This window comes from Dermacentor silvarum, chromosome 1, assembly GCF_013339745.2.
Source record: "Dermacentor silvarum isolate Dsil-2018 chromosome 1, BIME_Dsil_1.4, whole genome shotgun sequence".
Classification (NCBI taxonomy): domain Eukaryota; kingdom Metazoa; phylum Arthropoda; class Arachnida; order Ixodida; family Ixodidae; genus Dermacentor; species Dermacentor silvarum.
Genome location: NC_051154.1, coordinates 239911989 through 239966988, shown reverse-complemented (window position 1 = coordinate 239966988; position 55000 = coordinate 239911989). Strand labels below are relative to the sequence as shown.

Here is a 55000-nt window from a genome sequence, read left to right as displayed (position 1 = left end):
TTTCTCTCGTAACTGCGGAGCTCTAACTAAATGCCGACTGAGAGCGTAAAACTTCCCGCTTGATGCGATGCCATATAATCTTTGTGTCACGCAGAGTCGCGGCGATGAGAGCCCAGAATCTCACATTACGCTCCCTCAGATTCCACAAGGGCTTAGTGATAAGCGTTGACACAAGAAGGCCAGTGCGGAATGAAACAAAGAGTAAACTTGAAGATGCCCTCGGGCAACGTTTTCTGTATAAGCCGTACTGAAAGTTTACTAACTGACGCCGACCTGCAGAACGTAGAAGAAAAACGCTGGCAATACGGGCAATCTGGGACACGACCACGATGATTTTGGCTTTAGTGTGTGTATTCTGAAATGACTATGGAAAAAAATCGCAGCAATAAATATTTACATTTGATCGCATCATCATTTTTTAATCTAATATGCGTAGCGGACTGCATGAAGATTTACCATTTTCTAGCATTCGTGCTGCCTTTGCGATGGATATACAGTAGACTTCCTTTAAGATGAACTTGAAGGGATCATGAAATTTTGTTCGTCTTAACAGAAGTGCCCTCCAAAAAATAATTGGCAACAGGACCAGGTGCATCCAAATATCTGACTTCAAAACGGTAAATGAAGTAGGCTTACAACAGGGGAAAATGACGTAAAAGACATTTATGCAGCTGAAGTTAACAGAAAACTGTCTTCAAGTGGTATTCTTGCTTGGTTTCATCCACTCGGTGATGGACGTTTGTCACTTTTGTGCAAATCGGCGAGCAGCCCCAAACGACGCCATCTCACCTAATGACCTTAAATATCATTCTGTGCCTTCATGCTGCTGGAAAAAGTTCACTATAGGGAGTTCAAGCAGGCATCTGCCGCCTCACAGGTCATCAGTGCAGGCTCCAAGCTAGTGTCCTTGTCGTCGCAGGAATTATCCTCTTACCCTAGGTCACATGCTCCCGCTGAGAAACGGAATTGGCCGGTAGAGTTTCCCCGCTTCTTCTTCTTTTTTTTGTTTCCTCCTCTTCTTTTCGCCTCTGTCCACGGGCGATGTGCGCCGCAGGCCTCCAGTAGGGTGCCTCGATGCGCATGTCCCCGGGCGCGGTGCATCGAGCCACCATAGCCTACAGGATTTGTAGTGGTGCTGGTGACTTCGAATGTTCGTCTTAACCGAAAAGTACCCCTGAGGCGGTTCGTCTTAAGCGGATTTTTTTTTTTTTTTTGCATTGAGTCTATGGAAAACCAAACAAACGTTCCCATGTTGTTCGTTAAATGCAAGAATTCGGCTTAACCGAGTTTGTCTGAACGAGAGTTCACTGTATACAATAAAATGACAAGACGGGGCTATTTATTACATTATTTCAATGAGTGTTCATCATGAAGGATTTCGAAGTGCGACTGTTGTACTCGAAAACAGGCGAAAAAACTTGTTCTCTGTGGACATATATCATCATTAACTGTTTTGGGGACTTCCCATCTTGCATTACATTGCACATTTTGCTGTTGTTGCCTAGTATTCCGTGAAACAGAGATTATTTTCAAACACTGTAATCAACTCGCTCGCGAGCTTGTCGAATAATATAACGCACACGAAAGCCGGATAAGCCGTGGGCCTTTCAAGACGCAGTCACCCACCTAAGGAGTTCCTTTTCTATAATAATTAACAGTTCCTAGGATTCTCGCGTAGATTTTCCGCCCTTACATTTCCTATTGTTTTCTGCGTAACGATATCACATTTGCGTGTGGCTTGCTGGTCTAGGTGTTGTCAAATGATGCCCTATAGTTTTCTGCCCATGTGTAATTGTACTCTGTCGGGCATGCGCCTATTTCTTTGTCTTGTCTTTTCCTTGTGTCTCGACTTTCTCTCTCTCTTTTGTTTTCCTTTTTTTTTCTTTTGCTTGTGTGTGAAGCCGTGGCGCTTCGATCCTTCTTGTTGAGAATATATGTAAGTCACGCGGCATCAATTGCTATTCGGAATACCAGTGAGACAGAGAGATATCCTGTGCTATTGAAAGATGAAACCGACAAATAACTCATGTTTTTTTTTTTAGAAGCTTGGTTCTTTACACACACAGCTTAATCTACAGCGGCATTAAACAAAAATGACGTAGTAGGAATGCTTCTTTCTCTGTTCTTGATTTGACGTTTAATTTAACCGTAATTGTGTTTGTGGTGCCCCCTTTTTATTGCGATATATTTGAATTCTCCTCGGTAGTATTTTCCAGCTCTAATACGGTCGTTTCACTGGCTACTAGTTTTCGGTCTACAGCGCGAGAAGTCAGAAAGGTTATTTCCCCCCGCTCTCTTTCTTTGTGCCGTTGGTTTGATTGCCTTGAGAGAGAGGTTCGAAAGAGGAGGAGCAGGGAGTTTAGCTTCACTTTGTCCCTTTGGCTATCCAATACACGTGCGGAGTGGATGTCTTGTAGAGCAAATAAGGCAAGCGGGAACAACGCTGATCGTCGGCACAAAAAAGGAGCTTTGCAGTGAAGCTGGCATCGGAGACGTATTTTCAACTTTTTTTTTTCACTTTATTTTTCTTCGTTTTATGGTTTTCTCTCGCGGGCGAGCAACGACAGTGGCACAGCAGGCTCCCACTGAACAGGCGCCATTCTTTTACTAGCCTAAATGGCTTCAAGTCGAGCGAGCAGATGAAACCTGCGCGACGCCGTTTTCAAGCATCATTTCCGAGTCAGGCTTCTCAGCCAGGTGATTTCTTTCCTCGGTTAGTGCTTCTTCTCTTCCATCGCAGTACAGCGTGTACGCGGTTGAAGAGAGCACGGCGAAAATTTATGTTCGCGGCTGCGGCTCCTTAAGAACATGGCAAGGATGACAAAGGAAAGGCAAGCCGCAGAAATTGAGTGCACTGAGGTAAAACGACGAAACAGCGTTCACGGCCCTCAAAAATGCCTGCCCGTTACCGCCTCGCCGTGTTTTTTTTTTTTTTCCTTTCTCGCTTTGAGGGGTCACTCGGATGAAATTTTTCGACCTGCGATAGTGGATGCGAGGTCTTTGGCGGCTTTGCGGAAGATTTTTCTGCTAAATTTTACCCACGTGATAATACCCGGACGTAGAATGGACCTGGAATAACCTGGTAAGCCTCATGTCGCCGTAAACGCACTCTGGTGGCCATCGCCAGCAGCGTTACTACTGTGGTGCCTCACAGCACGTGCCGTATATATAATGCAAGCGGTCAGCCACCATGGATGTCGCTACCCTCCAAAAGAAAACTTCCGCTTAGGGACGCGCAAATATACCTTTAATGTTGTTTTTTCTTTTCACTTTAAACATGCGTTCCGCTGCACACGGACACGGTCTACACTTGTGCGTGAGCGCAAGACACTGTACACACATGAATGCACCTTTTTCATTAATGATAAAATGCCTTTCCATCGATATCTAAGTGCCTAACGCATGGCGGCGAATTACATCATTGAAACTGCAATTACGCGTGCAGCCAGTTGGCTTTCCTTTTGCAATAAATAATTCGCAACCCGTTAGTCTCCCTCTAATACTCGTTGTAAAGATGCTTGTGGCCGTCGTGCTTTGGTAAGTCCAGTTGTACTAGAAATCCAAGGTAATACTTTAGTCTTTTCGAAAGACATCAGGACCTGTAGACAAACAGCAGTCTCATTGCTATAGAGTGGCGTGTAAGCGAAGACACGGGTCATTCAGATAGGTGGTAACAAAAAAAAAAATTATAAAAAAATTATTTCCTCACCCATTTCCTCGACAAAAAGGCAATTTACGGCGTAGGCAACCTAAAGAAAGGGGGCTGAACAATAGGGAGGCCTCGCGGGTCGCCTACAAGGGCTGCTTGGGCCGCGTGTTTGGGACCCGTGACCTGTATAGTCGCAATATCGTGCACTATATACCATATGCGGCTAGCGTCATTCTAGATGGCACTGATACGCGTGTTTCCATTCACAATATTGCGCTCTGGGATATGTATGAGTAGGTAGGCAAGAGGTAAGGCTCCAGTGGCGAAATCATGGTCCTTTATATAAAGCAATGGAAGCAAGAATTTATTCGTGAACCCAGTACTTTGTGTCTTTACCCCAATGTTACGTTTGGGAACAAGTAACGAGTGGAACTTTTTGCGAGGGTGACATAGACAAAGAATAGAAAAGGTATGGAGGTTAACCCCGTTGTGCCTGGTTTAAGAAAAGTAAATTATGGGGATTTACGTGCCAGAACCATGAAATATGAGGCACGCCATAGTGGGGGGCTCCTGATTAATTATGCCCGCCTAAAGTTTTTTAACGTGCACTTCAATCTAAGTGCGCGAGTAATTTTGCATTCCGCCATCATCGTAATGCGGCCGTCGAAGCCGGAATCGAGCCCGCGACCTTGAACTCAGCAGCGCAACGCCATCGCCACTGGGCTACCGCAGCGAATGTACCTGGTTTGCTAGCCTACACTGGTGTATGGGAAGTGAGAAGAGAAAAGGGACATTCTGCAGAAACCATTGACGATGATGGCCGATGCAAGCAAATAGCCCGAACGAACAAACGAACGAGTGTTATCCTTTTAATTAAATTCTGAGGGTTTTATGTGCCATAACCACGATCTGATTGTGAGGCAAGCGGCAGTGGGGAGTTGCGGATTAAAGTTGACCTCCTGAGGTTCTTTAACGCGTACCCAATGCACGGTACACAGATATTTTTGCATTCCGCCCCTACCGAAATGCGGCCGCCTGGGCCGGGATTTGATCCCTCGGGCTTAGCAACGCCACGCCGGCGCCGCTATACGCCACCGCACAGGCAAATCATGAGCGGGAGCTAGCTCGCATGGAGGCGGAACGAGCCCTCCTTGAGGAGCGACGTCGAGCTACAGAGGAGCAGCATCCGAATATGAGTTCTGCATGTAGGCGACGGCACACGTGGTGGTCAGAGTTTTCGCAGCCCGCACAAGATATTCCGCCCTATAATGAGGGTAGAGATGAATTGGATGCGCACATACAGAGATTTCAGAGGGTGGCCACAAGCCAAGGTTGGCCAACAGACAAGTGGGCCTTGTCGCTAAGTGTGTGTCTCACGGGAGAAGCATTAACGGTGGTAGGACGCATGTCTGCTGAAGACTCTACGGACTACGCAAAGCTGAAGCAGACGCTGCTACAGCGGTTGCATTACACAGAAGTGGTAAAGCGCGTGAAGTTTCGGGATGCCCGGCCCGAAAATGCTGAGACAGGACGACAGTTCGCAGGGCGCCTCTTGGGATGCTTCGACTATTGGCAAGAGCTAGCGAAGACGTCGAAGACATATTGTTACGTGTGGAAAGACACACACGAAAGAAGCTATTTACAATATATTTACACTGGAACCAAAACCGCCAGGCCGACACCTTGCTCGAGCCAAAAAGCCCAGACACACTTCATCGTCTTTCTCGCGGCGGCTCGTCTCTTTAGCATCTCTAGATGGTATCGTAATACTACCCCCCGGCGGCGAAAGCACCGTCACGGTGCAGTTAAATATCTAAGGCGCTTGGAGAGGTGTAGGGTTTGAGTCGGGCGACGTAGACAATATCACTGGTTGTCCCAGCGGAGGACGTAGTGGGCGTGGCTAGAACGATTTCATATGTGACATCGGTCACTTGGCGGAGCACGCGATATGGGCCTGTGTAACAGGAGAGCAGTTTTTCACAAAGGCCCACTTTACGCGATGGTGACCAAAGCAACACAAGGGTGCCGGGCGCAAAACGCACATCACGGTGACGGAGGTCGTAGCGTTGCTTCTGTTTGTCTTGGGACACTTCCAGACGAGCACGCGCAAGTTGACGAGCATGGTCAGCACGGGCGATAGCATCACGGGCATAATCGCTAGTTGAAGCCGTGGTGGACGGAAGCACAGTGTCTAGTGGTAGCGTCTGTTCTCGGCCATACAAGAGATAAAACGGGGAAAATCCAGCAGTTTCAAGACGGGAAGAGTTGTACGCAAAGGTAACGTAAGGTAGAGCCAGGTCCCAGTCACGGTGGTCGGTTGAAACGTATTTGGATAGCATGTCTGTAAGGGTGCGGTTCAAACGTTCAGTGAGGCCGTTCGTTTGTGGGTGGTAGGAGGTGGTAATTTTGTGCTGTATTGAGCAGGCACGCATGATGTCGTCAATGACTTTGGACAAAAACATACGGCCGCGGTCGGTGAGCATTTGACGCGGAGCACCATGCATCAAAATGATATCGTGTAGGAGGAAGTCCGCAACATCAGTAGCGCAACAGGTCGGAAGAGCGCGTGTTATGGCGTAGCGGGTCGCGTAGTCCGCAGCGACGGCAACCCATTTGTTTCCTGATGTAGATTCCGGAAATGGGCCGAGAAGGTCTAAGCCGACACGATGGAAGGGTTCGGCAGGGATGTCGAGCGGCTGCAGGTAACCAGCGGGGAGCTGGGAAGGCTTCTTGCGTCGTTGGCAAAGCTCACAAGCGGCGACGTAACGCCGTACGGAACGGGCAAGGCCCGGCCAGAAAAAACGGCGACGTACTCGGTCATAGGTTCGAGATACGCCAAGGTGTCCTGCCATTGGAGCGTCGTGAAGCTCTTCTAGAACGGTTGAGCGGAGGTGTTTTGGTACTACAAGTAGTAACTCAGAGCCGTCCGGATGAAGGTTACGACGGTATAGAGTACCGTCGCGGAGGACGAAGAGGTGTAGAGTAGCATCGGCCGGAGCGTCTTCAAAACGGTCGATGAGTGCTCTGATGTAGGCATCACGACGTTGCTCGTCGGCGAAATTAAGGAGCTTGGATACTGAGAAAACGCAAGCAGCAGCACTGTCAATATTAGAGCAGTCAGAGTCGTCAACAGGGTAACGCGACAAGCTGTCAGCGTCTTGGTGCATGCGGCCAGACTTGTACACCACGGAATATGAGAACTCTTGTAGCCTCAAAGCCCATCGACCAAGCCGGCCTGTAGGATCTTTTAGCGATGAGAGCCAGCAGAGGGCATGATGGTCAGTGACTAAGCAGAAAGGACGACCGTAAAGGTAAGGCCGGAACTTCGCAACTGCCCAGACTACAGCAAGGCATTCTCTTTCCGTAATGGAATAGTTGCGCTCCGATGGTGATAGGAGGCGGCTTGCGTAAGCAATAACGCGATCCTGGCCACGCTGACGCTGGGCTAAGACGGCACCGACGCCATGACCGCTGGCATCTGTACGCAATTCTGTAGGTGCATCAGGGTCGAAGTGGGCGAGAATGGGTGGTGAGGTGAGAAGAGTGACGAGACGAGAGAAGGCGGTGGCTTCTGAAGTACCCCACGAAAATTGTACGCCTTTCTTCAACAGATTAGTGAGGGGTCTAGCAATTGCCGCAAAATCTTGAACAAAACGACGAAAGTACGAGCATAGCCCAACAAAACTGCGAACGTCTGCGGCTGTCTTCGGAACCGGGAAGTCTCGGACAGCACGAGTTTTGTCGGGATCAGGCTGTACTCCGGAAGCGTCGACGAGATGGCCCAGAACCGTAACTTGGCGGCGGCCAAAACGACATTTGGACGAGTTCAGTTGCAGCTTCGCCTTTCGAAATACATCAAGTATAGTTGTTAGACGCTCAAGGTGAGTGTCGAACGTTGGCGAGAATACGATGACGTCGTCGAGGTAACAAAGACACGTGGACCATTTAAAACCCTGGAGCAAGGAGTCCATCATACGCTCAAATGTGGCAGGGGCATTGCATAATCCAAACGGCATTACTTGAAATTGGTATAGGCCATCAGGTGTTATGAACGCGTTTTTTTTCTCTGTCCATATCGTCAACAGCAATCTGCCAGTATCCAGAGCGAAGATCAATAGAAGAGAAATAGCTGGAACCATGAAGGCAGTCAAGGGCGTCGTCGATACGTGGGAGCGGGTAGACGTCCTTCTTAGTAATTTTGTTCAAATGGCGGTAGTCTACACAGAAGCGCCACGTGCCGTCCTTCTTCTTAACCAACACCACAGGTGACGCCCAGGGACTCGAAGAAGGCTCAATGATGTCTTTGTCTAGCATTTTGTTTACTTCATTTTGAATTATTTGGCGTTCCGACGCAGAAACTCGATACGGTCGTCGGTGAATAGGCGTAGCATCGCCAGTAGGAATCCGATGCTTGACCGCGAGTGTCTGGCCTAAAGGGCGATCGTCAAAGTCGAAAATATCTCGGTACGACGATAACACTTGGCAAAGGTCTGCAGCCTGCGTAGAGGACAGGTCTGCCGCAACCATTTTCTTTATGTTGGGATCGTCGCTCGAGGCTGGTGCGAGGGGCCCGCCATGTTCGGAAGAACCATCGGCGGATAAAGCTGCCACTTGATGGTCGGCGAGACAATCAACGTTGGCAAGGCAAATACCTTGCGGGAGAATTTGCTTTGCCAATCCAAAGTTAAAGATAGGCATGCGAGTGCAGTTATCAGTAATAGTAAGAATACTGTGCGGCACGGTGACGTCATACTGCAGTGGAATGTCGGGCAGAGGAGTGACGAGGTACTCGCCATGAGGAACAGGTGGGGAAGACATCAGTTCAATATAGGCTAATGACTTTGGTGGCAGGCGAATAAAGCCGGTGGGGCGTAAGCGGCACTGGGGTACATCAGGAGGTTCTGCGAGAAGCGGCAACTCAAGGCGAAGGGTACTGGCAGAGCAGTCAATAAGAGCAGAATGCGCAGAGAGAAAATCGAGGCCGAGAATTAGGTCGTGGGGGCAATGAGCAAGCACGGTGAAGAGCACAGGAGTGTGGCGGCCGGCGATGCTGACACGTGCCGTACACATGCCGACGATAGGGACAGTACCGCCATCAGCAACGCGGACGACACGTGCCGACGCTGGGGTGAGGAGCTTTCTGAGTCGTCGTCGGAAGGCAGCACTCATAATAGAAATATGGGCTCCTGTATCGATCAGCGCAGTGACAGGACAGCCGTCAACGTCAACGTCAAGAAGGTTTTGATGCGTAGGCAACGTGAGCAGAGGATTTGAGGGCAGGGTCGACAACGCAGCTTCACCTCCAGAAGCTGCAGTGGTTAGTTTTCCGGCTGGATCCGGGAGGAGATGGGCGGCGAAGAAAAGCGGCGGGGTTGGGGCGAACGAGACTGATGGCGTCGAGGTGAGGGCGAGCGGCTGTAGCGAAGGTTCGGAGATGGGGCGTCAGCGGCAGCGGGTTCGTGGCGGGTAGCATAGGGAACAGTAGGTCGAAAGGTACGGGAATAAGCGTCGGCGTACGTCCGAGTAGGTGGTGGCCATCGGTTGCGGCAGTGACGAGCGACGTGGCCGATGCGACAGCAGTGGAAGCAGATCGGCTTGTCATCAGGGGTACGCCATTCGGACGGGTTGCGGTATGGAGCAGAAAAGGACGGCCGGGGACGAGGAGGGCCGCTAGAGAACTGATGAACGCTGGGTTGAGCCGTTGAACACACGGAGTTTAAACCCATGTGCTCAAATTCCTGCCTGACGACGGCCTGAATCATGGCAATCGTGGTTGCAGGCGGATCGGGAGGCGTCGCGGAGAAGGCTGGCGAACTGGTGGCCTCGAGCTCGCGGCGAACAATACGGGTTACGTCGTCACAGGTGGTCGTCTGACGCAGTCGGCCCTCACATGTCGACGTAGCAGCAGTGTTTGGTAGCCGCGTGATGTGGTGTGTGATACGGCGGCTCTTAGCCTGTTCAAGGCGACGGCATTCTTTTATAATGGCGTCGATAGTCGACACGTTGCCGAAAACAAGCAAATGGAAAGCGTCGTCGGCGATGCCCTTTAGCACATGTGCCACTTTATCTGCTTCAGACATGGTGTCGTCAGTTTTGCGGCATAGAGCCAAAATGTCGAGGATGTAGGAAACGTAGGGCTCCGTAGATGTCTGAACATGAGACGCAAGAGCCTTTCTCGCGGCAACCTTGCGCCCAATGGGGTCGCCGAACAGTTCCCGTAGCTTTTCTTTGAAAATGTCCCAACTGGTTAACTCATCTTCATGCGTTTGGTGCCACACGCGGGGGGTGCCGCCGAGGTAAAAGATGGCGTTGGCGAGCATAATCGTTGGGTCCCACCTGTTATTAGCACTGGCGTATTCATATAGCTTGATCCATTCGTCAACGTCCTGTCCCTCCAGGCCAGAGAAAACACCGGGGTCGCGATGTTGGGCAACCGTGACGATTGGAGCAGGTGGACGAGCCGAAGCCGTTGCAGATGTGGTCTCGTCACCGGGAGGCATGGTGACAAGCTCGATGTACCGACCACTTCGGAGTTCCGTGGCGAGGACGGGGATCGCAATCCTCCACCAGAATGTTACGTGTGGAAAGACACACACGAAAGAAGCTATTTACAATATATTTACACTGGAACCAAAACCGCCAGGCCGACACCTTGCTCGAGCCAAAAAGCCCAGACACACTTCATCGTCTTTCTCGCGGCGGCTCATCTCTTTAGCATCTCTAGATGGTATCGTAATAATATTGTTACGCGAACGAAGGATTGAGTACTGGAGACTATTTACAAAATATATTTACACAGGATAGCTGCAGCGCTGGCCAGTTCAGCCGACAGCTCGAGAGCCAAACGCAATTCGTCTTCTTCGTCTGGGCGCCCGCGCGCATCGTCCATAAGAAACACGCAATATGCATGTATCATTATCCCCGGCGGCAGAAGCACCGTCCCGGTGCATCTAAATGTCAGAGGGTACAGGAGGGTAATATGGTTTTAGGCGTGCGACATGCACAACGTCAGTGGAAGTCGGGGCAGATGGGGCACTGGTACTGACTGGGGCGATTTCATACGTAACTGGAGTCACGGCACGCAGCACTCGATATGGGCCTGTGTACCGAGACAGGAGTTTTTCAGACAGGCCAACGTGACGAGTCGGTGACCACAGGAGTACCAGAGATCCAGGCGAAAAGTGAATGGCTCTGTGATGTCGATCGTACAAACGCCGCTGGTTCGCTTGGGAGGTCAGGAGGCGAGCGCGGGCAATTTCGCGAGCTTGGGCAGCCCTGGTGATGGCGTCAAGTGCATATTCGCTGGTCTCTGCTGCGGCGGTTGGAAGGGATGTGTCCAGTGGCAATGTGGGTTCTCGGCCAAACAACAGAAAGAACGGGGAATAGCCGGCAGTGTCGTGGCGCGAAGAGTTATATGCAAATGTGACATACGGTAGGACGAGGTCCCAATCAGTATGGTCAGACGAGACATACTTTGCAAGCATGTCTGTCAGGGTTCGATTGAGACGCTCCGTGAGACCATTGGTCTGTGGATGGTAAGACGTAGTCAGCTTGTGCCTGGTTGAGCAGGACTGCAGTATGTCGGCGATGACTTTTGAAAGGAATGTCCGACCACGGTCAGTGAGCAGTTGGTGTGGAGCTCCATGCTGCAGAATCACGTCGCGTAAAAGAAAATCGGCGACATCTGTGGCACAGCTTGTTGGAAGCGCTCTGGTGATGGCGTAGCGCGTGGCGTAATCTGTCGCCACAGCGACCCACTTGTTGCCAGACGTTGATAGAGGGAAAGGGCCAAGTAAGTCCAAGCCAACGCGAAAGAACGGCTCCAAAGGAATGTCGAGCGGTTGAAGGCACCCGGCAGGGAGCGTCGATGGTGTTTTCCGCCGCTGGCATTTATCACACGCCGCAACGTATTTCCGTACGGAGCGGGCGAGGCCTGGCCAAAAGAAGCGTCGGCGAATCCGGTCGTAGGTGCGGGAGACGCCGAGGTGACCTGCCGTTGGAAAGTCATGAAGTTCTTGGAGAACAGCTGACCGGAGGTGCCGAGGAATGACGAGGAGTAGGGCAGGACCGTCGGGGCGGACGTTGTGGCGGTATAATACACCATCCCGGAGAACAAACAAATGAAGGGACGAATCAGAAGGCGAAGATTCCAAACGATCAATGATGGCGCGCAAGGAGGCATCACGGCGTTGCTCGTCGGCGACTTGTGGCAGCCGAGAAACCGAGAAAACGCAAGCGTCGGCATCGGTGTCAGGGTCGGCGGGTGGTTCGTCCACTGGATAGCGTGATAAGCAGTCGGCGTCTTGATGTAGGCGGCCCGACTTGTAGACTACCGCATAGGAAAATTCTTGTAGCCGCAGAGCCCAGCGACCAAGCCGGCCGGTAGGATCCTTGAGTGAGGAAAGCCAGCAGAGCGCGTGGTGGTCCGTGATTACAGAGAAATGCGTGCCATACAAGTACGGGCGGAATTTAGAAACCGCCCAGACGAGGGCCAGGCATTCACGCTCTGTAATCGAATAGTTGCGCTCCGCTGCTGTGAGGAGGCGGCTAGCGTAGGCGATAACACGATCGCGTCCCTGTTGGCGTTGGGCTAAGACGGCTCCGATACCGTGATCACTGGCATCGGTACGGACCTCTGTAGGGCAGGACGGGTCAAAGTGGGCCAGAATAGACGGCGTGGTGAGAATGTTGGTCAGGTGGGAAAACGCGGCAGTTTGAGCGGGACCCCAGGTAAACGGCACGTCCTTCTTCAGAAGATCCGTAAGTGGTCGGGCAATCGCTGCGAAGTCTTTAATGAACCGTCGGAAGTAGGAGCAGAGTCCTACAAAACTTCGGACGTTTTTGACAGACTGAGGTACAGGAAAAGACGTGACAGCACGAATTTTCTCCGGGTCTGGTTGAATACCGGAAGCGTCGACGAGGTGGCCCAGCACTGTAATCTGCCGACGACCAAAGTGACACTTCGAGGAATTTAGTTGGAGCCCAGCCTCGCGAAAGACTTGAAGAACAGCTGATAAGCGCTCGAGGTGTGTCTCAAACGTAGGTGAAAATACGAGAACGTCGTCGAGGTAGCAAAGGCATGTTGTCCATTTGAACCCTTGAAGCAAAGAGTCCATCATACGCTCGAATGTGGCTGGGGCGTTGCACAGACCGAATGGCATAACTTTGAATTGATAAAGACCATCAGGGGTGACAAATGCGGTCTTCTCTCGGTCCCTTTCATCCACAGAAATTTGCCAATAACCAGACCGAAGGTCTATTGATGAGAAGTATTTGGCACCATGGAGACAATCGAGGGCGTCGTCAATGCGAGGCAAGGGATAGACGTCTTTTTTAGTAATTCGGTTTAGATGACGATAATCTACGCAGAAGCGCCACGTGCCATCTTTCTTTTTAACAAGCACAACGGGCGACGCCCAAGGGCTCGACGAGGGTTCAACAATGCCTTTGGCAAGCATCTTGTGCACTTCATCTTGAATAACCTTACGCTCTGAAAGAGAAACGCGATATGGCCGGCGATGAATAGGACTGGCATCACCAGTATTTATGTGGTGCTTAACATTTGAAGTCTGGCCCAACTGTCGATTGTTGAGGTCGAAGATGTCGTGGTACGAAACCAAAAGGCGACACAGAGCTGCTGCTTGTTCAGGCAATAGGTCCGCAGCAATCATGGGACTAAAGGTTTCGTCACGGCAAATAGCATCCTGTGGACATGGTGAAGACTCGGAGCAGCCGTCGACGGAAAACGCCGTGACGTGGTCATCTCCTATAGCGCGCAGCGTTGCAACCGATATGCCTTGGGGTAGAACTTGCTTTGTTAGTCCAAAATTGACGACGGGAAGGCATGTCCGGTTATCGGCGACGGTTACGACGGAGTGGGGCACAGTGATATCGCGCATCAAAAGGACATCAGGAACAGGAGTAGCGACGTAATCACCATCGGGCAGAGGGAAAGATGATAGCAATTCGACGAAAATCAAGGTTTTAGGCGGCAGGCGGACGAAGGCGGTCGGACTAAAGTTGTTCGGCAGTTCAGCACGAATATGCGCGAGTAGAGGAAGTTCGAGGCAAAGGGTACCGGTAGAACAGTCGATCAAAGCTGAATGCGCCGTAAGGAAGTCTAGTCCGAAGATTAGGTCATGGGGACAATTGGTCAGCACTGTAAAAAGAACGGGAATGTGGCGGTCGGCGATACTGATCCGGGAAGTACACATTCCAGTGACGGCAACAGCGCTGCCATCGGCGACGCGTACGGCTCGTGTAGTAGCAGGCGTGAGAACCTTTTTCAATCGACGACGGAGGTTATTACTCATGATGGACACCTGGGCTCCAGTATCTATTAACGCCGTCAAAGGGACACCGTCGACGTGGACATCAAGTAAGTTCTGGTTCGTTGGGAGCGTCAATGGGGGATTTTGACACGACGAAGATAATGCAGCGCTACCCCCAGGAGCTGCATGGTCTAGTTTTCCGTCCGGGAAGACCCATAATTGGTCGGCGACGAATAGCGGCGTGGCTGGGGCGACGGGGACCGACGGCGCAGAGGTGACGGTGAGCGAGCGGGACGACTGTCATCGATGGATACGTCAGAGGTAGAAGGCATACGGCGAGGCGAGTAGCGGCGAGGGTCGGCATAAGGGCGCGGAGACGGGGAGAAGTAGCTCGAATACGGCGAGATCCAGGAGGTGCGGCAGTGGCGAGCGACGTGGCCAATGCGGTGACAACGGAAGCAAATGGGCTTGTCATCCGGAGTTCTCCACTCTGTAGGGTTGCGGTATCTGGGAGGGGAATACAGATTGGTGCTAGGCGCAGCTGTCGGCACCAGTCGGGCGTCAGGTCGCGAGACGGAGCAGGCAGCAGGAAAACCGAGGTTGGCAAATTCTTGCCGCACAACTTCCTGAATGAGGGAGATCGCCGGGGCTGGTTGGTCAAAGGTGGGGTCAACTGGGCGTGGATGGAACGGGGCAGGACTTACAGCCTCGAGCTCGCGGCGAACAATACGTGTGACGGTCTCATTGGACGGGGGTGAAGCGGTAATGGCGACGCAGGAGGACGTCGCAGCCGTGTTAGGGAGCCGGGAGAACTGCGGAATGACGCGGCGGCTTTTGGCGAGCTCGAAGCGGCGGCATTCCTTGAGAATGACGTCGATGGTGGACACATTGTTGAATATCAACAAGTTGAACGCATCGTCCGCGATCCCTTTGAGAACGTGGCCTACCTTGTCAACTTCGACCATGTTCGCGTCGACTTTGCGGCAAAGAGCGAGCACGTCCTGTATGTACGAGACATACGATTCAGTAGAAGACTGCACTCGAGTAGCAAGCTCTTTCTTTGCAGCCAGCTGCCGACCGGTCGGATTTCCAAAAAGGTCGCGGAGCTTCTCCTTGAAAGCATCCCAGCTAGAGATCTCCTCCTCGTGTGTCCGGAACCAGACACGAGGTGTTCCGTCCAAGTAGAAGAGGAAGTTCGCGAGCATTATGGTAGGGTCCCAGTGGTTGTTGCGGCAAACAAGCTCATACATGCCGAGCCAGTCATCAACGTCGACATTATCTTGACCGGAGAATACGCCAGGATCGCGGGGAGTGGCAACCGTGACGTACGTTGTGGTTGGAGTCGGAGTAGTAGGAGCAGACGAGGTCTCGTCAGCGGGAGCCATGGTGGAAAGCTGGACGGTGCGGCCGCTGCGGAGCTCCGTGGCGAGGACGGGGAACGGCACGCTCCACCAAAATGTTACGCGAACGAAGGATTGAGTACTGGAGACTATTTACAAAATATATTTACACAGGATAGCTGCAGCGCTGGCCAGTTCAGCCGACAGCTCGAGAGCCAAACGCAATTCGTCTTCTTCGTCTGGGCGCCCGCGCGCATCGTCCATAAAAAACACGCAATATGCATGTATCAATATGAAGCACTACGAGACAAGATGGTGTCCGAACAGTTTATAAGACGGTGCGAGAAGAAGTTGGCTATCTTTCTGAAGGAAAGAGGATGTCGTAATCTGGACACACTGGCAACGACGGCAGACCAGTACTTGGAAGCCCAGGGAATCGGGAATCTCGCTAAGGGTAAAGAAGAAAAAGGGAAGTCTATGGTCGCTGGTAAAGTGGGCGCTACAAACGAAAGCAAAGGAAAACTGCTTTGCTTTCTGTGCAACAGGCAGTGCCACAGAGCTGCGGATTGCTGTGCCAAATCTCGAGCACCGAACTCGCCACAGTGCTGGGCGTGCATCCGATAGTTGCCCCTCTGACTGTGGAAAACGAGGGGAAGCATCATGCTCTCTCTTAGGACCCGAGAAAGCGCAGCATGAAGAGTTAGTGGAACCTGGACATGAAAAGAAAAGGGTAACCCAGAGTCATGACATTTGCGACTGTACACAAAGCAATGCAACTTGTGATGGCGGGTCGAAGCAGATGCCGAAAGCAAATGGCTACCTGGAAGGAAAATTAGTTACGATATTACGGGATACCGGATGCAATAAAGTTGTAGTGAAATGGTCGTTGGTTTGCGACTCCAAACTGACTGGTAGCATCCGCACTATGCGCTTATTGGACCAGTCTAGAAATAGTTTACCGGAAAGCAGAAGTATGTATTGATTCTCCGCTCTTCAAGGGACAGGTTCTTGCTGTTGGCATGGAGAACCCGTTATATGAAGTTGTGCTAGGCAACGTTACAGGAGTACTTTCAGATACACCCCATATCCCGAAGCCGGCACAGCGACCTCGGTCCGCACTGGTCCGCACGGATCAGGTTACCCATCAAGACAAAAGTGAACGCATAACTTCATCGAATAGAGGACGGGAAGAGAATGTGTCAGCAGCTGTAGGAAAAGAAGACAAACAACAAAAAGAATTGTCAGTTCCATTGATTAAACCATTAGACATCAGCCCGAAAGAGCTGTGGAAATTACAGAGCACCTATCCCACGCTACAAACTTGTTTCGCAGCGTTGGGGAAGAAAACCACATCCAAGAAATCAGCAGTCATAGAGTTTGTGCTGATACGTGATGTTCTCTTCCGGCAATACCACACTGTAGAACGACGAGACTTGGAGCAACTTGTGGTCCCCGAGGATCTCCGGAACACAGTGATGAAAATGGCACATGAAGGTCTTCTGTCTGGTCATCAGGGGCAAAGAAGGACAACAGACCGTGTCCTTGAAGAATTTTATTGGCCTGGTGTACAGGCGGATGTCACACGTTTTGTAAAGTCTTGTGACATATGTCAAAGGACAGTACCAAAACACCCCGTTGGTCGAATCCCTTTGGGGAATACGCCCATCATTGACACACCATTTCAACGGGTCACCGTGGACATTATTGGCCCCCTGTCCCCGTATAGGCGTATGGCGTATAGTGGCGCCGTCGGCACTATACGCCACCACGGCGAGTCTGTTTTCCTTGCCGACCGCTCCACAAAATGAAGCTCACGCGAGACAGCCCTCCTTTATGCCTCCCCTCCCCACAAATCGGTTACGCGAGAGCTCATGTGCGACAGTCCCCCGTACTCTTATCTCGGCGCCTTTGTATCGCCAGTCCGACCACCGTCCGCCAAAACCCACCAATCTTGAGAAATGAAAGGGCTGCATGACATATTCTGTCATAAGTGCAAATGATTCACCGTACAATTGTGTCGCAAATTGCAGGCCGTTCGTGAAAATGAAGTCGCTTACTTGTGCGTCTCGGTGATTAAAATCTTGTTGTTAGCGCTTTTATGCATACGCCAACGATTCTTCGTCGCAACTCGGTGCAAACAGTGCGAACGTTTTCCCTACATTTCTCTACCGCAACCCTATTAAGGGAGTATTCTACGTTGCAAGAAGTAATCCAAGGCTGAGGAACGTTTGAAAATGAAGCTTTAACACTTCTCGTCGTCGCCTTGGGGTGAGGAACATTGCTTTCGACCGGCATCGCTTTGCTAAACAGTGCAATGCCGTGGTTTTAAACAGCGTTTTTGTCGCGCATTTCTTTCGGCTGCAAAATTTCCGGTAACGACTAAGCTAATGTACTTATTGACATCGTGAGAAGATGAGCACGTACCGCTGTCGTGCGAACATTTGCGATTCGAGAAGAAAGGCTACATCAGATGTCCTATATCCTATTTTTTAAGTATATCTTCTGATAATTCTTGCGATATTTTTTTTTTCAGGCCACATAGCTTTGAATGACAAGAAAACAAGGGATAAAGCAAAAATTTGGCAACACAAACTAACCATAAGGTGCCAAATTATTGCGGTTTGTTAGCACGTATGCTCTGAAAATTCAGTGAGCTGTCCACGTGCCAGTCTTTCCTTCTTTATTATTTGTTATCTTTATATTTGTTGGATACCTTGTTAAGGACGCTGCGCAAGACGACAGCTCTGGAAGCTTTTTACTGACTTCATGTATACGATACAGTTGCAGGCGCGCTATACCGTGTTTGTCCACTTTTTCGGAATGCGGAAATGCTTAAATACTTAGCGGTCTCAACAGGCACCCTGAAACTGACAGGTGCTTTAGTTATGCCCTGAATTCTCAAGCAGAATGCACTTTATTCTTGGCAGGCTGCATGCTTAGGCCCCGACGAGCATTTTCGCAGCTTCCAGGTTTCGAATACTTTGGTCGTCGGCTGCACATCAGCGTCCTGTGCAGGCAGGCAGTTACTTGAGTCTCTCGCCGGAGCCATGCTTACCTTCTGGTGCACTTACTGTATGCCTTCACAGGACCAGCTACGGCGACCCTACCTCCCAGTATAAGCCAACTTCGCGCTAGTACTGCGCTGCTCCACTTTTTAGAACCTTTTATACGACCAGATTATTCTATCACGCTTTCTGTTCGCTGTGTGGACCGTCTTCTGCGAGTTCAGGTCGGCCTTACAATGCGTAAAGTCGTTTCTCCGACATGGAAATCACGATCAGTTGAGGGGGTACATCGTGAAACTTATCCATCACTTGAGGGGAAAAGGCCATGGTATCTCTTTTCAGTGGATACCAGGCCCTTGAGGTATCATTGGAAATGATGACGCAGATAAGGCAGCTCTCACGTCAAACCAAGAAGACGGCCGCGTCCCCATTCCTCTCTCATGGACAGAGGCTGCGAGACAGCTTCACATTTTAGCACGCACACTCTCGTTAGCTGAGTGGAATACTCCATACAAGGCGCACCAGACTGCAGACTAAACCCTTCGCTGGAACTAGGACCTCCGCCCGGACTCCACTGACGCGAGGCGTCTCTTCTGTGTCGGTTGTGGTTGGTAATTGCCTTTACGAAAGCTTATTCAACACTAATTGGAATGGCTGACAGTCCTGCATGTGATGTCTGCGGATGCGAGGAGAACATTGACCACTTATTGTGCCGCTGTCCTCAATTTGAAGCAGAAAGACAATCTATGATTAACGCATTCAGGAAACTAGGTGATCGTTCTCTGAGTGAACAGATTATACTAGAACACTGTCCCCACCGATCATCGGCTCAGAAGGCAGTGAAGGCACTGTTGTGCTTTCTGAGCGCGTCTGGTCTGTACTAGCGCCTTTGACTCTACAGTACGGTCCGTGCACGTCTCCATACCCACACCTCCTATCTCTCTCTCCCTTCTTTCTCTTCTCCCTTCCCCCAGCGTAGGGTAGCCAACCGGACTCTTGACTGCATGGTTAACATCCCTGCCTTCCTTATATCCATCTCTCTCTCTGTGTGTGTGTGTGTGTTCGCTGCGCTATAAAAGTGCGGGACTTAGATGCGGAGCACGTATATAGCATCCGTGGCGCTGTGCTCAAGATACACATGAAGTTGAACCGGCGTGCAGTGTCGCACACTATAGAATTCATGAGATGCTACCTTTCTTCCAGATCTCATTATCTTCCCGCTATGACACTTCCAGAGTCGGAGTTTTTCTCTGGCACGTCATTTGTCATATTGCACGAGGCATACATTACTGAGTACGTAAAACTTGTAGCGATACAAGCCTGCGCTGCGCTCGATTCAATGCACAGCTAACGCGAATTATATTACTTACCCGTCGCGTTGTGCGAATGTAATGATCATATTCACAATTATGCTTTGTTTCCCACCGGCAAGTCATTAGAATCACTGAAGTGCTGGTTTTAATACACACTTCCAAGTTTCCACAGGGTCGGTCGTGGACAAATGACGAAAGTTACATCGTTCTTCCGCGTGACTGCAAACCCGGGCGTCAAATATAGAACTGTTGTAACTACGTTAATATTTCGCAGCGAACAGGCGGCCTCGAATAAATTAATCTGTCACTCTGACCTCGCTTTATCTCTCATTAACTTCACGAACGCGAGAAGTTATCGAATGGTTAATGCAAGCTAAGGCTCTTTATTGAACGCCGTTCCGGGCAATCGTTTTCAGTGCATGTGCGCATGTCGGCAGTGCATGGCACTGTCGAGTTATTATCATCTGTTCTTCGGCGACGTTATCGCAATACCTCATGCTTTCTCGTACGAGACGAGAAACACGATTTGTACACAATAACAGGTAAGCGCTAGCGTGCCACGTACGGCACATCGCAAAAAGTTTATCGAGCAGTGTTCTTATATGCGAGAGGAACCGAAGTACACTTATACCCCTGACACACGGGCACTCTAAAGTCTAAAGACATCTACCGGAAAGGCTTGATCAAGCGCAGTGACACACGACAAAGGAGTATCTCCCTCCCGGCAAAGTTCCTTTGCGGGAAAGAAGATCGGACATCTACTTTTCGAGCGGAAAGGTGTACTTTCGCACACAGCGTGCACAACTCATCAATAGACGAAAACGTGTTACACAACTACGGTGCCCCGTAAGTATTTTTGTTACCTTGGAAAATGTATTAATCTTTAGCGGTAATGTGATTTGTCGAACCGTAAAGATTTAATCTAGCTATACTCTCAAATGCTTGCACCAAGTCACTAGCGCCGCCACGTTGAATTCCGAATATGCGCATTATAAGCCATCAAAAATGGGGGAAAAATGTTTTTAGGTTCTACAATCGCTAAATGTAATCTACATGGGTAGCTTTTTGTAAATGGTTTCTCTCTTGCTGCTTGAACAAGCAACGCGTTTTTTTTCTCTTCTTTTTGGCGGCGTTTATCTGAGGAACCACCTAAAGAAGTTGGTGCGGTGCCGTGTGTCATCGGCGCAACTCCCTTCTGCAAAGGGTCCTTCGGAGTAACAAAGGGGGTTTCCTGCAAAGGACTTTACTTTTGCCCGTGTGTCAGGGGTGTTAGATGCTGGAAATAACTGCGTAGATGTTATCAAAGACGCAACACTGTCAAACATAAACAAAACAAAAAAGAACGCGATGTCTACTTATGGGGCCCTTTACCAGGCCCCATCGGTAAGTTTGGTTGTACACTTTAAGTTGTAAAGTGTCACCCACGGGGCGTTTGACCGCAAACATAAAAAAATGGTTAATGTAGTAGTAGCCAAGGTAAAATCAAATAAATCAATGATGCGAAGGTGCAGTTAATCTGTACTTCTATCATGGCATAGGCTATTATCACCGGTTGCCTCGACTAGCGCCCATAAGCGACAGTCCCGTCTTCGCCCATGCGCAGCTGAGAGATTACCTCCTGCGTTGTCACGACCCCGCGCCCCGCCTTAATTGTTGTCGTTTTTCTTTTTTTATTGCTGCGCGGCGCACATTTCCACAGACAGTTCTGCGCCCTCTGCATTTCACGGAAATTCCAGAGTTTTTTTTTCGCTGCTGCCGGATATATTTGCACGTGCAAGTGGTATGTATGTGAAGCGGAATCGCTAGACGTGTGACGTCAGCTTACTCGCTGCCCGAATGGCTCCTTCAAGGTGAATAGTGCACGAGCTTCTGTTTGATTTTTTTTCACCTGTTTTCGTGGAGTACAGTGGTGTAACACTGCCCAGACGGGATCGTCGCCGCGTGATCTTTGCAACGTCCATGTCTGGTGAGGCGCCCTTTAAGACGACGGCCCATCATACCGGCAATAAACTGCTAGCGTAACTAAAAATGGAAACGCTGAAAACCAGTCCAGGGTCGCTTTCTGTATTTCCGGAGTTAATGTGGCAGGGCTTCTGGGCCCGTATTCACAATGATTTTCTTAAGTGAACGCGGACAACGTGCCTCGTTCTGCCGAACGGTATCCGCACATCGTGAGGCTATACCATCTTGCTTCACACCTGCCCCGAGACCTTCGACTCCCTCTTTGGTGCCTCATTCAGCCAAAAATCAACCTTACAGTACCTGGCGTCCGGAAAAAAAGCAGATATATGTCATCGCCGGCTCTTAAGTAGCTTACCTTACTTATATTATATGAGAAGTACCGGAATTACAGAGTACAGACACATACGTATATGCACTGACGGCTCCGTCCTGCCGAACAGCTATCAAGTTTAAGACGCCTCACTTGACAACATCGACGGCAGCAGAACTCGCCGCATTTCGAGGCGCACTGCACTTTATTAATGACGAACCAACACACAAATGTTCCATTTTCTGCGACAAGAAGACGGCACTGCAGTGTTTACTGTTTTATTATTTCTCTAAACTTTAATTCGTCTATTGAAGCAACAGATTAAACAAATAACCTGATGTTGCCTTGAATAATTCTCGAAGTCACGCGTCACTGAGAGTGACGTTACAGCACATACATGTTCGTAAGCGCACTTGCGCATGCATATACGTCAACTCTGCGGCAGGGAGCGCGGCGCCCTCGCGGAGAAGGGCGAACGGCGCTTGGTTTGAAATTTCAGCTCGTTCCGCGGCGCGTAGCGATGTAATACTGAGCAGACACGATCGTTAGCGCGCATTGTATGCACTGCGCTTGTCAGCTCAAAATGGCCAGACCTGGTGAGGGGCCCTTTAACATCGCACAGAAGGCCGTGCAAGCGCTTGTGCGCTTTTTGAGATCGACCGGCCTGAGTGAACGCCTGTAATTGGAACGCCTTTTTTTTGTTACCTGTTCCTGTGCTTCTTTCTATTTCTTTTTTTTCTCTCCTTGCCCTCTTTCCGAACCCCTACAACATCCCCCACCCTTGTGCAGGGTAGCAAACCGGAAACTCGTCTCTGGTTAACTTACTTGTTTTTCCTCTCTCTCTCGCTTTAAGTAAAAGCCTTTCCTGACAGGCCGCCACTTGCGAAAGTGAGCAACGCGGTAATGGTCAATCGCGGACCACAATTAAATAAAATTTTGTGAATACGGATGAATACGGACCATGTCTAAATCAAGCTATGCTTGATTACCCATGCACAATGGCCGCAGTGAAATTATAAGATGTTTTTTTAATGTTATAACATCTGGGGGGTGGGGGTTGGGGGGGGAGAGGTTAGGCTCTTATATTATGTGCTTATCCACCTTACGATGCCATCAGGTACATTTCTTAAACATTCCTTAGTTTTTCGTTGTACTTGGTTCGTCTTTATACTGCAGAAAGTAACATTAGGGAAATAAATTAGGGTTCGAGTTAATGGAGTAAAGCTATCACGGCGACGGCGACGGCGACGCCGACGGCAGAAATCTGCTTTTGAGTGTCCATATAATTGCTATCGCAATAAAACGGGCCCGGGCCGGGCCTGTGCAGTGCTCTAGCTTATCCACCTTACGATGCCATCAGGTACATTTCTTGAACATTCCTTAGTTTTTTGTTGTACTTGATTCGTCTTTGTACTGCAGAAAGTAACATTAAGGGAATAAATTTAGGGTTGAGTTAATGGAGTAAAAGCTAAGCAATCACAGGTAGCCATTTCGCGCACGTTCTACGTCAATCACCACTGCTGCGTCGTGCACATCAACGTAAACCCTGGGTCTAACCACTAATTGTGACTGTTGTTGTGTGAAATGTGTCACCCATTATGATGTCATCAATTCTAAAAAAAGTCGCAGTTTCGCCAGAAAGGTGAAGCATCGATTGCGATAGCAAATTAGTAGAGAGCTATACGAAGCAAGGATAGTAGTTTAATGGGCCGTATAAAGTTGTAAACATTTGCTTACTAACTAAATAGACAAGCGCGGTGTCACGCGCGCACACGTAAGCATGAGCACATCTCGTTGGATGGCCCGGAAACTCGCTGTGAAAATGCCGGAGTGAGAAAGCGCTCTAACAGCAGGGGGCGAATTGACCTTCGTGCTGTCTCTCGTCTCGCTTCAACGCGAACTTGACGTTGAAGGTACAGCGCATACGAAGCTACCGGCCCGCGGCGCATGCACTTTGTCCCCATCGCAGATCGCTTTGAGGCTGAGGCTCGCGCGGGCGCGCACTTCGCCCACATCGCAGATCGCTTTCAAGATAAGGCGCCCGCGCAGCCGCGTTGTGAGCAGCAGCCGAAGGAGGAGAACGCACCCCCTCTCCCTCTCCGTCACCTCGCGCGCGAAAGAAGACCGCGCGCTTCCGGCCTGCCTTCCTCCCTCGCGTACGCTACATTGGGACGCGATTGCCGGCTCACCCTCACACGCTTTCTTTCGCACACACAGCGTACGGCGCGCGGCGACGATTTTATCGCCGTTGGACTTTCTACGGAGCCTCACGGCGACGACGACGCCGATGGCAGAAATGAGCTTGGAGTGCCCATACAATTAATACCGTAATAAAATTTAATTATGGGCTTTCACGTGCCATAACCACGAAGCAACCACGGCGGGTCTTGCGAATCCTTACCAGTATGTCAAACCACCTTAGTGCGTAAGAGAACCAGCCGGAAGATGAGCGGCGCCCGCCAAAGCTCGATAACCCTTGGCATCTGTAGCTCTGGCCCTACCGTCCGTATAGCCCTACAGTGTGGTTCGCGCTGGTAGACGTACACAGTACGTCAATGGCGGGCCGCCGCAGCTCTGGTGGGACCTGATTTTCAAGCGAGAGATTCTCGCCGACGTCTGCTTTCGTCTTGGCCTTCCGCCGCCGGACGAGAACATGTACGAAGGCCTCGAGACCGCCTTCTTCCACTACTTCAACCTACCTTTTCCCCATCGACCAAGCAAAATTCCAGTCTACTTCTACGGCTGACGCTTCTGCAGGAGCCACTCAACCTACGTCGTCCTGTTCACCATCGGCATCTGGTGAGAGCTGCCTCACGGATAGCAACTGACTAGTGATAGCCATGAAAAAGACAACATAACCACTACACCTCCCTCATCTCGTCTGTTCCATCGTCCTGTTGGGATGTTTATCTTAGTCCGATTGCTAAATCCTTGATAGCGGCCAGCCTTGCGTACAGCGCGACCACGGGACAGTTTGTACAACAAAAACCAATCTGTGAAAGCCCATTTATCAGGGACCGCAGCACGGGCTATCGATTTGCCGCGTCATGAACAGTGGCGCGAATGTGTATAACAGCAACATCAAGGCAAATTGCGGCGACATCGAAGGCACATTATAAGTGAGGCAGGCCATCACACCGGAGGAAATAGTTTAAAAGCAGAACTGTTCGGGCGTGCAAGTGGGAGGTCGCGTCGGCTTTTGTTAAATATTGATGGCGTCATTTTAGTGCAAAGAGCAAAGAAAAAAAAAATAGCGTGGCGCATAGAATTCAAACTTGTTTTCAAAGCTTCTCTGTAAACCTCCTATTAATATATTGAGCGCGATTTCACTATTTCGGGGGTTAACGAATTATTCACCTGTGGATTAGTTAACGTAGAACATCCCAAGAAACAATAACAAAAACAAAAAAGAAAGCAAGAACAAATCTGGCGACTTCAAGTGGCTACTGCCTATTGTATATACAGTTAGTTTATTCCGCATAGAAACTTTTAATGTGGTTAGAATTCTTAGCCTGCTTCAGGCACTTTGAGTCTTTTTATCTAGCCTCTTACTCCGACACAGTGTCCTAAATTGTCTAGTAGCTTGGGCCACAGGGTATGCCGTCGTGATACCGACGTGTTCGTTCGATCGTCATCATCCCTTCTTCGTCATCATGCCGTCATGGTCATGGCCGACCCTAGCTGGGAAGTGTCATAACAAAGTGCGCCGACCCGATGGCAGTGTGTGTCGCATATAGCCGAAGCAATGGTAATCTTATAATGACGACTAAATATTTTAAATAAAGGTGCCTTCAACAATACTGTGCGTCGATACATTGCTCGAAGGAGAATCGCATTAACGTCGACGGTCACCGTGAGGTGGGTTCTGCTGTAATTTTTTAAAGCGAGGATTTCTGTGCGAACCATCCCGCACTTTTCTTGACTGCGGCTGCTATTATGCTTTTTATTTGTCCCCCGAATTGAAAAAGAAACCGAAAAATGAAAATGGAGGAAGCCCGCACCACCGGATGGCATAACGGGCTTAAGGCCAATGATAAAATAAATGAATAGGAGTTGCGATAGTGACTCAATGCAAATTTAGAAAGAAAAGCCAATTAAAAAAATAAAGGAGGAGGCAAAGCGTGTCAGATGACGCAAAATGAACTGGTTTCGATGCGGAGTCTGTGATTTCAATGGAAGAACCAGAACAAGTATAATACACCTAGGTCCTGAGCTATTAAGTTGTAAGAAGCTTCGGCAGTGACACGAAGTTATTGCGCCTGCCAATTTATATCATTATGAGTTGGAAAAAGATGCTCCAAAAAGACGCATATAAGCATATGAGCAACCTCCAGGTTCCGGCTGGCCAGATGTTTTGGTGGTGCCCTGTTTGTGATGAGGAGGGCGATGCAGGAGGTGTCCGGGTAATTGTCATCCTGGAGGGTCACTGCAGGAGAGGCTTATACATGGTGTTAAGGTGATAAAACTAATACAAAATGGAGTGGAAAGCATGGGAAGTACTGTGTAAGGTAGCAAGAAAAGGAAAGGAAGGCGCAGTGTATAAAAAGATTATTATTACAGCGAAAGCTGTATAATGGCTAGGCAAAACGAAAAACCGTTCGTCCCATGTTTCTCTAAACGTCTACATTGGCTGTGCTATCAGTTACGTCGTTCTCTATGTCGCACCCAAGCGCGTGCATTATTGGCAGCGCCGTTAATAGAGAGTTTTAGATTAGGGGGACGCAAGCGTAGGGGCCCGCTAGCGCTTGGGGCCGCGGTACTGCGCACGCGCAGACCGGTCTGCGCGTGCGCAGTACCGCGGCCCCAAGCGCTAGCGGGCCCCTACGCTTGCGTCCCCCTAATCTAAAACTCTCTAGTGACGTCGTTCTCTGCGTCGTAGCTGCTCTGCCCGCAACGCCGGCTCCTCGGATCGCCGTTGTCGCATGCGTTCGATATCTCGAGTTAGCTTGGCGTTGTGGTTAGCAGCGTCCGCCCGCCATTGGCGCTTGCCTTCCACTAAAAACACAAACATGTAACCAATAATTGAGAAACGCTTCAATACAGCGTCGGGATTAACCCATTGCTAAACATCGGGGCCGCACGTTTCAGCTTCGCTGGTTAACCATCTGTACGGAGTGCTTGGGCGGTGTTTTTTTTTTTTCTTTTCGTGGGCGAGAAGGGAAGTATGGGCTGTACTCCAGGAGCTTTACGTCCTCAACGGGCTTGTGGCGCAACGACGTTTAAGTCAGCGCTGGCTCACATCCTCCATGTAGTTATCAGCGAAGCGTATGACCGAAAAAGATTGCCCTTGTCTTTCACAACCTCGCATATCGTGCTAATCCCGAAGAGTGATGACGAAAAGAAACGTTTGTTGCCAGGCTCATATCGCCCGATAACTCTAGCCAACGTTGACTATAAGGTATTTACGAAAGTTTTAGCGAAACGACTGCAAAGTGTCATCAAAACATTGGTAGGGCCTCACCAGACTTGTGGCATTAAAGGCCGCAGTATTACAACAAATGTACACGTGGTTCGAAGTGTGCTAGAGTGTTGCGACGCGATTGGCGATTACGTCGCGATGATGCCGATAGATTTCGCGAAAGCCTTCGACCTCGTCTCGCACAAGGCTCTACTATGCATGCTCGAACATACGAACGTTGGCAGTGTCATAACGGAAGGCGTAACGATGGCGTACAAAGACTGCTCAACGCGAATCATTGTTACTGGGGAGCTCACCGATAGCTTTCGTGTGCTCTCGTCGGTGCGTCAAGGATGCCCGCTTTCGCCCCTTCTGTTTGCTGCTTATCTCGAGCCACTCTGTTTGGCCATTAAGAACAACGACCGCATAGCAGGCTATCGACTACAGGTAGCACACGTTAAAATATTGGCGTATGCAGACGACATCGCGATTCTCTGCACAAATAAAGCCAGTATTAAAGAGGCAACTACTGTAGTCGAAAAATTTTGCGATTCAGCTGGAGCCCAGATAAATTGGGATAAAAGTTATGGCTTCTGGCATGGGAGTTGGGAAGACACGCCGGAGACCTTTTCTCGATTGAATTGGTCAAAGTTACCTACACAGTACCTGGGGGTGCCTCTCGGAAGTTACCGAGAGGCCGAACCGTACTGGCTCGACCAAGCTTCGAGAGCAAAGGAAAAGGCTGACGGTTGGAGAGGAAAGCAATTGTCAATGTTTTCTAGAGCCACTGTTTGCAACCTCTTTTTAGTCTCTAAGATATGGTATGTTATGAATGTGTTGTGTGCTGCGCGGGTAAGCGTACAAAAAATTCACCGCATTTTCGCTACTTTCATTTGGGCCTCTACCTGGGAGAGGACGAGTCGAACAAACTTGTTTCTCCCGGTCAAGAAAGGTGGGCTGGGTCTGGTTCACTTGTTTTTGCGACAAATTGTGTCACGCTTTGTGTTTCTGCGGGATCAAAATGATCTCTTTCTTCGAACAATAGTACAAGTACGGCTGGGCAGACTTCTTCCGGGATTCGTTGTTTCGTCGGCTCAGAACATGCCGGGAACTGTGAAAGGATACCTGCGTGAAGTGGTGATGTCATATAGGATGTTAAATGTGCGTTTCTCACAGCAGTATCTGTCCACCGTTACAAAGAAAAAATTGTACAGAGATCTTGTGGACACGATGCTCCCCGTACCTTTGTACGGCTCGCCACACCGTGGAGGCCCCGGACAGGACGTGCTAAAAAGAGTGAAGAAAATGCCAGTACGGCCATCGACTAAGTCCTTCTTCTTCCAATTAGATTCAAACACACTTCCCGTTAAGACCTGGCTTCATAGCAAGGGTATTTTCATCCCCTGGAACACCAACTGCTTTTTATGTAAAAAACCAGAAACAATAGAACATGTTTTCCTAGATTGCTGGGACCCGATCTTTCACTGGGACGTTCTGCAGAGAACGCTGAAGAAGTAGTTACCCCTGGACCCGTATGGGATACGCTTTTTGCCAATAGATACCTCAGAGCAAGTACCGTACGACCTCATTATGGTCCTGGGCTTCCACGCTATGTGGAAAACTCGCATGCAATTTGAACATGCAGACTTGGTTGTAATACCGGTGCGAGAACACTTCATTGAGAGTGTTGTTTACGTGAGAGACGCTTACAAATCACTGCCTGATCCACCACAATGGATGTATGCACTCGATGAACTGGTGTCACTGAAAAGATTTTAGTGCTGTGTTGGCCAAAGTGTGGCTGGCACGTTTTATCATTTGTAACACTTCATTTTGTATGTCGACGACGGCAATAAAGAAAAAAAAAGGCTTGTGGCGCAACGGATAACGCGTCTGACTACGGATCAGAAGATCCCAGGTTCGAATCCTGGCAAGCTCGCTTCTCGCTTTCATTTTTTTTCTTTTCGTGGGTGAGAAGGGAAGTATGGGCTGTACTCTAGGAGCTTTACATCCTCATCCGGGCTTGTGGCGCAACGGATAACGCGTATGACTACGGATCAGAAGATTCCAGGTTCGAATCCTGGCAAGCTCGCTTCTCGCTTACATTTTTTATTCTTTTCGTGGGTGAGAAGGGAAGTATGGGCTGTACTCCAGGAGCTTTTCTTCCTCATCCGGGCTTGTGGCGCAACGGATAACGCGTCTGACTACGGATCAGAAGATTCCAGGTTCGAATCCTGGCAAGCTCGCTTCTCGCTTACATTTTTTATTCTTTTCGTGGGTGAGAAGGGAAGTATGGGCTGTACTCCAGGAGCTTTTCTTCCTCATCCGGGCTTGTGGCGCAACGGATAACGCGTCTGACTACGGATCACAAGATTCCAGGTTCGAATCCTGGCAAGCTCGCTTCTCGCTTACATTTTTTTTTCTTTTCGTGGGTGAGAAGGGAAGTATGGGCTGTACTCTGTACTCCAGGAGCTTTGCTTCCTCATCCGGGCTTGTGGCGCAACGGATAACGCGTCTGACTACGGATCAGAAGATTCCAGGTTCGAATCCTGGCAAGCTCGCTTCTCGCTTTCATTTTTTTTCTTTTCGTGGGTGAGAAGGGAAGTATGGGCTGTACTCTAGGAGCTTTACTTCCTCATCCGGGCTTGTGGCGCAACGGATAACTCGTCTGACTACGGATCAGAAGATTCCAGGTTCGAATCCTGGCAAGCTCGCTTCTCGCTTACATTTTTTATTCTTTTCGTGGGCGAGAAGGAAAGTATGGGCTGTACTCCAGGAGCTTTACTTCATCATCCGGGCTTGTGGCGCAACGGATAACGCGTCTGACTACGGATCAGAAGATTCCAGGTTCGAATCCTGGCAAGCTCGCTTCTCGCTTACATTTTTTATTCTTTTCGTGGGTGAGAAGGGAAGTATGGGCTGTACTCCAGGAGCTTTTCTTCCTCCTCCGGCCTTGTGGCGCAACGGATAACGCGTCTGACTACGGCTCGGAAGATTCCAGGTTCGAATCCTGGCAAGCTCGCTTCTCGCTTACATTTTTTATTCTTTTCGTGGGTGAGAAGGGAAGTATGGGCTGTACTCCAGGAGCTTTTCTTCCTCATCCGGGCTTGTGGCGCAACGGATAACGCGTCTGACTACGGATCAGAAGATTCCAGGTTCGAATCCTGGCAAGCTCGCTTCTCGCTTACATTTTTTTTCTTTTCGTGGGTGAGAAGGGAAGTATGGGCTGTACTCCAGGAGCTTTGCTTCCTCATCCGGGCTTGTGGCGCAACGGATAACGCGTCTGACTACGGATCAGAAGATTCCAGGTTCGAATCCTGGCAAGCTCGCTTCTCGCTTTCATTTTTTTTCTTTTCGTGGGTGAGAAGGGAAGTATGGGCTGTACTCTAGGAGCTTTACTTCCTCATCCGGGCTTGTGGCGCAACGGATAACGCGTCTGACTACGGATCAGAAGATTCCAGGTTCGAATCCTGGCAAGCTCGCTTCTCGCTTACATTTTTTATTCTTTTCGTGGGTGAGAAGGGAAGTATGGGCTGTACTCCAGGAGCTTTTCTTCCTCATCCGGGCTTGTGGCGCAACGATGCATTCTGCTTCCGGCAGCCGAGCTGTGCGGACGTGTGAATCATGGGCTCCGATGGAGCAGCTTTTGCGGCTACCAGCCGCGGTAACAGGCTTATGGAGAACGAGGAAGTGAGCTACCAGTTTATTTTGCCACCTCTGCCCAAGGGACCTGTTGTAAAGAACACCGTGTTTTTGCATGGCGACGTGCGAGCAAGGCCCTACAGGGTCGAAGACTTCCGAGACGTGCTCGTCCCGACTGGATTGCTACCGGAAGTCGTGGCCCTTGGTGCCTACCAGATCAATCATGTTTGGGCGGTCACCTTCTCGAACGACGAGGCGGCGAAGAAACTGCTAGCATTGAAAGAACTCAACGTGAAAGGGCGTCGCTGCGTAGTCGTCGACCCTCAAGACCAACAGGTACGCCTTCGCCTTCATTGGTTGCTGTACTGGGTGGAGGACGAAGACGTAAAGACAGCGCTGGCAGCCTTTGGCAAGGTCATTGAAGTGACGCGAGAACGATGGCGCGTCAAAGGCGTCGGAGATAAGGATTCCACGTCTCGAACTGTTCTTCTGAAACTGAAGAGCGGAATGAAAGTTGACGACCTTCCGCACCAAATCCGAGTAGCAGGTGAACTGGCCCTTGTCGTGGTGCCTGGACGGCCAATGCAGTGCCTACGGTGCAAGGGTGTAGGGCATGTCCGTCGCGAGTGCAAAGTGCCGCGATGCTCGCGATGCCGTAACTTTGGCCATACTGAAGATCAGTGCGTACGCACGTACGCCACAGCCGTGGGGCCACCAGCAAGCGAAATCGCCGCAGAGATGAGAATGGATGCTGCTGAAGCCGAGGACGCCGCCAAAGGGGCGGGTGACCAGGTGAGCGCCAACAACGCGGAGGCGACAACAAAAACAGAGGGAGAGACGAAAGGCGTCCTTGTTACCCCCGAAAAGAAAGAAGAGTCATCAGGTTCTTCAGAAGAACTGGAGAAAGGCAGCGAAAACCGCCTTGTATCTGATGACGCCACGTTCGTCGCAGGAGGTGGGGATTCGGCCCAAGACAGCGACGCTATGGAAGTGAGCGGCAACGCTGCCTTCAAAAGGCCGCTTGACGTCACCGACGGCAAAGCAACTCCTAAGAATCACGCCGACGGGCCGCCTGCAAAGTCAACTATGATAAGAAGGAGCAGCTTCAAGCCCTGTCCAAACATCTCTCGGGACAGGAAGGAGGGCGACAAGCCACCACCGACTACGGACCATGCCAGACCACCGGACGGTCCCGGGGGCGTCTAGCCGCTGGCTAGACGTTGCGGTGAGCACGATGCCTCGGGCCTTTCTCTCTTTCCCGTAGTAGCAATGGCATCCAACCCGACGCTTAGCTTGGGCACGCTAAACGTGAGAGGTCTGGCCGCCAAGCGTAAACAAAGCCAAGTGTACCGGATGATGGTGGACCAAGACCTCGACGTTCTAGCCGTGCAGGAGACAAAAGTCGAAGGGGAGGAAGAGACCCGAGGCATGGTGCTAAGGTTTATGCCTTCGTATTACGCGGTAGTGAGCCATGCCAAAGGAGCGTCGGCAGGTGTTATTTTATTTATTAAGAAGCTGCCCGGGCTATTGATCGAAAATTATTTTTCGTGTCCTTCTGGCAGACTAGTGTACTGCGACTTTGCTGTTGGTAATGATTCTTGGCGGGTGATATGTATATATGCACCCAATATATGCGATGAACGCAAGATGTTTTTTTCCGCGTTAAAGGCACACATATGCGCGCATAGAAAAGTCATTATTATGGGAGATTTTAATTGTGTACTCAGCGATCGAGATAGAACAGGCAAGAGAAGAAATGATAAAAGCTGTCATGTCCTCAGTGAACTATTAGGCGAGTGTGACTTGGACGACGTGGCTGATTGCCTAGTCGGAACACGCCAGGTTCAATACACGCACTTCCAAGGCAATAGTCATGCTCGTCTTGACAGGATATACGTGACACTAGATGTTATACCCATATGTCGCAGCTACGATGTCATACCTATTTCATTCACCGACCACTGTTTGGTCAAGACATGTGTTGGACGCAAAGGAAAGGGCAACACTTTCACGTGGGAAATGTGGAAAATGAATTCCAATTTGTTAAAGGATGAGCTTTTTCTATGCAACGTACAAGAACACTTGAAGGAAGTAGAAAACAACAAAGTGGCGCAAATCACTGAAAAATGGGAAATTTTTAAACAACGAATTAAGTTAACCGCCATCGACCGATCCTGTAAAATAAAGTACGAAGAAAGAGCTAAAGAGAAAGAACTAAGGGCAGTGTTGGAAAAAATAACGGCCTTAGAGTGCAGCCAGCCGGGCGCATACAAGGACGATTTACGCAGCATCAAAGCGAAATTGGAGCTATGCGATGAAGAGCGATATCGAGGAGCGATTATACGCGCAAGGGCAGAGGCATTGACAGCAGATGAAACGCCAACTAAACGCGCGCTAGGTCTGGAGAAAACGCATGCGCGGCGCAATCACATAGATACTATTCAAGTAGATAGTAATGAAATAACTGACGGTGAGGAGATAGCACAAGCGTTTTTCAAGCACTTCCAAGAACTTTTTGCATCGAGAACTGTTGACCTAGAGGCCTTTAGAGCTGCGTTTTTGGGGCGTATGCCGCAACTCAGCGACGAGACGAAGAACAGGCTCGAGGCACCGATATCAACTCGTGAAGTTGAACAAGCAATTGAAGATTTAAAAGCCGGAAAATCACCCGATCCGGATGGCCTTTGTGCCGATTTTTATAAACTGTTTAAATCAGATCTATCGCCTCTACTCGCTGACGTGTTTAACGAAGCGTATGAAGTAAACGCATTGCCACTTTCTTTCGGGCAAGCGCACACTGTACTAATCCCTAAGACTGACCAGCCTGCGAAACTGAAACATGTAACATCGTACAGACCAATATCACTTACCAACAGTGATTACGAAATATTCATGAAGATAATCGCAGACAGGTTACAAACAGTAATGGAAACCATAGTAGGTCGGCACCAAACATGCGGAATCAAAGGACGAAGCATTAACACGAACGTACACATAATGAGATCGATTTTGGAATGTTGTGACGCCTTAAGGGCACGAGTTGCGATTCTTCAACTTGACTTGGAGAAAGCTTTTGACTGTGTTGCTCACAGTATTTTATTTGCCATTCTTAAGCATATAAATGTCGGGTCCATAATTACTGACGGGGTAGCCATGGCGTACCGGAACGGCACTACTAAGCTTATAATTAACAAGACATTGGGGGCCCCCATCAGCATTCAACGTTCCGTGCGTCAAGGCTGCCCAGCCAGCCCACTTTTGTTCTGTATTTATCTGGAGAGTTTGTGTTTGGAAGTCATTGAGAACAAATGTATTCGTGGGTTTACGATGCAAGCGTCAGAAGTCAAACTCCTGGCCTATGCTGACGACGTAGCCGTGTGTTGCAAAGACAAGGAGAGCATTTTACAGACGATAAATGTTGTGAAAAACTTCGGTGAAATCACAGGTAGTAGAGTAAACTGGAGCAAGTGCCTCGGTATTTGGCATGGAGAGTGGCCTGAGGCTCCTGCTTTATATGCGAATGTCAAGTGGTCAACAACGCCAGTAAGGTACTTAGGCGCACCACTCGAAGCTTACAAACAGAGTGACGAGTACTGGCAGGACCAGCTTAAAAGTGCTAAAGAGAAGGCTGAGGCGTGGAAGGCCAAATACCTTTCAGTATTTGCCAGGGCTACTGTATGCAACTTGTTTTTCGTCGCTAAGCTATGGTATGTCATGCAATTCATTTTCTGTAACAGGGTCAATGTGCAGAAATTCCACAGAGTTTTTGCCGTGTTTGTGTGGGGTTCCGGATGGGAGAGATGTTGTCGCAATAATTTGTTCAGACGGGTGAAAGATGGAGGATTAGGGCTGGCCCACCTGTTTGTTAGGCAACTTGTTGGACGTTTTATTTTCTTTCGGAACAACGATGATCCTTTTTTGCAAACAGTCTGTAGAGTTAGACTCGCGCACTTGTTGCCAGAGTTGATTGTATGCTCCCAAGGTGTGCCAGCAGCAGTGTTTGGTTTTTACAGGGAAATTGTATTCAGTGTTCGTTTCCTTGCTGTACGGTATTCGAAAGAATATTTGTTTAATGTATCAAGGAAAAAGCTGCGCAACGATATAATGGACAGCCTTTTTCCCCCGCCTCTGTACAGAACCGTATACAGTCGAGGCCCAGGCCAGAATGTTTTTAAACGCGTCAAACGAATGCAGGTACCGCCAGGTATGAAAAGTTTCTTTTTCAAACTACACACAGGTACACTTTCAGTTGCAACGTTCCTAGAAGAAAGAGGCTTTTACATGCCCTGGGGCTCACAGTGTATAATTTGCAAACAACCTGAAACCATAGACCATGTTTTTTTACACTGCTGGGAAGGAGTATACTTATGGGATGTTTTACAGCGCACAATAAAGAAAGAATTTCCTCTTGACCCACATGGCATCAGATTTTTGCCGATAGACGACGATGACGGAACACCGTTTGATCAGATTATGCTGACTGGCCTCTACTGTATATGGCGCTCCCGCATGGCAGGCTTCTATTGCGATCCCGATAGAAAAAAATTAAATCATGGGGTTTTACGTGCCAAAACCAGTTCTGATTATGAGGCACGCCGTAGTGGGGGACTCCGGAAATTTGGACCACCTGGGGTTCTTTAACGTGCACCTAAATCTAAGTACACGGGTGTTTTCGCATTTCGCCCCCATCGAAATGCGGCCGCCGTGGCCGGGATTCGATCCCGCGACCTCGTGCTCAGCAGCCCAACACCATAGCCACTGAGCAACCACGGCGGGTGATCCCGATAGAAGACCAGCCCGTGTGTATTTTCGGGAACAAATAAGACGTTTTCTTGATGTGGTTGCAACACAAGAGTGTCCCCCACCTTGGATGGCCAGGATGGAACCCCTGGCCAATCTTAAGGAATTTTGAACAAAGCCTGTTACAATATGACAGGCTGCATGTGCTTATTATTTATACTTAACAGATGAGAAGTCCATCTGTGTTTGTACATATCTTAGTTATGTTGGTATTCTTATGTACCGCTGCTTACCGGTAATAAAGAAAAAAAAAAGGGGCTTGTGGCGCAACGGATAACGCGTCTTACTACGGATCAGAAGATTCCAGGTTCGAATCCTGGCAAGCTCGCTTCTCGCTTACATTTTTTATTCTTTTCGTGGGTGAGAAGGGAAGTATGGGCTGTACTCCAGGAGCTTTACTTCCTCATCCGGGCTTGTGGCGCAACGGATAACGCGTCTGACTACGGATCAGAAGATTCCAGGTTCGAATCCTGGCAAGCTCGCTTCTCGCTTTCATTTTTTGCTTTTCGTGGGTGAGAAGGGAAGTATGGGCTGTACTCTAGGAGCTTTACTTCCTCATCCGGGCTTGTGGCGCAACGGATAACGCGTCTGACTACGGATCAGAAGATTCCCGGTTCGAATCCTGGCAAGCTCGCTTCTCGCTTACATTTTTTATTCTTTTCGTGGGTGAGAAGGGAAGTATGGGCTGTACTCCAGGAGCTTTTCTTCCTCATCCGGGCTTGTGGCGCAACGGATAACGCGTCTGACTACGGATCAGAAGATTCCAGGTTCGAATCCTGGCAAGCTCGCTTCTCGCTTACATTTTTATTCTTTTCGTGGGCGAGAAGGGAAGTATGGGCTGTACTCCAGGAGCTTTGCTTCCTCATCCGGGCTTGTGGCGCAACGGATAACGCGTCTGACTACGGATCAGAAGATTCCAGGTTCGAATCCTGGCAAGCTCGCTTCTCGCTTTCATTTTTTATTCTTTTCGTGGGTGAGAAGGGAAGTATGGGCTGTACTCCAGGAGCTTTGCTTCCTCTTCCACATAGTAAGAATACACATACACACATATACACATAGTAAGAAGTGTCTTAGAGATTTGTGACGCCCTTGGAGACCGAATAGCAATGATGCAATTAGATCTACAGAAAGCTTTTGGACCGTGTTTCCCATGAAGTGTTATTCAGTGTGTTGGAACATGTGCAAGTAGGAAGTGTGCTTCTTGATGGGTTAAAGATGGTATACTCGCAGTGCGAAACACGCCTGGTAGTTAACAGCGTGCTCAGTGAAGAAATTGAGATACTCAGTTCTATCAGACAAGGATGTCCGGCCTCAGCCTTACTTTTTGCCATGTACCTAGAACCCCTGTGTTTATCAATTATTCATAATTCAAATGTGCATGGATTTAGATTACAGAGCACCGAAGTAAAGATTCTAGCATATGCCGATGACGTGGCTGTACTCTGTCAAGATAGGCAGAGCATATGTGAAGTTGTCCACACGGTCAAACAATTTTGTTCCATGACAGGTAGTATGATTAATTGGGACAAAACAACTGCATTTTGGTATGGTAATTGGGATATGAGACCTGATGTATACGTAAATGTAAGATGGGAAACCCGTCCGCTAAAGTACCTTGGGGTACCACTTCAGGTCTATAGTGACAACGAGTACTGGAAAGACGAAGCAGAAACAACCCGACAAAAAACAAACGCCTGGGGAGGGCGTGAACTCTATTTTTGCACGGGCGTCTGTATGCAACATATTTTTGATATCCAAAATATGGTATGTGTGCCAAGTCCTTTGTATGTCACGCGTGAATGTTCAGAAATTTCACAGGATTTTTGCTGTGTTTGTATGGAAATCGACGTGGGAGCGAACAAGTCGCTCAAATTTATTCCTATCAGCCCGAAATGGTGGTTTGGGTTTGTGTCACTTGTTTATTAGGCAACTTGTGTCTTGCTTTATTTTTCTTCGCGACCAAAGAAACGAATTTTTGCAAAGTGTAATAAAATTAAGACTGTGCTCCCACGTTCCAGAATTTGTTGTGTCGTCGAATAACATGTATCAATGTGTGTCAGGGTATCTGCGTGAAGTTGTACAATCTTTTAATTTTCTCAAAGTACGTTTTTCACTAGAGTACTTGTCCTCTGTAAAACGGAAAAGACTTTACAAAGACCTCATTGAATGCTTGTTACCAACGCCGCGATACAGATCTTTATTCAATGTCGGACCCGGACAGGACGTGTTAAGAAGGGTTAAAAGGATGAACGTAAAACCGGGAACAAAAACTTTCTTCTTTAAACTTCACTCTGGGACGCTCCCAGTAAAGCAGTGGTTAGCCGATAAAGGCCTCTACGTCCCATGGACGACGAATTGTCTATTGTGTAAGAAGCCCGAAACTGTGGAACACGTGTTTATTTACTGCTGGGACGCCGTCTTCCATTGGGACATCCTTCAGCGCACATTGAAAAAAGACCTACCCATCACAAGTTACGGCATCCGTTTTCTGTGCGTGGACAATGAAGACGGAGTCCCATACGACATGTTTATGTTAATAGGAATACACAGCATATGGCAGACGAGAATGGCGGTCCGTAATGCCGACCCTCACACACGTCCTGTCAGGGAAAACTTCATCGCGAACATGGATTATATGCGCGAATTGTACAAGGCGCAACCAGAGCCTCCTGCCTGGTTGCCTCTGCTGGATGAACTGTGTAACTTCGGTCCACGTGTTCATTTTACCTTTCATGTTTCTGTGTTCCTATGCCCTGTAAAGAGAAAACAGGTAATAAAAAAAAAAGTCAGGATGGCCGAGCGGTCTAAGGTTCAGGTCGCAGTCCGGTCTTCCGGGCGTTGGTTCGAATCCCACTTCTGACAAAGGTTCTTTTTTCTTCACTGTCATGGAAAGTAAAAAGAAAAGCGTAGATAGCGCTGCATCTCTTTCTTTTCCTCTTTTGTAAATAAACAACGCTAAATTACGATTGGCTCTGCACCACTTTCATCTGTTGTCGTGTCCCGTCAGGATGGCCGAGCTGTCTAAGGCGCTGCGTTCAGGTCGCAGTCCAGTCTTCCGGGCGTGGGTTCGAATCCCACTTCTGACAAAGGTTCTTTTTTCTTCACTGTCATGGAAAGTAAAAAGAAAAGCGTAGATAGTGCTGCATCTGTTTCTTTTCCTCTTTTGTAAATAAACAACGCTAAATTACGAAGGTTGGGTCAACTGATTTCCGCACTCAACCTTCCATTTAGGCTATCTCGGCGGCAAAAGTTGTTTTAAGGTAGCAATTATTTTTGCGCACCCGCGTATAGTTAGAACAACGTCCGAGTTCAAGCACGACGCTAAACCACTAAACCTTGCCATCGAAGTGAGTGTGTGTTTAGAAAAAGTTTATTATTGCGATAGCAATTATATGGACACTCAAAAGCAGATTTCTGCCATCGGCGTCGCCGTCGCCGTGAGGTTCCGTATGACGTCAATGGAGATGAAATCGTCGCCGCGCGCCGAACGCTGTATGTGCGAGTGAAAGGGCGCGAGGGGCGCGCGCTTTCACGGGGAGTGAACGCACGGCGGAGAACAAACGCGCGTTCTGCGCCGTGCTCGCTTAAGGGCTGCAGATGTAGGCGTCTCTTTCCTCCTTTACAATCACCATATATGTAGAGCAAACGCGCCTTCTTCCGACGCGCGAGAGGCCGTGGGGGAAGGGGGGGAAGGGGGAGGGAAGGGAGGCGACGTTTAGCTGCGGCACCAAGTGCCTATTTATATCAGAGGCTCCGGCAACAGTCACCAACGCCGCACGCATTTTGAGCCAACGCGGGCAAAACGCCGACGGCGTCGACAACAGTTCTGCGTGTTGCCGGTGCTGCTGCATGTTCAAGTTTATACAGCTGATAAAGCTAATATCATTACTCCGTATAGCTCTCTACAAATTTGCTATCGCAATTGATGCTTCGCCTTTCAGGTGAAACTGCGACAACTTTTTATTGCGATAGCAATTATATGGACACTCCAAAGCAGATTTCTGCCGTCGGCGTCGCCGTTGCCGTCGCCGTCGCCGTCGCCGTGAGGTTCAGTATGACGTCAATGGAGATGAAATCGTCGCCGCGCGCCGCCGAACGCTGTATGTGCGAGTGAAAGGGCGCGAGGGACGCGCGCTTTCACGGGGAGTGAACGCACGGCGGAGAACAAACGCGCGTTCTGTGCCGTGCTCCCTTAAGGTCTGCAGAAGTAGGCGTCTCTTTCCTCCTTTACAATCACCATATATGTAGAGCAAACGCGCCTTCTTCCGATGCGCGAGAGGCCGTGGGGGAGGGGGGGAAGGGGGAGGGAAGGGAGGCGACGTTTAGCTGCGGCACCAAGTGCCTATTTATATCAGAGGCTCCGGCAACAGTCACCAACGCCGCACGCATTTTGTGCGAACGTGGGCAAAACGCCGACGGCGTCGACAACAGTTCTGTGTGTTGCCGGTGCTGCTGCATGTCCAAGTTTATACAGCTGATAAAGCTACTATCATTACTCCGTATAGCTCTCTACAAATTTGCTATCGCAATTGATGCTTCGCCTTTGAGGTGAAACTGCGACAACTTTTTCAAGACAAGACGATACGAACATTGATTCGATGACAAATACATGTAGGCTCTCTAACATATACTAAGTACGGCGCATTGCATCAACGGCACTTTCTCAGTACTTGTGACAATTAGTTTAGCGTCAAACTCATCCGCGTACGGTGCTCACTCCAATAATGTGGCCTACTAAACCCCAAACTAGACCGAGGGAGCGCGTCTCCGCTATGGGCCATCAAACGATAAATCACGAATATTACGCGCATACATGTAATCGCCTTCTTAGGTACCCCTGATACGCACATACCTGTTAGTAGAACACCTCCTGATAATCCTCGGCTACCTTATGGAAACTTAACACCGAAGGTATTATTTGTAAAACTCGACGAACTCGCTAATGTCTCTAAACCGTCACTGGGGTGGGGACTTGAAACACCATCAAAACTATCGGCTGAAGAAGGACAAATATGCCAGCCGAGGTGGGCGCGTCAACTCGGCTGTTCACGCCCGGCCTTCAAGCACTGGCGTGGCGGTAGCCGGGGTCACCTTGAAGTCCTGTCTGCGTAACGTCTCGTGCAGACAGTAGGCGAGAGCCGGGTGCCTCTGATCGCTGGCAGTGCAGGCGGCACTCAAATTGTTTTCATTGAGTTCCGCTTGCACTAAATACAAAACACAAAGTCAGACTTTAGTGTAGACGCAGTGGCGGATGAGTGCCTTCCGTTGTCGTCATGCAGCCTTCGTCACCAATCTGTCGTGATTGCATTGGCGTGATGCTAGCGGTCGCGGTCGTGCTGCCAACGACATTGCGCCATCATCATCGTTCATTATCTCCACTTACTAGAGGAAATGGCGGCGCTTCACCTCTACGTAGGAAGCAGGGAGTCTTGATGCAAGCCGTGCATGCAGCTGTGCCCGAGTATAGGAAGCTGCAGGGTCTGCCACTCAAAATTTGGAGCGCATGGTGACGGAACCAGCGTACCGTTGCTCAACATTAGCCATTGACGTATGCCTGCAAAGGCGGAATAAAACACCCTTAAAAAATGTTGCAGTGGCTCGGCTATGCCAGGATATACGTAGCGTTAGCAAAGGTTCAGCTGATTATTCTTAGCTTTCCTGGTTGTCTAGATTGTCAAGGATTAGCTTGATTGTCATGCTTACTGCTGCTCCAATGACACACACAAACGCCAGTCAGAAGCGCAGCGGCTCCAGCGCAGTGTCAGACGGCGACTGCACAGCGAGCGCGCGCCGGCGCCAGTGCGTCTACCACGGCTACGACGTCACTCCTCTGGAATGCGCAGACCGGCGGCGGTGAGTCGCGCGCGGCGGCGGCGGAGTGCGCGAGAGGTGCCGGCTCCGGTGGCTCCGGTGCGCAAGCCGTGTGACATCACTGATCCTTGCGCATGCGCAGCACGGCTCTTGATGTGCCGCGCAAAACGGGCTTGGCTAGGCCAGTGTAGCTAACGCTACAAAATTTCACTCGTGGATGTCAGCGCTTTGAGACGCTTGGCGCGTTAGCTGCCAACACAGATCCTTGTACTTGGTCTGAAAACTCGCTTATATAGCATCGCTGCTTTTGATATATCAGTTGTCAGATTGGTATACATCTGTAAAGAATTTTGCCTTGAAAATCAATTATCAGTGATTACAAAATAAAAGTTATCTTGCGTATGCATTAATCTAATAGAAAACACTTTGGTTGCGCGGTTTTTTTTTAGTTAGTAATCTGCAACTTTTGTTTATCGCGACGCGTTTTAGCGGCTCCACGTTGGACGTCATCTATATATTGCATGGCTGCCGCGGTGGCATAAATGTCGTGAGCAGTATCAGTCCCTTACAGCAGTTATTGTTTTATTCACCCCAAGGACTTCGTAAAGATAGTCGGTTTGACACCAGCACCGCCCAAAAATCGGGGTAGCTTGCACTAGTGGCGCAAGGCTAACACAGTGGAAAAGATCGGTTCCTAGCTGGTCACAGCCGCTGGATTAAAAAAAAATGTGGTTGATCCCTCTTATAAAGGAATCGGTATAGAACACGAAAGTGAAACGTGTCTTCACAGAAGTAGTGTAATGTTTATTGCACATTGATATATAATGTCTATTGGTGTTTTGTGGCTAAAGCGCCCTTAGGCGTTGATGCACCCACGCTGACGCCTGGTGGCACGTCTCCCGCGCAACGATACTGTAGCAACGGGGCGAACCCTCATCACGACTACCAACGTCGATGACCATGAGCAACCGTCGTGCATATGGAAGCTGCACTACGCTGCACACGCTAGCACAACGCGAAAGACGAAGCACGTAACTGACACACTAATACAACGCGCAAGACAAAGCACGTAACTGATTCGTCACCGAGTCAAATCAGCGCGTACAGCGCGTCGTAATTGCAGCCTCCGCGATCAACTTCAGAAACATTTTCAGAGCTAATTGCGGAGGCCACGCTCCGCTGTGCTGAGTACGGTGAACGCCACCTAGGTGGCGTTGGTAGTGCTTCTTGATGCCAGCGTCCCTTCGAATGCTGGCATCGAGGCGTCGTAGTGCTGAGACCACCGAAGCGTTCACTGTCGGTGCGCGTTAGTGTCATAATGCAGTACTTCTCTTTTCTGCTCGTAGGCGGCGGCACCGCCCCGAGCAAGAGCGCGGGTACACGGAGGAGTGTTAGATATATAAGGCGCGTCTGTGTAGCTCTCTGCAAATGCGTTTGTGGCGCAATGGGTTAAACGCTCGGCGATCTATCGTCGCGGACCATGAGGTCGTGGGTTCGATTTCCAAATTTTGCATGTTTGTGGAACTTTTTCTTCTGGTTTCTTTCTTTGTATTATGTTCGTGTACATTGTAAGCTGACGTATTTCCGTGACGGAAATACGTCAGTGAAGTCTTGGTGGACCCCGGCATAAAACACTTTCGTGTTAAAATAACAAGAAGATTGGGCTTGTGCTTCCGACTGTGGTCCCGACTGTTTCCCGGTTATCCGCAGTATGCATGCAAAAAAGGAACGCGCAGCCCAGGAAAAACAGCGGCCGCAACTGTCAACTCAGCCGAGACGCACTCGCACACTGGCGGCGACCTTTTTTTTAGGGGCGAAGCTCCTTAGGGTGTGGGTCTGTCCCTCCTCTGTAGTATGTAGTAGTAGTAGTCGTCGTCGTAGTAGTAGTAGGTAGCCACGTCTGCTTTTATGGGAAAAAAAATTCCGAAAGTTGTGTCCGTAGCGCGGAATCGAACCAGGGACCCCTCGCTTCCGAGCGCGCGGCGCTAGCCACTACGCCACGAAGCGCACATGGACAACGCACCACGATGACAATAAATACCCAACATTAACGAAAGACTGCGCGTTTCTAACGTGTTTGTGCTAACGCGTTACGGCCCGTGTAAGAAGCTGGTGTAAGACGCTGTGGTCTCTCCGCCTTACCCCCGTATTCATAAACGCTCCTCGACTTGAACTTGACTTGCCACCGCCTTGGGCAGCGCGTTCGAAACGCGTTGAAGGCGGTGGCAAGTCAAGTTCGAGGTAAGTGGTAAGTGGTTCTTGAGGGAAAGGGAAAGGTTGGCGCTATCAAGTTCGAGTCGAGGAGCGTTTATGAATACGGGGGTTATACTCTCTCAGCAGTCATGTGATGACGTTCCGGCATGTGTAAACGGCTGCGTAAGACGCTGTGGCCTCTCCCCCTTACTAGAGAGTACTGCACGTTTCTAACGCGTTTGTGCTAGCGTCCCCTTAAGCGGGAAATGGTGCAATTATAATGAAGGGCGCTGTTATAAAATAGGAATGACGTCACACATGGCGCGTGTCATTGGTGGAAGTCAATCGTTCGATTTAGTGCGGCGAGACTGGGCGAATTACGCGGAAGATTCACGGTTTACCGATGATTCCCTCCGGAGCTTCGCCCACTCATCATCATTCACCCCGTGGATATGCGGTGGTTTTTTTGTGTGTAAAAAGAGCCACGAATGGATTGATCAACTCCGGGCTGTCCAGAAAGCCCACGATGCGGCGGTGCGGCTTGGCCTTCCCGTACCAACATGAGAGCGGCCCGTAGTCTTGCCCCTATAAAAACGGGGTGAAGATTCTTCCGACTAGCTAGCTACCTACTGGCCGTGCCACTACCATGGAGAGCAGAGAGAATATTGAAACGTGCGAGTGGAGTTCGGTTGAAGAGAATAACGAAGCTGGGCTGGATCGGGTGTGGCACCGTGGACTGCTTTCGCATTCATCCTCTTGTAAATAAATGCGATGCATTGTCTTGAAGTCGTCTTGAAGAAACACGTAAATCCGCTCCCGATTAATCGTAATAGAGCACTTCTTTTCATTTCAGGTGAGTCGAGCGGGCAGCCTTCATGGAGAGCATTGAGGCTCACTCTACAAAATATTGGCACTCCTAGGGCAGACTTTCGGCACTTCTAATAAGGACTTCAATATTCAACCTGTAATGTGCAACTATAAAACGCGTTATTTACGGCCTGATTCGCGCGTACAAACGCGGCTGTGGAAACGCTTCTCCGTGAACGGCTGTATACCTAGGGAGCCCTAGCTGTACCTAGCTGTACCAGAGCAGTGGCGCCAGAGCGGGCGCGAGGAGAACTAGGCCCGAGACGCCGACGCCGTTTCGGCGCCGCGCAACGATACTGTAGCAACGGGGCGAACCCTCTCTCTCTCTTTTTTTTTATTATTCAGCGGCCGTGGTTATACGAAGTGATGCTAAGTTATATACGAAGTGTATAATCCTTTCCTTGTGGTGCGTGTCATCGGGGAACGCCTCGCGAAGCACTTGCAGTCCGAGCACACGTAGGGGAAGTGGGGCGAAAGCTTGCACAGTGTACGGGCGGCGCGCAACAGACGGAACGCCGGGATGATGTCTCGGCGCATGCGCAGTAGCGCACATGGTAGGAGCTCGGCAGAGGCGGCGGCTCGGTCGATAAATACCAGAGGCGGCGGCTAGATAGATACTGTCAAAGTAGCGAATGTTCGCCAAGAAATGCTTCACATTTAAAATTTCCTTGGCTGGTAGATGTATACATAGTTTGCACGGACGTCATCGCGGACGCCATCTTTGGGTACCTGCAGGTCGAGAAGGGGCGTAAGCAAGGAACATGACAGCATGGCAGCAACAAAATGTGCGTCTTGCGTCGAACGTCATAGCGATAAGAATGATAAACCGGTGAAACAGCAACAAAAAGCGCGTCTTCCGTCGAACGTGAGAGCGATAACAATGATAAACCGGTGAAAAACAATCGCCGTGAGAAAGCAAAACAGTTTGCGCGTGATAATACGTTGCACTGACGTCATCGTAGTCGCTATCTTTGGGTACCAGCGCGGTGAGATATGGCTGCGTGACGTCACATGAAAACTATCTATGCAGCTTCGCTGTAAAACAGACAGCCACGACTAAAGTCCCTATATAAGAAAAGTACCGCGTTCCTTTGATAAACGCCGCTTCTCTCTCTCCTGTATCTCCGATTGGACGAAGATAGCGCGCGCTTTTCACTTCTTTATATATATATTTTTTTTTTGCGCCTCAGAGCCATGTTGAAAGTCCTCTGCGAAGCCGCAGTCGCCAGCGGCGGCGGCGGCGCGCGCCCGGCCTGAAAGCTTCAACGTAGACTTTCTAGGCGTGCCACCGTCGACTTGGCTTTCGCAAGCAAAAAGTAAAGACAAAAAAAATGTGGTTGATCCCTCTTATATAGGAATCGGTATAGAACACGAAAGTGAAACGTGTCTTCACAGAAGTAGTGTAATGTTTATTGTACATTGATATATAATGTCTATTGGTGTTTTGTGGCTAAAGCGCCCTTAGGCGTTGATGCACCCACGCTGACGCCTGGTGGCACGTCTCCTCCATCACGACTACCAACGTCGATGACCATGAGCAACCGTCGTGCATATGGAAGCTGCACTACGCTGCACACGCTAGCACAACGCGAAAGACGAAGCACGTAACTGACACACTAATACAACGCGCAAGACAAAGCACGTAACTGAATCGTCACCGAGTCAAATCAGCGCGTACAGCGCGTCGTAATTGCAGCCTCCGCGATCAACTTCAGAAACATTTTCAGAGCTAATTGCGGAGGCCACGCTCCGCTGTGCTGAGTACGGTGAACGCCACTACCAACGCCACCTAGGTGGCGTTGGTAGTGCTTCTTGATGCCAGCGTCCCTTCGAATGCTGGCATCGAGGCGTCGTAGTGGTGAGTCCACCGAAGCGTTCACTGTCGGTGCGCGTTAGTGTCATAATGCAGTACTTCTCTTTTCTGCTCGTAGGCGGCGGCACCGCCCCGAACAAGAGCACGGGTACACGGAGGAGTGTTAGATATATAAGGCGCGTCTGTGTAGCTCTCTGCAAATGCGTTTGTGGCGCAATGGGTTAAACGCTCGGCGATCTATCGTCGCGGACCGAGAGGTCGTGGGTTCGATTCCCAAATTTTGCATGTTAGTGGAACTTTTTCTTCTGGTTTCTTTCTTTGTATTATGTTCTATGACGTATTTCCGTGACGTATTTCCGTGACGGAAATACGTCAGTGAAGTCTTGGTGGACCCCGGCATAAAACACTTTCGTGTTAAAATGTCGCAGTTTCGCCCGAAAGGCGAAGCACCGATTGCGATAGCAAATTAGTAGAGGGCAATTAGGAGTAGGGATAGTAGTTTTATCGGCTGCATAAACTTATTCACATTGGCTTACAAACTGAATCGTGGTGTCAGCGCGCACAAGCAAACATGAATAGATCACACTGAATGACCGCAGCCAACGACTGTCAAAACGCTGGCAGCAAGCGCAGGTTCGCGCGGTGTATCGCTTCAACGGAAACTGAGCGGGGAATGCACAGAGCATACAGAGGTCAGAGCCGTGTGGAGATAAGAGACGGTGTGGGCGACCGGCACCGCCGGGCAAAGGAGAAGTTGCTGGCAGAGGAGAAGCTCCCCCCCCCCCTCCCCTCTTTCCGTTTCTTGCTTTCGCGTGGGAGATTGAGTGGCAAGATACGCCTTTGGTGCCGGAGCACAGCGCCGGCCCGCCTCCCTCCCTCCCATACCCCCACAGCCTTTCGGGCGACGGTTGCGTTTGCTTTCCACCGTGCGTTCGGTCTCCGTGATAGAGCGCGGGGCAGTTCGCCCTCCGTGATAGCGCGCGTCTCCCGCGCTCTTTCGCTCGCGCATACGGCGCGCGGCGATTATCGCCCTTGGCATCTATACGGAACCTCATGGCGACGGCGACGACGACGGCAGAAATCCGGTTGAAGTGTCCATATAATTGCTATCGCAATAAAAGCAAGCGCTTTAGGAGAGGAGGCGGCAGAGGAAAGAGTAGATGGCGGTACTTTTCTTATATAGGGACTTAAGCCACGACCGCGCTCGAACACAGCGGCACGGCCGCTGTGACAGCCGTGACAGACGCGGCCGTGACCGCGGCAACTTAATTGCTGCGTTCGAGTGATGCCGTGACAGCCAACACAGACCCTTGTACTTCCGCGGGGTCGGAGGCCTCGCTCATGCAGCATCACTCTCTTTCTTAAATCGGTTGTCAGAATGGCATATATTAATTTGTATAGAGTTTTGCCCTGAAACGCAATTATCAATGATTATAAAATAAAGCGTATCTTGCGTATATATTATTCTAATAAATTAGTTTCCTTGCTCGGTTTTTTTAATTAGTAATCTGTAATTTTTGTTTATCGCGACGCGTTTTAGCGGCTCCACGGTGGTGGTCAGCTATAGATTGTACCGCTGCAGCGGTGGAGAAACGGGCGTGGGTAATCTTCATTAGCGGACATCAGTTTAGTCAGTAAGCAAGTAATGTAATGGGAGTAATGGTAATTTTGACAGCACGCCGTCGCCCGTAGCTGTGCTGCCGCAACATTGAAATCAGCTACTAGGCTGCTTCGCCACAGTAAGCTTCACCGCGTAACGTATGCGGAGCGCTTCTCGCTTCACGGTTATCAGAAGCGCCTTACCATCAAGTATGTGGTGTCGATGCTTGTTATGGAACTTGTTTTCTAACAGCGAAGCCGTTTAATCCAGCCGTAATTTGTGGTTCGTATCAATAAACTATCATCATCAGTAATGAAGAAAGAAAGAAAATAAACTTTCCTGCCGAGGCGGGATTCGAACCGGCGCACCGACGGTCGAAAGGCGAGCGTCGTAACCACTAGGTTACACAGCCACGCTTGCACAACATGCATTTATGTGAACCATGTGATTGCGTTCGAGCGTCGTCGTCCTCGTCCACAGCTGGCGCGTTCGCACGCACTCGTGCCAATGCTCTGCGAGGTAAAGAGGTTTTGAGCGCTATGATAAGTGGTTCTTGAGGGAAAGGTAAAGGTTGGCGCTATCTTCTGCAGCCCTTGAGGGAAATGGCGCTGAGCCGTGCTCCCTCAAGGGCTGCAGAAGATAGCGCCAACCTTTCCCTTTCCCTCAAGAACCACTTACCCCCCCCCTTGAGGGAGCACGGCTCAGCGCCAATGCTCGGGAGAGAGATAAAGAAAATGAGAGCGAGAGAGACGCATTCACGGAGCGGATCTGCTGGAACGCGTTTTCAGCATTTCAGCGCGGTGGAACGTGGTGTCGGCATTGGAACGCGGTGTCGATGTTGCAAGCTGCGCGATGCAACGCGCAATGACGGCCCTAAGTCCGAGAGAGAGAGAGACTCGCATTCACGGAGCGGGTCTGCTGGAACGCGTTTTCGGCATTCCAACGCGGTGGAACGCGGTGTCGGCATTTCGGCTAGCTTCGCTGTGTCTTGAGCTTTGCGCGGCGTAGTGCAAGCTTTCGCCTTTTATTGCGATAGCAATTATATGGACACTCAAAAGCAGATTTCTGCTGTCGCCGTCGCCGTGAGGTTCCGTATGACCTCAATGGAGATGAAATCGTCGCCGCGCGCCGAATGCTGTATGTGCGAGTGAAAGGGCGCGAGGGGCGCGCGCTTTCACGGGGAGTGAACGCACGGCGGAGAACAAACGCGCGTTCTGCGCCGTGCTCGCTTAAGGGCTGCAGAAGTAGGCGTCTCTTTCCTCCTTTACAATCACCATATATGTAGAGCAAACGCGCCTTCTTCCGACGCGCGAGTGGCCGTGGGGGAGGGGGGGGGGAGGGAGGCGAAGTTTAGCTGCGGCACCAAGTGCCTATTTATATCAGAGGCTCCGGCAACAGTCACCAACGCCGCACGCATTTTGAGCCAACGCGGGCAAAACGCCGACGGCGTCGACAACAGTTCTGCGTGTTGCCGGTGCTGCTGCATGTCCAAGTTTATACAGCTGATAAAGCTAATATCATTACTCCGTATAGCTCTCTACAAATTTGCTATCGCAATTGATGCTTCGCCTTTCAGGTGAAACTGCGACAACTTTTTTTATTGAAACGTATGATATTATGTATGTTGTATGCGTGATTCCAAAGTTTGTATGCACTGTTCGCTTCAGTTTGCGGAGTGCTTGTAGTTTCTGTCCGTGCTTCGGGAACACGATGAGCATGACACCATGAAAAAATGCCTGAACTGCCTGCACAAAGAAAACTTCTAAACACCCACACTTCGAATGTACCTCAGCCCGCCCGGTATGGGAGATACACGGTGGGACCGATCTCTGAACTGTGACTCAAATAACTAAGTAAACGAAATTTCTTCAAACGTTTATTTACTCTTATCACAATGCATGTCATTCTGAAAAGGAGAAGTATATCAGAAGCAAAAAAAAAAAAAACGCCCAGAAGAGCAGCGTTCCCCACCATTAAAGTATTAACATTTGCTGTGGGACTTTCTATCAAACTAGTTAAAAAATTTCTGTAGAATCTCCTCAGGGAGTTATCTGAATGATGCGTAAGCATTTAGTAGTAACAACGTGGTGTTGAGTGCTCACACTCTTCACTGCTGGTAACCCTAGCACCGTTCAGCGGCTGCGGTCGTCTTGGCGCCATTACGGTAAATGCGACAGCACTGCGGCGACACGAACTGCTGCGGAAGGCGTCGCAACGTGAGCTCATGACGCAAGCAAACTGCTGAAGGAGGCGGCGCCAGGTGCGCTGATGTAGTTCCAATCCGAAGCCACGGCTGCTCCACAGCTCTTGCTGCCTAAAAGTGTGCTTAGTGCGTGCGTGCACGTCATGTGGCCACAGCTAGCGACGATCCTGCAACCCAGTCCCAGAAATCTTGGCCTATTACCGCAATGGTCGTCGGCTCTTTCCGGCCCCGGTCCGGGGTTTGTCTAAGGCCGATGAGCGAACCCTGCGCCGCTTAAAGACAAACACCCTGTTGTGTCCCGCCGTGGCTCGCCATTTTCTGCCTAATACAAGTGGGCACCGTCGCCATTGTGGGGTACTGGCCGACACCTACCACATGGTTGCAGCTTGCCCCTCTTTCTCTTTTCCTCTCTCCCCCCTTTTTCCCGTTCCCACACGAGAGGCCTGGCAGGAGACCCTGCTCAACTGCTCTACCTTGTGCGCCCAGCGCACCGTGGTAGCGCGTGCCCGAGCGGCGGTCATCTCCAATGGAATCCCGGACTAGGGAGTCCACTTAGGTGTCCCCCCTTCGGGGGTTAACTCTCTTGTATTTTCCTAAAATAACTGTTTTCACCACCACCCAGAGACGCGCTCGCGCGTTCGTCGTCTTCTGTCACAGCTGGCGAAAAAAAAAAAAAACACCGCATATCCACGGGGTGAATGATGATGAGTGGGCGAAGCTCCGGAGGGAATCATCGGTAAACCGTGAATCTTCCGTGTAATTCGCCCAGTCTCGCCGCACTAAATCGAACGATTGACTTCCACCAATGACACGCGCCATATCTGACGTAATTCCTATTTTATAACAGCGCCCTTCATTATAATTGCACCATCTCCCGCTTAAGGGGACGCTAGCACAAACGCGTTAGAAACGTGCAGTACTCTCTAGTAAGGGGGAGAGGCCACAGCGTCTTACGCAGCCGTTTACACATGCCGGAACGTGCACCGCGTCTGCCGACGCCATCACATGACTGCTGAGAGAGTATAACCCCCGTATTCATAAACGCTCCTCGACTTGAACTTAACTTGCCACCGCCTTCAACGCGTTTCGAACGCGCTGCCCAAGGCGGTGGCAAGTCAAGTTCAAGTCGAGGAGCGTTTATGAATACGGGGGTAAGGCGGAGAGGCCACAGCGTCTTACACCAGCTTCTTACACGGGCCGTAACGCGCTAGCACAAACGCGTTAGAAACGCGCAGTGTTTCGTTAATGTTGGGTATTTATTGTCATCGTGGTGCGTGTGTGCATGTGCGCTTCGTGACGTACTGGTTAGCGCCGCGCGTTCGGATGCGAGGGGTCCCTGGTTCGATTCCGCTACGGACACAACTTTCGGAAATTTTTTTTTCTCAGAAAAGTAGACGTGGCTACCTACTACTACGACGACTACTACTACTACGACGACGACTACTACTACTACATACTACAGAGGAGGGACAGACCCACACCCTAAGGAGCTTCGCCCCTAAAATTGCTGCTGGCTCTATCTTGAAAGCGATCGTGTCACGTGGAGTATGGATGGACGCTGGGACAGTTTTCTTGTTGGGTAACCATACGATAAATGCTTACGCATTTTAAACAAGTAATAAGAAGTAACAATGCATTCGAATGAGAATGTCAAGAAATTTAATTAATGTCTATTGAGTGCGCAGGCGTTCGCCTTCACCATCTTTGGCGTATGCTAAAGTGGCTGTCAATTTTTTGTTTCTCATAATCAGATCGTGGTTTTAGCACGTAAAACCCCATAATAAAAAAAATTGTTTCGCACTTTCAATGTTTAGTTTGAGATTTAACATAAAAGGAATGGGCGCTGCCCGCGTTTCGTTTCGTGATATTTGTGTGTGGGCTGTCATTCTCAAAAATTGCGAGGAATAACTTTGTAAAGAATGTAAGGCAAAGTGTGAGCAATTTTAATTGTAAAACATTGCTGCTGGCTCTATCTCGAAAGCGATCGTCTTACGCGAAGGAAGGACGGACTCGCGGACCGTTTTCTCGTTGGGTAACCACAGATCGAAATGCTTATGCATTTAAAATTGACTCGCGATTCCGGCCCTGTGAAAGTGCATGTCCAGCGAAGGTGTCGAAAACCACCACTACTACTGGTGAGAGGGGTATACAGTGCTTTATGGCTTTAGAGTAATGGTGGTAATGCTATTTTAGAGTAATGGTATAATGGGAGTAATGGTAATTTTGACAGCACACCGGCGCCCATAGCTTTGCTGCAACAACATTGAAATCACTTAATAGGTTGGTTATCTTGGCGAACATTTGCCACTTTGACAGTATCTATCTATCTATCTATCTATCTATCTATCTATCTATCTATCTATCTATCTATCTATCTATCTATCTATCTATCTATCTGGCCGCCTATGTCTTGGTGCTCTGATGGCCGTATCGTTAACTTGGCATTTACCAAAATTGGCATACTATGACAAGAGTGCTTGACGAACATAAATGATAGATCATGACATGCGTGTCATGTAGGTCATCAAATAGCCGCCTAAATTGACAATGACCCAGCGGAAAAAGTTTAACACTCAAAAGCCACTGAAATGGATTCGGACAGGGGTACTAAGTGAAGGCAACACTAAAGGATGGTTGTAGAAGTCATAGTCAATAGCATGACTCAGCAAAAATGACAATGACTCAGCGAAAAAAGATTAACACTAAAGAACCATTAAAATGGGCTCTCACGTGGGTACTAAGTGAAGGAAACACTAAAGGATAATGGTAGAAGTCTGTCATGAGTATGACTCAGCAAAAATGACAATCACTCAGTGAGTGATGAGTGAGTGAGTGAGTGAGTGAGTGACGTGAGTGAGGAGTGATTGAAGTTAAGTGAGTGAGTGAGTGATTGATTGAGTGAGGGGTGAGTGATTGAGTGAGTGAGTGAGTAAACTTTTATTGGGTCCGAGCAAAACGCGATAAAACTCCCACCCGGCTAATCCCCACTGGACCGAAAGTCCCTGACTCTAGCCTGCCGGCCCGATCACGGGCGCGATGGACGGCCAGGATTTGGTCTTCAAAGAGGGACTTCGCAGGAGCGCGTCCCACTCTTCCTTGGTGTACTTCGGGCCCAACGACCCGCACTCCCAGAGCATGTGATCCAAAGTAGCAGCCTCACCACAGGCCACGCAAGAACAATTCGGATAAATGTCAGGATATATGCTGTTAAGGGACACCGGATTTGGGTAGAGTTAGTTTGCAGGCGGCCTGCTTAGCTTAGAATGAGGCGGCGGGAAGACCATTCTGGCTAAGTAAAAGAATTTAGTGACTTCATTGTGCGTGATAGGCGAGTTCCTGTGGTCGGGGGGAGAAAAAAAAAGATTAACACTCAAAAACCGCTGAAATGGGTTTGGACATGGGTACTAAGAGAAGGAAACACTAAAGGATGGTGGTACAAGTAGTCATGAGCATGACTCAGCAAAATGACAATGACTCAGCAAAAAAAAAAAAAGATTAACACTCAAAAACGAATAGAATGGGTTCGGATTGGTACTAAGTGAAGGAAATGTCTAAAGGTCAATGGTTGAAGCCATAGTCATGAGCATGGCTATAGCCTTTCGCCTTATGGTCTCCTAGGCGCTGCTTAAGGGACTCCTGAGGATTCATGACGTAAATGTCATGACATGCGTGTCATGTAGGTCGTGAAAAAGCCGCCTACGCATTGGTGTTCTCACGGTCGTTTCGTTAACTTGGTAGGCTCCCCGCACACTGCTTCGCATAACATCGATTCCCACGGGGCGTGGGATCTGCCGGCTTTTTTTATATACGAAAGGCTAGGAAAGCTACTCCCCACGTCGCAAGCTGCCGTCGCCGCGGCAGCTTGCGCAACAGTAATCTTTACCGAGAAACGTATGTGGGGAGCGCTATACTTGCTTTGCATTGTTATCAGGAGCGCCTTATTATCAATTATGTGGTTCGGATGCTTGTTAAGAGCTTGTTCTTTATTCAAACGTACGCTGTTCTTTATGTTGCATGCGTGATTCCAGAGAATGTATGCAATGTTCGCTTCACTTTGCTGAGTGTTTGTAGCCTCTGCCTTATGGGGATATGATCCATTGAATTTTTGCTAAATTACGGTGGTACGAGTCATTGCTCGGCCCCGCACGGCCACTGGGATCGGCCACCGTTCTTTTCTGTTGACGTTACGCCCCGAAGATGTCCCAGGAACCTAGCTATATACAGTTCTGCTGTAATATGCCGACCAACTAGAGGCTAACAGCTTTGCTATAAGACAGATTACAACGGCTTAGAAACAGCTCAGAAAGAGACATACTCGATACGGAAAAGTGGTGGTAACTCGCCAAGGAATGTCTTTAAAAAAACTTGAATGGAAGCTTAGGCTTCGCCTTTGAGAATGGAACGCAATAGCATTCAAAGGTCCCTGACTGTTTGTCACGCTTCCCGGCAACTGCAGCTTATGTAACCGTAGTGCTTACCGGAAAACACTGGCGGCGAACGCGACGCACGAAGGCTGAGCTTTCTGGTGGAAAACGCGGCCTCTTGCGTGGGTCGATCCGGAGGTTGTGCACAGCCGCGCCAATAAAATCACTTCGTTTTCAGTTTCTGTGATTCTTTCGCACTTTCAATATTCTCATTTTTTCTGATAATTTAACATAAAAGGCATGCGCTGTAGGTGTGTTAGTTTCATACATCTGGTTGGGGGCTGTCATTCGCAAAATTCCGAGGAATAACTTTTCAAGACAAGGTGGTGTGAGCAACTTGGTGATGAATGTGTGGCAATATATAATCCGTATACACCGCATGTCATATAGCAAGCGTGG

The 55000-nt window shown here is 49.6% G+C and overlaps 16 non-coding genes across 16 annotated transcripts; all 16 read left to right on the top strand.

Moving 5' to 3' along the window:
• Positions 1-29114: 29114 nt before the first annotated feature.
• On the top strand, positions 29115-29187 carry Trnar-acg (transfer RNA arginine (anticodon ACG)). Its single transcript has one exon. It is a non-coding gene; the product is annotated as a tRNA-Arg (tRNA).
• Positions 29188-29267: 80 nt separating this feature from the next.
• On the top strand, positions 29268-29340 carry Trnar-acg (transfer RNA arginine (anticodon ACG)). The gene has a single exon. It is a non-coding gene; the product is annotated as a tRNA-Arg (tRNA).
• An 81-nt stretch (positions 29341-29421) lies between these two features.
• Trnar-acg (transfer RNA arginine (anticodon ACG)) lies at positions 29422-29494 on the top strand. Its single transcript has one exon. It is a non-coding gene; the product is annotated as a tRNA-Arg (tRNA).
• Positions 29495-29575: 81 nt separating this feature from the next.
• On the top strand, positions 29576-29648 carry Trnar-acg (transfer RNA arginine (anticodon ACG)). Its single transcript has one exon. It is a non-coding gene; the product is annotated as a tRNA-Arg (tRNA).
• Positions 29649-29736: 88 nt separating this feature from the next.
• Trnar-acg (transfer RNA arginine (anticodon ACG)) lies at positions 29737-29809 on the top strand. Its single transcript has one exon. It is a non-coding gene; the product is annotated as a tRNA-Arg (tRNA).
• An 80-nt stretch (positions 29810-29889) lies between these two features.
• On the top strand, positions 29890-29962 carry Trnar-acg (transfer RNA arginine (anticodon ACG)). The gene has a single exon. It is a non-coding gene; the product is annotated as a tRNA-Arg (tRNA).
• An 81-nt stretch (positions 29963-30043) lies between these two features.
• On the top strand, positions 30044-30116 carry Trnar-acg (transfer RNA arginine (anticodon ACG)). Its single transcript has one exon. It is a non-coding gene; the product is annotated as a tRNA-Arg (tRNA).
• Positions 30117-30351: 235 nt separating this feature from the next.
• Trnar-acg (transfer RNA arginine (anticodon ACG)) lies at positions 30352-30424 on the top strand. The gene has a single exon. It is a non-coding gene; the product is annotated as a tRNA-Arg (tRNA).
• Positions 30425-30504: 80 nt separating this feature from the next.
• Positions 30505-30577, top strand: Trnar-acg (transfer RNA arginine (anticodon ACG)). Its single transcript has one exon. It is a non-coding gene; the product is annotated as a tRNA-Arg (tRNA).
• Positions 30578-30657: 80 nt separating this feature from the next.
• Trnar-acg (transfer RNA arginine (anticodon ACG)) lies at positions 30658-30730 on the top strand. The gene has a single exon. It is a non-coding gene; the product is annotated as a tRNA-Arg (tRNA).
• A 5215-nt stretch (positions 30731-35945) lies between these two features.
• On the top strand, positions 35946-36018 carry Trnar-acg (transfer RNA arginine (anticodon ACG)). Its single transcript has one exon. It is a non-coding gene; the product is annotated as a tRNA-Arg (tRNA).
• Positions 36019-36099: 81 nt separating this feature from the next.
• On the top strand, positions 36100-36172 carry Trnar-acg (transfer RNA arginine (anticodon ACG)). Its single transcript has one exon. It is a non-coding gene; the product is annotated as a tRNA-Arg (tRNA).
• Positions 36173-36251: 79 nt separating this feature from the next.
• Trnar-acg (transfer RNA arginine (anticodon ACG)) lies at positions 36252-36324 on the top strand. The gene has a single exon. It is a non-coding gene; the product is annotated as a tRNA-Arg (tRNA).
• Positions 36325-36405: 81 nt separating this feature from the next.
• Trnar-acg (transfer RNA arginine (anticodon ACG)) lies at positions 36406-36478 on the top strand. The gene has a single exon. It is a non-coding gene; the product is annotated as a tRNA-Arg (tRNA).
• An 80-nt stretch (positions 36479-36558) lies between these two features.
• Trnar-acg (transfer RNA arginine (anticodon ACG)) lies at positions 36559-36631 on the top strand. The gene has a single exon. It is a non-coding gene; the product is annotated as a tRNA-Arg (tRNA).
• A 2061-nt stretch (positions 36632-38692) lies between these two features.
• Trnal-cag (transfer RNA leucine (anticodon CAG)) lies at positions 38693-38776 on the top strand. The gene has a single exon. It is a non-coding gene; the product is annotated as a tRNA-Leu (tRNA).
• The last annotated feature ends 16224 nt before the right edge of the window (positions 38777-55000 follow it).